A 72,089-nucleotide genomic window follows, 5' to 3' on the forward strand; every position below is an offset into this window, starting at 1 on the left:
CATTAAACTGGACCGTATCAAGAGGTAAGGCTACCCCCTTGATTAGAATTGCCTCTCTTTCTTTGTATACACGTCTCTTTCCTCCAACAATAATAGTGAACAACTTTTTTCGGATCAGGTATTACATTGCTACAAATATATGCGAAAGCTACTCCTTACAACAAGGAAAAAGAGGATGAATGCTTTCTATCTTCACCAGTTTTGTAGCATGTTCCAAATTGTTATCTCTTTCCTATGGAAATTCTGAAACTAAATGAGTTGGCCTAGAATTATGAATCTGTGTTCAAGCTTGCTTATGACATAAGCATTATGTTTATTTTTGAACGGGTAATATCCTTTTTGACACGGACTGTATCATACAGACTGAAGCAGCTTCTTATCATTATACCCCACATTAAATTATATTTTATGAGCTAGATGCATACAATATATGGCAAAGAATATTGGTTGTTACTATCATTAAAGTTCCGAACTTCAGTCTTTACCTATTATCACATTATTGTTTCTGATTCTGTTTTTTTGTGAACTGTACAAAGATTCCTAATTAATTTACATTAAATAATATAAAAAAGAGGTAGTATTAACACGTTGATTGATATCAGTAATATTCAGAAGTCACACAAAGCATTCTTGGAGTATGTGGGGGATTAAAATATGCACTATTATGATAGACTTAAGTCCACTATGAAATCTAAAAGCGCAAGTGTCACTGTTACCTAAATTATGTACAGTATAGTCAGTGTTTCAAAAAATTATGTGTCAATTTCAGAATTTCTTCTGTTTATTGTAAAATGCACATTCTTTGGTTTATGGTTCTAGATTCTCAGTTATAGAAGAAATTTACATCTTATAGTAAATGATATTTGTTCAGTTGATAACCAGATTCAAGGACAATTGGTAAAAGTTTTCTTCTAATGTACTTTTATTGATCCTTTCCTGGTAGTCTGCAACCACTGCCTCAATACTATTAGTGCAGATTGATTGGTTGATTTATACAAGGAATGAATGTCTTGGCACAGTGCTGATGTTATTCGATTGATTTGCTACATGTAGGAGTCATGCATGTCCAGTTATATTTTCATTCATCCATTTTCCTGGATCAGCACTCCTACACACTGATCACTAGCAGTTTGAGGTAAATCCACTAATTAACTTCTATGTCAATATTAGCCTGCAACTTTGCAACAAATGGCACAACTGCGAGGACGCTATGTTATGCTCCTGCTTACTATTTTGGTGCTCACATGGTATGTGGGACACACTCCTTCGTGTACTTCTTTCTCTGGGAAGTGAAGATTTATGTTTTTTAATGTCATGTGAGTTGCATTTTGTTTTTGTAAGAGAATATTACAAAACGACGGGGGAGCTTCTTATTGTGCAGATACAGACAATTATAGTAAAAATACAAAAAAAAGTGACCCACAAGATCTAAGCAGTAACATGGAGTGTGTTCATGCATTAGTTTTTCTTGGTGCAGAGAATATGTGTAAAATGTAAAGAGTTTTTTTTTAAAAAAACTTTAGCCACAGTATGTTTGTAACGCACGTGCACGTTTACTAGTGGGAACAAAGTGAAAAGTGAAAGATCCCCTAAAAAAGTGAAAGGTACGGTGGCCCCTGGAATAAAAAAACTATCAGGAGAGGGGTGGCCGGTGGGTTCTACTTCACGCAACGATCACACGTTCTGGCTCTGTGCACTGACTTTTTCCTGCATAATCTTTGGTTGATTGATTTCAGCAACCACAAATTTGACATAAAATCGACGCAAATTATATCTTCCAAAGAGCTGAAGAGATTAGCAAAACTGCAAACCACAGACACGAAACAGCACTCAAATCTGTAAATGCACATCATCCATCACGATAACAAACGCAACAAATCTGCAAAAGTCCATTTATTCCAAGCAAAATTACAATATTTTCCGTCCGGCAGCGGCCGCTACGCCGCAGCAGCCTTGACGTAGATAGTGTACTCGACGACGGTCTCGCCGGACTTGGCGCCGGAGTCCACGGTGCTCGCCTGGACATAGCCGCGAGCCATGCGAAACTTGCCCGTGCCCCCGATGATGCTCATCTCCCTCACCGCCGAAAGCACCTCGTTGCGGCCGTAGATGGTCAGGCTGCTGCCCTTGTAGTCCCCGGCGGTGAACACGAAGTTCATGTTCATGAGGAGCCCGAAGGTGGCCTGGTCGGCGAACGTGTAGCTCCCCTGCGCGCGGCCCACCTCGTCCTTGGATTTGGCGGAGCCCGTGACGGCGGGGCCGGTGGTGAGCGGGTCGTCGATGGCCACCACCGCGCCGAAGAAGGTGGAGGAGCTGTTGGTGGACGCCGCCTGCGCAATCCGGATCGCCGTCGGGCTCTTCCCCGCTAGCACGTCGTGGAAGTACACCTTGAACTTGGTCAGGTCGCCGGCCGCGGAAGCCGGACTCAGCATAGCAGCCGCCGCCGCCGCGCACAGGAGGAGGAGCAATGCCTTGCTGCCGGCCATGGTGGATGGATCTAGCTAGCTGCGAGCTCTGGGTAATGGCGAAAGAGGGGAGGGGGCTAAGTGTGGTGTATTTGTGGAGAGGACAGGCGCTGAGGGTGGCCGACCATGGGGGTGGTTCGCGCACTGCTCGATCTCCTTTTTCTTTTGGAGAATGATGCTCGATCTCTGTTTCTCGGTGTCCACTCGATTCGGTGCGCATACGGGGCATGTACGTATGATGATTTCTCAGTGTGATGCGAACAAAATAATGTCGGAAAGCATGGATCTTGTCTCCTTGGGTCAGGCCATCAATACTTTGAAGTAGTCCGCGCACAGGACTATAGCTATTTACAAACACGTAAGAGCAAGGTGACCCATTTCGTCCGTCCATGTTTATTAGGGTAGTTGCGGACAAAAACACCTGCCCAATGCATAAACTCAATCTCAAAAATGGTTCGTTTTGCGTCCGCGCGGATTCATTTCCGACCCAAAATTATGCCTGAAATGTGTTGGCGCAGACGTGAAGCGGACGCGCCGCGCGTCCTCTTGGTGTCCGCCGTGGTCCCACTTGGCGGCCACCCAACTACCGTCCATCGTCTAATTTATGATGACTATCGACACCGGGCCCACTAGTCAGCCAGTGGAAGCGTTGTTTTCTAACCCACGCATGCGCAGGGGAGGGGGGTTCACCCACTTCCGTCCACATCTGGCCTGCCACCACCCCCTTCGTGCGTCCTCGCTGGCGACAACCCAAACCCTAGCCATGGGGCTCTTCAGCAGCAGCTCCGGCAGCGGCAAGGGCAAGGACACCCCCGGCACCTCATCCTCCTGTGCTCCTCTCCCCCGCCGCCGGCGCGTGCCCGTTCAGGTTGACAGCGTCTGCACATTCCGGTGCACCAAGCGCGGTGGCACTGGGAGTACAGGCAGCCGCTGCCTTACCCCGACTTGACGCTGCCGCACCACTGGCACCTCGATCCGCACCGGATCCCGGTGCCGACGGTTCCACGGACACAGCGGGCGCACGACGAGGAGGTGCGTAGGCACCGGGCGCAGCTCACGCCGGCGCAACGGCTCACGTCCAAGTACGCCACAACCTCTCCCAACTAGGAGGCCTCGTATGCCCTCAAACACGAGGCGCAACGGTGGCGTCCACATCAACCATGACTTTCCACCGTCGTCCCTGCGAGTACAGCCGGAGGAAGAGGAGGCGGAGACGGATTACCAAGCCGCCCTCAAAGAGGCCCTGCAACACGCGCCGGAGGCGAGCCGGCTCAAGGAGAACGCCCATTGGGATGGGCTGGAGCAAGCCCTAGCTTTGTCCACGGCGGGGGACTCCATCCAGGCGCCCTTGTTCGTGTCGCCACTCGATTCGGCGCGGTGCTAGTTTCCTCTTTCTGGGTGTGGACTGCCCACTCGATTCGGCGTGCATACGGGCAAATTGCTCAAAATCATCACAAGATAATAAGAGCACCTCCAATTTCAAATTCCTTTTCAACAAACCGGATGAAATTCAACAAACAAAACCGGATTTCATATAAACACGTCCGGATTTCATGTAAACATGACAAATTTCATTACATTTACATCAAAACGTTGCTAGTCCGGCTCTAGAGGTATAACTAATACCTAATCTCGCTGGCGTCTGTTCCATGTCTCCGGCCATCAGCTCCGAGAACTAAAGCTTCACCGTCTCCACTTCCGCCCTGGTGCTCTCCAGCTCCGGCTCCGTAACCTTCGCCTTCGGAGGCCCGGGAAGTGAAGTTGTCCGCCTCCAACGCTGACCCGCAAATTTGCTTCGGTATCTGTCCATGGACAAGAGGAGGGGGATCCAGTCCATGGACATGGATGCGGGAGCCGGCCATCCAACGTTTTCCGCATACATTTTAACCACTATTTGAACTCCAAACAAAATTCATGCAAACACGATGAGTTTCATATAAAAACTAGAAAAAAATCATTTTATTTTGGACAATTTTTAACTAAAAACTATACCGGACTAAGGTAAAACTAGTCTACGGCCGGTGCCGGCGGATATCCATTCCCATGACACGGATGCTCTTGAGTAGTCTACGGTCAGCTGCGGCGGATCTCCATTGTCTTCCCCATATCTGGCAGCCCGCTCATCATACTGCCATGAGCCCTGGGGTATATGCTTCAGCGCAAAGGGTGGCTCACTTCACCATGTTCGGCAACACTACTCATCAGAGTGGCATCGCCGGGATGTGCTTTAGCCAAAGGGAAGGGGACGACGGTAGCCTGCGGCCGGGCAAGGACACCGTATGTGTATGCCGGTGTCGCCTAGGTGGTGGCCTTCATGGGACCCAAGCGGTAGCGGCCTCCCATGCTCTACTTCTCGATGATGGCGACAGGTGCGGACGTGCTGGCCACCGCTTTGTCGATCTCCGTGAAGCCGGCTTGTTTCTCTGCCGGACGCGGTTATGCGAACATTGATGGTGGATGGCGCGGTCACATGCATGAGAGGAGCGGTACGACACGTCGTCGTCCATGACAACCACGATGCCAGTGGTGCTGTGCTCCCCCGTGTGCCGCCCTTGATCAACTCGCCACTCCTCTACGAGCTGGCTTGGAGCGGCGAGTTGTTGAACGTGGAACAAAGAGTTACCTGGCTCGTATCTGGCAGGCTCGATGGACCACCCAGCCGGCTTTTATGCCGGAGAACTCCTCTTCATGCTCACCGGATGCCATGGAACTTGTGGAGAAAATGCTATAAGGAAGAGATGGGAGCGGAGTGTGGTGCGATTTTTTCCCGATGCCTCGCACCGCTTAGTGGACGGTCAGAGCCAACCAACATTTTGTTTAATGACAGGCGGCTCGCAAACGGACTTGTGGCCGGAGTAGGTTTCTCAACACACGTGCGGGTTTAATGGAGGAAGGTGGACAATTTGTGGGCGTTTGAATGCGACAAGGAGACGTGTTCAGCGGGGTGTGCAAAGGGGCGATCTCTCGGCCGACGCGCCTCTTCATTGCCGGTAGTGAGAGGTTGCGTCCGTTCTGCACCAGCATCAATGCGGAGCGGCCGCCCTCCAGCGACATGAATGTGGGTAGCTGGCGCCGGTCGGAAAGCACGCGGGCGAGGGCGTGGTTTTTATGGGTTAGGGCAGTCAAACGCGGGCGCATGGCAGCTGTCCGGACTCCCGAAAAGCTCCCCTTAGAGCATCTACAAACCGGACTTGGCAAATCCGGCCCCTTAAACGCCAGCGGACGCGCCTGGGCATGTCCACGTGCACTGACCGGGCACCCCTCAAATAATGTAATCCATATCCGACCACCTCAATTATCATATCTCAAATTCATACAAACTCATGCAACTACGTTGATGCACACACATCGTCCGGCTACTCCATCACTACCAACTAAACATGCCATCGGACTACCAAAATTTGGCATGTTTGGATTGCCTTTCTGTTGGGGAACGTAGCAGAAAACAAAAAATTTCCTACGGTTTCACCAAGATCCATCTATGAGTTCATCTAGCAACGAGTGATCGGATTGCATCTACATACCTTTGTAGATCACGCGCGGAAGCGTTCAAAGAACGGGGATGAGGAAGTCGTACTCGACGTGATCCAAATCATCGGAGATCCTAGCGCCGAACGGAGGGCACCTCCGTGTTCAACACACGTACGGTCAGCGTGACGTCTCCTCCTTCTTGATCCAGCAAGGGGGGAGGAGAGGTTGATGAAGATCCAGCAGCACGACGGCGTGGTGGTGGATGCAGGGGTCACCGCAGCAGGGCTTCGCTGTTCTACTGCGAGAGGGAGAGGTGTAGCAGGGGAGAGGGAGGCGCCAAGACTCAAGGGTGTGGCTGCCCTCCCTCCCCCTCTATATATAGGGTCCCCAAGGGGGGCGCCGGCCCTGGAGATCCAATCTCCCAAGGGGGCGGCGGCCAAGGGGGGTGGAGTGCCCCCCAAGGCAAGTGGGGCGCCCCCCACCCTAGGGTTCCCAACCCTAGGCACAGGGGGAAGGCCCAAGGGGGGCGCACCAGCCCACTAGGGGTTGGTTCCCCTCCCACTTCAGCCCATGGGGCCCTCCGGGATAGGTGGCCCCACCCGGTGGACCCCCGGGACCCTTTCGGTGGTCCCGATACAATACCGGTGACCCCCGAAACTCTCCCGATGGCCGAAACTGCACTTCCTATATATAATTCTTCACCTCCGGACCATTCCGGAACTCCTCGTGACGTCCGGGATCTCATCCGGGACTCCGAACAACCTTCGGTTTACTGCATACTTATATCTCTACAACCCTAGCGTCACCGAACCTTAAGTGTGTAGACCCTACGGGTTCGGGAGACATGTAGACATGACCGAGATGGCTCTCCGGTCAATAACCAACAGCGGGATCTGGATACCCATGTTGGCTACCACATGCTCCTCGATGATCTCATCGGATGAACCACGATGTTGAGGATTCAAGCAACCCCGTATACAATTCCCTTTGTCAATCGGTACGTTACTTGCCCGAGATTCGATCGTCGGTATCCCAATACCTCGTTCAATCTCGTTACCGGCAAGTCACTTTACTCGTACCGTAATGCATGATCCCGTGACCAGACACTTGGTCACTTTGAGCTCATTATGATGATGCATTACCGAGTGGGCCCAGAGATACCTCTCCGTTATACGGAGTGACAAATCCCAGTCTTGATCCGTGTCAACCCAACAGACACTTTCGGAGATACCCGTAGTATACCTTTATAGTCACCCAGTTACGTTGTGACGTTTGGTACACCCAAAGCACTCCTACGGCATCCGGGAGTTACACGATCTCATGGTCTAAGGAAAAGATACTTGACATTGGAAAAACTCTAGCAAACGAACTATACGATCTTGTGCCAAGTTTAGGATTGGGTCTTGTCCATCACATCATTCTCCTAATGATGTGATCTTGTTATCAATGACATCCAATGTCCGTAGTCAGGAAACCATGACTATCTATTGATCAACGAGCTAGTCAACTATAGGCTTACTAGGGACATGTTGGTGTCTATGTATTCACACATGTATTACGATTTCCGGATAACACAATTATAGCATGAATAAAAGACAATTATCATGAACAAGGAAATATAATAATAATCCTTTTATTATTGCCTCTAGGGCATATTTCCAACAGTCTCCCACTTGCACTAGAGTCAATAATCTAGTTACATTGTGATGAATCGAACACCCATGGAATTCTGGTGTTGATCATGTTTTGCTCTAGGGAGAGGTTTAGTCAACGGATCTGCTACATTCAGGTCCGTATGTACTTTACAAATATCTATGCCTCCATCTTGAACATTTTCACGAATGGAGTTGAAGCGACGCTTGATGTGCCTTGTCTTCTTGTGAAATCTGGGCTCCTTGGCAAGTGCAATAGCTCCAGTGTTGTCACAGAAGAGTTTGATCGGCCCCGACGCATTGGGTATGACTCCTAGGTCGGTGATGAACTCCTTCACCCAAATTGCTTCATGCGCTGCCTCCGAGGCTGCCATGTACTCCGCTTCACATGTAGATCCCGCCACGACGCTCTGCTTGCAATTGCACCAGCTTACTGCCCCACCATTCAAAATATACACGTATCCGGTTTGTGACTTAGAGTCATCTAGATCTGTGTCGAAGCTAGCGTCGACGTAACCCTTTACGACGAGCTCTTCATCACCTCCATAAACGAGAAACATTTCCTTAGTCCTTTTCAGGTACTTCAGAATATTCTTGACCGCTGTCCAGTGTTCCTTGCCGGGATTACTTTGGTACCTACCTACCAAACTTACGGCAAGGTTTACATCAGGTCTGGTACACAGCATGGCATACATAATAGAACCTATGGCTGAGGCATTGGGGATGACACTCATCTCTTCTATATCTTCTGCCATGGTCGGACATTGAGCTGAGCTCAATTTCACACCTTGCAACACAGGCAAGAACCCCTTCTTTGACTGATCCATATTGAACTTCTTTAATATCTTATCAAGTCATGTGCTTTGTGAAAGACCTATGAGGCGTCTTGATCTATCTCTATAGATCTTGATGCCTAATATATAAGCAGCTTCTCCAAGGTCCTTCATTGAAAAACTCTTATTCAAGTAGGCCTTAATGCTGTCCAAAAGCTCTATATCATTTCCCATCAAAAGTATGTCATCTACATATAATATGAGAAATACTACAGAGCTCCCACTCACTTTCTTGTAAATGCAGGCTTCTCCATAAGTCTGCATAAACCCAAAAGCTTTGATCATCTCATCAAAGCGAATGTTCCAACTCCGAGATGCTTGCACCAACCCATAAATCGAGCGTTGGAGCTTGCACACCTTGTCAGCATTCTTAGGATCGACAAAACCTTCCGGCTGCATCATATACAATTCTTCCTTAAGGAAACCATTAAGGAATGCCGTTTTGACGTCCATTTGCCATATCTCATAATCATAGAATGCGTCAATTGCTAACATGATTCGGACGGACTTCAGCTTCGCTACCGGTGAGAAAGTCTCATCGTAGTCAACCCCTTGAACTTGTCGATAACCCTTAGCGACAAGCCGAGCTTTATAGATGGTCACATTACCATCCGCGTCTGTCTTCTTCTTAAAGATCCATTTATTTTCTATGGCTCGCCTCTCAACGGGCAAGTCAGTCAAAGTCCATACTTCGTTTTCATACATGGATCCTATCTCGGATTTCATGGCTTCCAGCCATTTGTCGGAATTCGGGCCCGCCATCGCTTCTTCATAGTTCGAAGGTTCACCGTTGTCTAACAACATGATTTCCAAGACAGGGTTGCCGTACCACTCTGGTGCGGAACGTGTCCTTGTGGACCTACGAAGTTCAGTAGCAACTTGATCTGAAGTTTCATGATCATCATCATTAACTTCCTCTCTAGTCGGTGCAGCACCTCAGGAACATTTTCTTGAGTTGCGCCATTTCCCGGTTCAAGAGGTAATACTTCATCAAGTTCTACTTTCCTCCCACTTACTTCTTTCGAGAGAAACTCCTTCTCTAGAAAGGATCCATTCTTGGCAACAAAGATCTTGCCTTCGGATCTGAGGTAGAAGGTATACCCAATAGTTTCTTTAGGGTATCCTATGAAGACGCATTTTTCCGACTTGGGTTCGAGCTTTTCAGGTTGAAGTTTCTTGACATAAGCATCGCATCCCCAAACTTTCAGTAACGACAGCTTAGGTTTCTTCCCAAACCATAACTCATACGGGACTATTTTCTTTGGAATACATTTCTTCTGTTAAACAGTAATATAACATATCTCTCTGCGTACCTTTGTTTATAAAACCGTGTGGCCAGATTGCCTTGTTTGTCGTAAATCTTTGCCCTCATAAAGGCTTTATAAAGTAGGACAAACACTCCTCGGCTACTGGCCAAGGAGGTGGAAGCCGATGGTCGGTCAACAAAGTTTTGTACAATGCGGATCCGAGCATTAATGACATAAAGTACTTGGATACATAGAGTCATTCACATAATTTGTGATTTTACAATGGATATTGATCCTTAATCCGGCCACCCGTGCCCGCATTAAGGCTCGGGGGCTACTGGGCTTCGGGCTTATTATTTACAAATATTAAAGGGGCACATCGATCCCCTGATCTGGTGTTGCCACCCGACCAGTGTCTCGGGGGCTACTGCATTGCTTGTCCAATGCAGAAAATTTTATGTGCAATATAGTTTTTGAGGAGATTTTGATCCTCAGGTTGGTCGGCCGCACCCAACCTGAGTCTTGAGGACTGAGCACGCCGCTTTTGTGTCCCGAAGTATTCTGCCGAGCTAGGACTTGATCCTCAGGCCGATTTTGCAAATCAACCTGAGTCTCAGCGGCTACTGGGATCAGCGGTCTTATGTCATCCTTCATGTGCATCTCGGGTTTTAGACCGATACACACCTTGAGGGCTACTGGCTATATATCTCGGCAGAGAATAAATTGCACTAATAAAAAAATATTCACAAAAATCAGCCCACATTCGGGGTGGTGCACCACCTCGGAAGCAGCCCGGCATAAAGCTCGAGCGCTAGTGGCTGGCTCCATAGAGGGCATTTCCGGCATTAAGCTCGGTTAAACTTCTTCAAAACTTCTTTGAACCAAGGTGATTTACGACACCTCGGATACATAGTCCGGCGTTGGAGCTCGGATACATTCCGGCGTTAGAGCTGGGAAGTGCGGACTTGGGCGCTGGAGATCGAGTGCGCAGGAGATGGACAGGCAAAGGAGGAAGAAGGCGTAGGTAAAAAGGTGGATCCTTATCCCCTTATATGGGCGGATGCGGTTGTGCGTCCCCGCCAGCCTAGTAAAACTCGCTTGCCTCCCAAGCGCCATGATAAATGGTGTTGTTAGGGTTACCCACGTCCGTATTGATGAGAATCTCGTAAAGGGGGTACACGATCTCTGCTTTGACAAGACGTGCCAAGGAAACCGCCTCGCAAGACATGCTGAGGTGGAAAAGTAAAAACAATTCAAGTAAAGGACTTGGCCATAGTGTGATGACGCACTGCGGAATACGTCGGCAGATTTGATTTGTGTCAATGTTATTCTCTCTATGGCAATATGTGGAAACTTATTTTATAGAGCCGGACACTACTCTTGGTGTTTACAATCTTCTACGAAGGGCTTGGAGGAGGAACCCGCCTTGCAATGCCGAAGACAATTTGCGCGCCGGACTCGTCATCATTGAAGCCTGGTTCAGGGGCTACTGAGGGAGTCCTGGATTAGGGGGTGTTCGGGTAGCCGGACTATACCTTCAGCCGGACTCCTGGACTATGAAGATACAAGATTGAAGACTTCGTCCCGTGTCCGGATGGGACTTTCCCTGGCGTGGAAGGCAAGCTTGGCGATGCGGATATTCAAGATCTCCTACCATTGTAACCGACTCTGTGTAACCCTAACCCTATCTGGTGTCTATATAAACCGGAGGGTTGTAGTCCGTAGACGATCAACTCCATACACAACAATCATACCATAGGCTAGCTTCTAGGGTTTAGCCTCCTTGATCTCGTGGTAGATCTACTCTTGTACTACCCATATCATCAATATTAATCAAGCAGGAGTAGGGTTTTACCTCCATCGAGAGGGCCCGAACCTGGGTAAAACAAAGTGTCCCCTGTCTCATGTTACCATCCGGCCTAGACGCATAGTTCGGGACCCCCTACCCGAGATCCGCCGGTTTTGACACCGACAGGCACGCCCCCCACCCTCGTGGGGCCTACGGGACTCCCCTCCGGTAGATTTTTGTTCCAGTATTTTTTATATTTTCCAAAACAATTCTCCATTGATTTTCATCCCATTCTGAGAACTTTTATTTCTCCACAAAAACAACACCACGGTAGTTGTGCTGAAAACAGCGTCAGTCTGGGTTAGTTCTAATCAAATCATACCAAAATCATATAAAACTATTGTAAACATGGCATGAATACTTCATAAATTATAGATACGTTGGAGACATATCAGTCGTGGCGGGATCTACATGTGAAGCAGAGTACATAGCTGCTTCGGAAGCAGCAAATGAAGGAGTCTGGATGAAGGAGTTCATATCCGATCTAGGTGTCATACCTAGTGCATCGGGTCCAATGAAAATCTTTTGTGACAATACTGGTGCAATTGCCTTGGCAAAGGAATCCAGATTTCACAAGAGAACCAAGCACATCAAGAGACGCTTCAATTCCATCCGCGATCAAGTCAAGGAGGGAGACATAGAGATTTGCAAAATACATATGGATCTAAATGTTGTAGACCCGTTGACTAAGCCTCTCTCACGAGCAAAACATGATCAGCACCAAGACTCCATGGGTGTTAGAATCATTACAATGTAATCTAGATTATTGACTCTAGTGCAAGTGGGAGACTGAAGGAAATATGCCCTAGAGGCAATAATAAAGTTGTTATTTATATTTCCTTATATCATGATAAATGTTTATTATTCATGCTAGAATTGTATTAACCGGAAACTTAGTACATGTGTGAAGACATAGACAAACAAAATGTCACTACTATCCCTCTACTTGACTAGCTCGTTGAATCAATGATGGTTATGTTTCCTAACCATAGACATGAGTTGTCATTTGATTAATGTGATCACACCATTAGAGAATGATGTGATTGACTTGACCCATCCGTTAGCTTAGCACAATGATCGTTTAGTTTGTTGCTATTGCTTTCTCCATAACTTATACATGTTCCTATGACTATGAGATCATGCAACTCCCAAATACTGGAGGAACACTTAGTGTGCTATCAAACGTCACAACGTAATTGGGTGGTTATAAAGATGTTCTACAGGTGTCTCCGATGATGTTTGTTGAGTTGGCATAGATCGAGATTAGGATTTGTCACTCCGAGTATCGGAGAGGTATCTCTAGGTCCTCTCGGTAATGCACATCAGTATAAGCCTTGCAAGCAATGTGACTAATGAGTTAGTTACGGGATGATGCATTAGGAATGAGTAAAGATACTTGCCGGTAACGAGATTGAACTAGGTATTGAGATACCGACGAGCGAATCTTGGGCAAGTAACATACCGATGACAAAGAGAACAACGTATATCATTATGCGGTTTGACCGATAAAGATCTTCGTAGAATATGTAGGAACCAATATGAGCATCCAGGTTCCGCTATTGGTTATTGACCGGAGATGAGTCTCGGTCATGTCTACATAGTTCTCGAACCCGTAGGGTCCGCACGCTTAACGTTCGGTGATGATCGTCATTATGAGTTTATGTGTTTTGGTGTACCGAAGGTAGTTTGGAGTCCCGGATATGATCACGGACATGACGAGGAGTCTCTAAATGGTCGAGACATAAAGATTGATATATTGGACGGCTATATTCGGACACCGGAAGTGTTCCGTGTGATTTCGGAGAAAACTGGAGTGCCGGAGGGTTACCGGAACCCCGCCGGGGGGAACTAATGGGCCACATGGGCCTTAGTGGAGAGAGAGAGGGCCGGCCAGGGCAGGCCGCGCACCCCTCCTCTCTAGTCCGAATTGGACTAGGGAAGGGGGGCGGCGCGCCCCTTTCCTTCTCCCTTCTCCTCCTTCATTTCCCCCTCCTAGTAGGACTAGGAATGGGGATTCCTACTCCTACTAGGAGGAGGACTCCTCCTCTCCTGGCGCGCCTCAAGGGCCGTCCGGCCTCCCCCTTGCTCCTTTATATACGGGGGCAGGGGGCACCCTAGGACACACAAGTTGATCATTGATCACTTAGCCGTGTGCGGTGTCCCCCTCCACCATAATCCACCTCGGTCATATCATCGTAATGCTTAGGCGAAGCCCTGCGCCGGTAGATTCATCATCACCGTCATCACGTCGCCGTGCTGATGAAACTCTCCCTCAACACTCAGCTGCATCGAGAATTCGTGGGACGTCACCGAGCCGAACATGTGCAGATCGCGGAGGTGTTGTACTTTCGGTACTAGGATCGGTCGGATCGTGAAGACGTATGACTACATCAACCGTGTTGTCATAACGCTTCCGCTTACGGTCTACGAGGGTACGTGGACAACACTCTTCTCCTCTTGTTGCTATGCATCACCATGATAGATCTTGCGTGTGCGTAGGATAATTTCGGAATTACTGCGTTCCCCAACATGACGTTCCATTGTACTTGTGAAAAAATCCACAAAAAGAAAAAACCCTTTGACTTCTTTAAAAAGGACAAAAATAGTGTGAATAGTGACCTATAATAGCAAATAGATTTTTTGGCCCTGAAGTCAACTCTGGTTTTTTATTCGTGAAATTTCATATACTAGTGCAAAAGAAAGTCAAATTCGTTCTAGAAAAATTCGAACTATTTTTTTTATCAAATACACACGAGTGTGCGTATCATATATTAAGAGAGGAAGAGGGGAAGAAGCCCCATCCGCAGTTATTTACAACACGCTTATACAACACATTCCACCCACATCATCTTAACGGATTACTCGCCCTCGGTCCACCCATCCATTCCTACGAATGCTATCCGAACGTCTCCCTGTAGAATGCCCGCTTGCCTCCTTGCCACGCATTCGGAGGCTATCCGTCGTAAGACAAGCTACACGTCCGGACTCACGCCTTCGAACACGATTGCGTTTCGGTGCTTCCATAGATCCCATGTGACTAGCAGGTGTACAACCCATAGGGTCTTGGTGTGTTTTCCATTGAAAAATGGTATTGTGCACCAAGTCAATAGCTCGTCACCTCTCGATGGTGTCGCACCCACCATGCCCACCGATTGACCCACCTTGGTCTAAACTTCCTTTGCAAAAACACATTGTATCAGGAGGTGGTTAATTGTTTTGTCATCCTGGTCGCAGAACGGGCAGGCGCCCTGGTGCGGTAGGCCGCGCCGTGCCAGTTTGTCCGAGGTCCACACTCTATCCCTCAAGGCCAACCATGCGAAGAATCGGCAGCGGAGGGATGCCTTTGATGCCCATGTGTAGGTTGTTGTCGGTGAACTTTGTAGGACCGCGAATTTGGCCGCATAGGCCGACCTTGCCGAGAAATCTCCATCCTTCTCCCATGACCATGCAAGTTGATCCGGTCATTGTGGTGTTGGGGAACGTTGCAGAAAACAAAAATTTTCCTACGGTTTCACCAAGATCCATCTATGAGTTCATCTAGCAACGAGTGATCGGATTGCATCTACATACCTTTGTAGATCACGCGCGGAAGCGTTCAAAGAACGGGGATGAGGAAGTCGTACTTGACGTGATCCAAATCATCGGAGATCCTAGCGCCGAACGGACGGCACCTCCGTGTTCAACACACGTACGGTCAGCGTGACGTCTCCTCCTTCTTGATCCAGCAAGGGGGGAAGGAGAGGTTGATGAAGATCCAGCAGCATGACGGCGTGGTGGTGGATGCAGGGGTCACCGCAGCAGGGCTTCGCCGTTCTACTACGAGAGGGAGAGGTGTAGCAGGGGAGAGGGAGGCGCCAAGACTCAAGGGTGCGGCTGCCCCTCCCTCCCCCCCCTTTATATAGGCCCCCTAGTGGGTGTGCCGGCCCTAGGAGATGGGATCTCCTGGGGGGCGGAGGCCAAGGGGTGGAGTGCCCCCCAAGCCAGGTGGGGCGCCCCCCCACCCTAGGGTTCCCAACCCTAGGCGCATGGGGTGGGCCAAGGGGGGCGCACCAGCCCACTATGGGCTGGTTCCCCTCCCCACTTAGCCCATGGGGCCCTTCGGGGTGGGTGGCCCCACCCGGTGGACCACCGGGACCCTTCCGGTGGTCCCGGTACAATACCGGTGACCCCCGAAACTCTCCCGATGGCCGAAACTGCACTTCCTATATATAATTCTTCACCTCCGGACCATTCCGGAACTCCTCGTGACGTCCGGGATCTCATCCGGGACTCCGAACAACCTTCGGTTTACTGCATACTTATATCTCTACAACCCTAGCGTCACCGAACCTTAAGTGTGTAGACCCTACGGGTTTGGGAGACATGTAGACATGACCGAGATGGCTCTCCGGTCAATAACCAACAGCGGGATCTGGATACCCATGTTGGCTACCACATGCTCCTCGATGATCTCATCGGATGAACCACGATGTCGAGGATTCAAGCAACCCCGTATACAATTCCCTTTGTCAATCGGTACGTTACTTGCCCGAGATTCGATCGTCGGTATCCCAATACCTCGTTCAATCTCGTTACCGGCAAGTCACTTTACTCGTACCGTAATGCATGATCCCGTGACCAGACACTTGGTCACTTTGAGCTCATTATGATGATGCATTACCGAGTGGGCCCAGAGATACCTCTCCGTTATACGGAGTGACAAATCCCAGTCTTGATCCGTGTCAACCCAACAGACACTTTCGGAGATACCCGTAGTATACCTTTATAGTCACCCAGTTACGTTGTGACGTTTGGTACACCCAAAGCACTCCTACGGCATCCGGGAGTTACACGATCTCATGGTCTAAGGAAAAGATACTTGACATTGGAAAAACTCTAGCAAACGAACTATACGATCTTGTGCCAAGTTTAGGATTGGGTCTTGTCCATCACATCATTCTCCTAATGATGTGATCTTGTTATCAATGACATCCAATGTCCGTAGTCAGGAAACCATGACTATCTATTGATCAACGAGCTAGTCAACTATAGGCTTACTAGGGACATGTTGGTGTCTATGTATTCACACATGTATTACGATTTCCGGATAACACAATTATAGCATGAATAAAAGACAATTATCATGAACAAGGAAATATAATAATAATCCTTTTATTATTGCCTCTAGGGCATATTTCCAACAGTCTCCCACTTGCACTAGAGTCAATAATCTAGTTACATTGTGATGAATCGAACACCCATGGAATTCTGGTGTTGATCATGTTTTGCTCTAGGGAGAGGTTTAGTCAACGGATCTGCTACATTCAGGTCCGTATGTACTTTACAAATATCTATGCCTCCATCTTGAACATTTTCACGAATGGAGTTGAAGCGACGCTTGATGTGCCTTGTCTTCTTGTGAAATCTGGGCTCCTTGGCAAGTGCAATAGCTCCAGTGTTGTCACAGAAGAGTTTGATCGGCCCCGACGCATTGGGTATGACTCCTAGGTCGGTGATGAACTCCTTCACCCAAATTGCTTCATGCGCTGCCTCCGAGGCTGCCATGTACTCCGCTTCACATGTAGATCCCGCCACGACGCTCTGCTTGCAATTGCACCAGCTTACTGCCCCACCATTCAAAATATACACGTATCCGGTTTGTGACTTAGAGTCATCTAGATCTGTGTCGAAGCTAGCGTCGACGTAACCCTTTACGACGAGCTCTTCATCACCTCCATAAACGAGAAACATTTCCTTAGTCCTTTTCAGGTACTTCAGAATATTCTTGACCGCTGTCCAGTGTTCCTTGCCGGGATTACTTTGGTACCTACCTACCAAACTTACGGCAAGGTTTACATCAGGTCTGGTACACAGCATGGCATACATAATAGAACCTATGGCTGAGGCATTGGGGATGACACTCATCTCTTCTATATCTTCTGCCATGGTCGGACATTGAGCTGAGCTCAATTTCACACCTTGCAACACAGGCAAGAACCCCTTCTTTGACTGATCCATATTGAACTTCTTTAATATCTTATCAAGTCATGTGCTTTGTGAAAGACCTATGAGGCGTCTTGATCTATCTCTATAGATCTTGATGCCTAATATATAAGCAGCTTCTCCAAGGTCCTTCATTGAAAAACTCTTATTCAAGTAGGCCTTAATGCTGTCCAAAAGCTCTATATCATTTCCCATCAAAAGTATGTCATCTACATATAATATGAGAAATGCTACAGAGCTCCCACTCACTTTCTTGTAAATGCAGGCTTCTCCATAAGTCTGCATAAACCCAAACGCTTTGATCATCTCATCAAAGCGAATGTTCCAACTCCGAGATGCTTGCACCAACCCATAAATCGAGCGTTGGAGCTTGCACACCTTGTTAGCATTCTTAGGATCGACAAAACCTTCCGGCTGCATCATATACAATTCTTCCTTAAGGAAACCATTAAGGAATGCCGTTTTGACGTCCATTTGCCATATCTCATAATCATAGAATGCGTCAATTGCTAACATGATTCAGACGGACTTCAGCTTCGCTACCGGTGAGAAAGTCTCATCGTAGTCAACCCCTTGAACTTGTCGATAACCCTTAGCGACAAGCCGAGCTTTATAGATGGTCACATTACCATCCGCGTCTGTCTTCTTCTTAAAGATCCATTTATTTTCTATGGCTCACCTCTCAACGGGCAAGTCAGTCAAAGTCCATACTTCGTTTTCATACATGGATCCTATCTCGGATTTCATGGCTTCCAGCCATTTGTCGGAATCCGGGCCCGCCATCGCTTCTTCATAGTTCGAAGGTTCACCGTTGTCTAACAACATGATTTCCAAGACAGGGTTGCCGTACCACTCTGGTGCGGAACGTGTCCTTGTGGACCTACGAAGTTCAGTAGCAACTTGATCTGAAGTTTCATGATCATCATCATTAACTTCCTCTCTAGTCGGTGCAGCACCTCAGGAACATTTTCTTGAGTTGCGCCATTTCCCGGTTCAAGAGGTAATACTTCATCAAGTTCTACTTTCCTCCCACTTACTTCTTTCGAGAGAAACTCCTTCTCTAGAAAGGATCCATTCTTGGCAACAAAGATCTTGCCTTCGGATCTGAGGTAGAAGGTATACCCAATAGTTTCTTTAGGGTATCCTATGAAGACGCATTTTTCCGACTTGGGTTCGAGCTTTTCAGGTTGAAGTTTCTTGACATAAGCATCGCATCCCCAAACTTTTAGAAACGACAGCTTAGGTTTCTTCCCAAACCATAACTCATACGGTGTCGTCTCAACGGATTTTGAAGGAGCCCTATTTAAAATGAATGCGGCAGTCTCTAAAGCATAGCCCCAAAAGGATAGCGGTAAATCGGTAAGAGACATCATAGATCGCACCATATCTAATAGAGTGCGATTACGACGTTCGGACACACCATTACGCTGAGGTGTTCCAGGCGGCATGAGTTGTGAAACTATTCCACATTTTCTTAAGTGTGTGCCAAATTCGTGACTCAAGTATTCTCCTCCACGATCTGATCGCAGGAACTTGATTTTCCTGTCACGTTGATTCTCAACCTCACTCTGAAATTCCTTGAACCTTTCAAAGGTCTCAGACTTGTGTTTCATTAAGTAGACATACCCATATCTACTCAAGTCATCAGTGACGGTGAGAACATAACGATAACCACCGCGAGCCTCAACACTCATTGGACCGCGCACATCAGTATGTATGATTTCCAATAAATTGGTTGCTCGCTCCATTGTTCCTGAGAACGGAGTCTTGGTCATTTTACCCATGAGGCATGGTTCGCATGTGTCAAATGATTCGTAATCAAGAGACTCTAAAAGTCCACCTGCATGGAGCTTCTTCATGCGTTTGACACCTATGTGACCAAGACGGCAGTGCCACAAGTATGTGGGACTATCATTATGAACCTTACATCTTTTGGTACTCACATTATGAATATGTGTAGCATTACGCTCGAGATACATTAAGAATAAACCATTCACCATCGGAGCATGACCATAAAACATATCTCTCATATAAATAGAACAACCATTATTGTCGGATTTAAATGAGTAGCCATCTCATATTAAACGAGATCCCGATACAATGTTCATGCTCAAACTTGGCACTAAATAACAATTATTGAGGTTCAAAACTAATCCCGTAGGTAAATGTAGAGGTAGCGTGCCGACGGCGATCACATCGACCTTGGAACCATTCCCGACGCGCATCGTCACCTCGTCCTTCGCCAGTCTCCGCTTATTCCGCAGCTCCTGCTTTGAGTTACAAATGTGAGCAACGGCACCGGTATCAAATACCCAGGAGCCACTACGAGTACTGGTAAGGTACACATCAATTACATGTATATCCTATATACCTTTCGTTTTGCCGGCCTTCTTGTCCGCTAAGTATTTGGGGCAGTTCCGCTTTCAGTGACCACTTTCCTTGCAATAAAAGCACTCAGTCTTGGGCTTGGGTCCATTCTTTGGCTTCTTCCCGGCAGCTTGCTTGCCGGGCACGGCAACTCCCTTGCCGTCCTTCTTGAAGTTTTTCTTACCCTTGCCTTTCTTGAACTTAGTGGTTTTATTCACCATCAACACTTGATGTTCCTTTTTGACTTCTACCTCTGCTGATTTCAGCATTGCAAATACTTCAGGAATGGTCTTTTCCATCCCCTGCATATTGAAGTTCATCACAAAGCTCTTGTAGCTCGGTGGAAGCGACTGAAGGATTCTGTCAATGACCGCGTCATCTGGGAGATTACTCCCAGCTGAGTCAAGCGGTTATGTAACCCAGACATAGTGAGTATGTGTTCACTGACAGAACTGTTTCCCTCCATCTTACAGCTGAAGAACTTGTCGGAGACTTCATATCTCTCAACCCGGGCATGAGCTTGAAAAACCATGTTCAGCTCTTCGAACATCTCATATGCTCCGTGTCTCTCAAAACGCTTTTGGAGTCCCGGTTCTAAGCTGTAAAGCATGCCACACTGAACGAGGGAGTAATCATCGGTACGTGTCTGCCAAGCGTTCATAACGTCTTGTTCTGCAAGGAGAACAGGTGCATCACCTAGCGGTGCTTGTAGGACATAATCTTTCTTGGCAGCTATGAGGATGATCCTCAGGTTCCGGACCCAGTCCGTATAGTTGCTTCCATCGTCTTTTAGCTTGGTTTTCTCTAGGAACGCGTTGAAGTTGAGGACAACGTTGGCCATTTGATCTACAATACATGTTGTAAAGATTTTAGACTAAGTTCATGATAATTAAGTTCATCTAAATCAAATTATTCAATGAACTCCCACTTAGATAGACATCCCTCCAGTCATCTAAGTATAACATGATCCGAGTTAACTAGGCCGTGTCCGATCATCACATGAGACGGACTAGCCAACATCGGTGAACATCTTCATATTGATCGTATCTTCTATATGACTCATGCTCGACCGTTCGGTCTTCTGTGTTTCGAGGCCATGTATGTACATGCTAGGCTCGTCAAGTCAACCTAAGTGTTTGCATGTGTAAATCTGTCTTACACCTGTTGTATGTGAACGTTAGAATCTATCACACCCGATCATCACGTGGTGCTTCGAAACAACAAACTGTCGCAACGGTGCACAGTTAGGGGGAACACTTTCTTGAAATTATTATGAGGGATCATCTTATTTACTACCGTCGTTCTAAGTAAACAAGATGCAAAAACATGATAAACATCACATGCAATCAAGTAATAATAGTGACATGATATGGCCAATATCACATAGCTCCTTTGATCTCCATCTTGGGGCTCCATGATCATCTTGTCACCGGCATGACACCATGATCTCCATCATCATGATCTTCATCATCGTGTCTCCATGAAGTTGCTCGCCAACTATTACTTCTACTACTATGGCTAACACGTTTAGCAATAAAGTAAAGTAATTTATATGGCGTTTCTCAATGACACGCAGGTCATACAAAAAAAATAAAGACAACTCCTATGGCTCCTGCCGGTTGTCATACTCATCGACATGCAAGTCGTGATTCCTATTACAATAGCATGAACATCTCATACATCACATATATATCATTCATCATTCATCACAACTTTGGCCATATCACATCACAGAACACTTGCTGCAAAAACAAGTTAGACCTCCTCTAATTGTTGTTGCAAGTTTTACGTGGCTGCAATAGGGTTCTAGCAAGAACGTTTTCTTACCTACGTGAAAGCCACAACGTGATTTTTCAACTTCTATTTACCCTTCATAAGGACCCTTTTCATCGAATCCGCTCCAACTAAAGTGGGAGAGACAGACACCCGCCAGCCACCTTATGCAACTAGTGCATGTTAGTCGGTGGAACCGGTCTCACGTAAGCGTATGTGTAAGGTTGGTCCGGGCCGCTTCATCCCACAATACCGTTGAAGCAAAATAAGACTAGTAGCGGCAAGAAAGTTGACAACATCTACGCCCACAACAAATTGTGTTCTACTCGTGCAAAAGGAACTACGCATAGACCTAGCTCATGATGCCACTGTTGGGGAACGTAGCAGAAAACAAAAATTTTCCTACGGTTTCACCAAGATCCATCTATGAGTTCATCTAGCAACGAGTGATCGGATTGCATCTACATACCTTTGTAGATCATGCGCGAAAGCGTTCAAAGAACGGGGATGAGGAAGTCGTACTCGACGTGATCCAAATCACCGGAGATCCTAGCGCCGAACGGACGGCACCTCCGTGTTCAACACACGAACGGTCAGGGTGACGTCTCCTCCTTCTTGATCCAGCAAGGGGGGAGGAGAGGTTGATGAAGATCCAGCAGCACGACGGCGTGGTGGTGGATGCAGGGGTCACCGCAGCAGGGCTTCGCCGTTCTACTACGAGAGGGAGAGGTGTAGCAGGGGAGAGGGAGGCGCCAAGACTCGAGGGTGTGGCTGCCCTCCCTCACCCCCTCTATATATAGGGTCCCTAAAGGGGGGCGCCGGCCCTGGAGATCCAATCTCCCAAGGGGGCGGCGACCAAGGGGGGTGGAGTGCCCCCCAAGGCAAGTGGGGCGCCCCCCCCCCCCCCACCCTAGGGTTCCCAACCCTAGGCGCAGGGGGAAGGCCCAAGGGGGGCGCACCAGCCCACTAGGGGCTGGTTCCCCTCCCACTTCAGCCCATGGGGCCCTCCGGGATAGGTGGCCCCACCCGGTGGACCCCCGGGACCCTTCCGGTGGTCCCGGTACAATATCGGTGACCCCCGAAACTCTCCCGATGGACGAAACTGCACTTCCTATATATAATTCTTCACCTCCGGACCATTCCGGAACTCCTCGTGACGTCCGGGATCTCATCCGGGACTCCTAACAACCTTCGGTTTACTGCATACTTATATCTCTACAACCCTAGCGTCACCGAACCTTAAGTGTGTAGACCCTACGGGTTCGGGAGACATGTAGACATGACCGAGATGGCTCTCCGGTCAATAAACAACAGCGGGATCTGGATACCCATGTTGGCTCCCACATGCTCCTCGATGATCTCATCGGATGAACCACGATGTCGAGGATTCAAGCAACCCCGTATACAATTCCCTTTGTCAATCGGTACGTTACTTGCCCGAGATTCGATCGTCGGTATCCCAATACCTCGTTCAATCTCGTTACCGGCAAGTCACTTTACTCGTACCGTAATGCATGATCCCGTGACCAGACACTTGGTCACTTTGAGCTCATTATGATGATGCATTACCGAGTGGGCCCAGAGATACCTCTCCGTTATATGGAGTGACAAATCCCAGTCTTGATCCGTGTCAACCCAACAGACACTTTCGGAGATACCCGTAGTATACCTTTATAGTCACCCAGTTACGTTGTGACGTTTGGTACACCCAAGGCACTCCTACGACATCCGGGAGTTACACGATCTCATGGTCTAAGGAAAAGATACTTGACATTGGAAAAACTCTAGCAAACGAACTATACGATCTTGTGCCAAGTTTAGGATTGGGTCTTGTCCATCACATCATTCTCCTAATGATGTGATCTCGTTATCAATGACATCTAATGTCCATAGTCAGGAAACCATGACTATCTATTGATCAACGAGCTAGTCAACTAGAGACTTACTAGGGACATGTTGGTGTCTATGTATTCACACATGTATTACGATTTCCGGATAACACAATTATAGCATGAATAAAAGACAATTATCATGAACAAGGAAATATAATAATAATCCTTTTATTATTGCCTCTAGGGCATATTTCCAACACTTTTCCGTCCATCTCGTGGAAGTACCGCTCGAAGACGCAGTACGGGTCGAGCCGGATCTGCTCGTTGCCGGAACCGTCCTCGCCGTCGCTGTCCTCCTTCTCCTCCTTCGGTGGCTGTCCGACCATGGCACGGACCGCCCGATCTTCTCTCGGGCGAGGGCGCGCGTGTTCCTCCGTTGTCGTTTCTTCATAATGCGGGCGCAGACGGCTTCCTCCTCTGCCATCGCCATTTCCGCCGCGATACGGGCCTCGGCGGACCTTATCCTCTCCTTCCCACAGCGGGCCGCCCATTCCTGGTGGGACTCATAGTCTGCTCGACTGGTGGTGGGGAAGGAGAGGTGTTTCGGCTGCCGGGGCCGCGAGGATCCAACACCAGAGAACCCGAGCGCCCGGTGACCGACGCTATGGCGTCGCAGCAGGCGGATCCGGCCGTCGGCAGGGCGCTGTCCTCCCGGGAGCAGCGGGGTGCAATGCAGACTGCCATTGCCTCCTCAAACCCACACGGGATACACCCTAGTCGACGAATTTGGACTGGCCGGAGTCCGATTTGCTTCTTGCCATGCCGGAGAAGGCCGGAAACTGACAAAGGGGAATGGAGAGGAGTGAAGTGAAGTGGCTAGGGTTTGCTCCGGCTAGCGGATGGGGACAAATGTATGTGGGGTCGGGTGAGCCAGCATGAGCCGAGTTCGACGTGGCGGGCGTGCCCGGACGCCGCCTTATCCACCCCATATTTGGCTGGATACAAGGGGTGCCGGTCAGCTTGGGAGTTTGAGGCCCGTTTGAAGCGTACATCTAGGTAAAAAAACGTGACTGGACAATAAACGGACGGCTCGCTCGAGCGTTTGAGGCGTCCGGTTATAGATGCTCTTAGTATATTTATATTTTATAAAAAAAATGCATATGGACCGTTGAGTGGACCAATATAAATAGACATTGAATGGCATAATACGTCCGGACGGTTACAGGTGATTTGAGGGTCCACGGGACCGGTTCCAGGTCCGCGTTGGGATGCCATCACCCCGTCACCACATATGTGCAACCCCAGTGACCACGAGAGGGACAGGATGACAGAACGCCACGAGTCGAAGCCTCGCCGACGCCGCCGGCCGCACATGCTTCACTCAACGGTGTCCTCTACGACGGCGAGGAAGAGGAAGGGAGGGTTTGGGCGGCCGCTTGTGTCGCCCATTGTTTTTCTCACGCAATGTGATTTCAGCAACCACAACATTAACATAAAATCGATGCAAATTACCCTCCCAAAAAGTTGACGCACCAGTTAGCAGAACCACAAATCACACACAGTCAGCACTCAAATCTGCAAAGACCCATCGTCCATCACGATAACAAACGCAGCAAATCTGCGAAATCCATTTATTACAAGCAAAACCATATGTTCCGTTAGTCATGGAGTGGACATCATCAACTAAATTAAGCTCTGGCAGCTGCCGCTACGCCGCCGCCGCCTTGACGTAGACGGTGTACTCGACGACGGTCTCGCCGGACTTGGCGCCGGAGTCCATGGTACGCGCCTCGACGTAGCCGCGCGCCATGCGGAACTTGCCGGTGCCCCCGATGATGCTCATCTCCCTCACCGCCGACAGCACCTCGTTGCGGCCGTAGATGGTGAGGCCGCTGCCCTTGTAGTCCCCGGCGGTGAACACGAAGTTCATGTTCATGAGGAGCCCGAAGGTGGCCTGGTCGGCGAACGTGTAGGTCCCCTGCGCGCGGCCGATCTCGTCCTTGGACTTGGCGGAGCCCGTGACGGCGGGCCCGGTGGTGAGCGGGTCGTCGATGGCCACCACCGCGCCGAAGAAGGTGGAGGAGCTGTTGGTGGACGCCGCCTGCGCGATCCGGATCGCGGTCGGGCTCGTCCCCGCCAGCACGTCGTGCCAGTACAGCTTGAACTTGGTCAGGCCGTCGTCCGCCGCGGAGGCCGGGGCCAGCAGCACCGCCGCGCACAGGAGGAGGAGGAGCGCTGCCTTGCGGCCGGCCATGGCTGGTGGATCTAGGTATGTGAGCCCTGGGTAATGGCGAAAAAGGGAAGCGGGCTAGTGTGGCGTATTTGAGGAGATGTCAGGTGAGGTGGGGTGGCCGGACGTCGGAGTGGGTGGCTCACTGCCCACACTATCTCTCTCGGTGGCCATTGGATTCGGTGCGCATGTGGGGCAGGTACCTGCAGTGGTCAGTCGGCCCGGTAGGTATGGTAACTTTTTCTTTGCATTGCACGCGCGCTCTCTGTCTCTCCTCCTCCTTTCTCTTTGGGTTTAGTTACAAAATGGCGATTCTCGAGTGCGGTGCGAGCAAAATGATGACGGAAAGCGTGGAGTCGTTTGGTGAGGTGAGGCCACGCATACTCTTCAAGTTACCTAATGACGAACACAAACCAGGAATTCTGTGGTTTCTATACTGGGATCGCAAGGTTTAAGACTGGTGAAAGAGACGGTGTAATAACTGATAAACTGAACGAGACCGACTTGGGTTGAGTGTGACAGGACACGCAACAAGAGAAAATGATGAAATGTAATCATGTGTTGGTAGTAGGTGAGCTGCTGTGTCGTCGGTTTTGGGTCGGGGCTGGGAGACGGAGACCGGATGACTCAGCTACACGATTGCAAGGCGTTTGGAAGGGTCGGTAACCTGCCGTTCCTTGCCTTTGTTCTAGAGCAACCCCAACGGCCCCACCTAATCCAGCCCAACTCATAACGCATGATGGGTACTCCCACGTCCGTGTGCTTCTACGCGACCTGCGGCTAAATTTTGTGTTTTGACCCTTTTCTGAAACTTATTCGAGATTTAATCCTAGTTTAAAAAAAATATTAAAATCTGATCCTTTTGCTACCGCCAGGGATCTTGGCGGTACCGCCAAGGTCCCTGGCGGTAGGGTTGCATGCCCTACCGTCAATAAACTCCTAAGTATTGAACACAGTGTGTGCTTGTGCCTACCGCCAAGTACCTTGGCAGTAGGGTTGTGCAGGCTACCGCCAGTCCGGTTGACGATAGCGATGTTTCCTACCGCCAGTGACCTTGGTGGTAGGCTGTTATACCCTACCGCCATGGACTCTGACGGTAGTAAAAGTGTCAGATCTCGAAAAAAAAAATCAAACTAGAGTCAAATCTCGAATAGATTTCAAAAAAGGATCAAAACACGAAAATTTGTCGCGACCTGCTGGAACATCACCAGGGAAGATCTCATGAGGGCCTTGGAGGAGTTTCATGGTGAAAACATGCAAGGGCTACAAGCCATAAACAAAGCCACGGTATCGCTCTTACCTAAGAAGATGGGCGCTCTAGACAAGGATTTCAGGCCGGTAAGCCTCAACCACGGAGCAGTCAAGATTTTTGACAAGATTCTCGCCACACGGCTTGCCGACGACTTACCGCACCATGTGGGCAACCACTAGAGCGCATTCTTTTTTTAGGGTAAAGCAAAGCTTTATAAATTAGCGGTGCACGGGCAAATCACCCGAAACACAAACAGCCACTGAGGGCGGTACAATAGAGCGCATTCGTGCGTGGAAGATCATTGCACGGCAATTTTATGCTCGTACAAGGTACGGCTCGCAGACTACATGCCTTGAAGGATCCCACACTACTATTGAAGCTGGACATATTCAAAGCCTTCGACTCCGTGCAATGGCCTTTCCTGCTAGAAGTGTTGGCTCACATGGGATTCAGACCGAGATGGACAACCTGGATTTGCAGGTTGCTTGCAACATCATCTACTAAGATATCCGTGAATGGAATCCCCAGGGACACGATATTCAACTGTCAAGGTCTGCGCCAAGGCAGCCCGCTATCACCTATGCTTTTCATCCTATGCATGGAACCACTCCACCGACTACTTGAGCATGCGACCACGGCGGGTTTGCTCACACCACTGGCCAGGACAGGGCTGAGACACCACGTGTCTATGTATGCGGATGACGTCATGATATTCCTGAAATCAACGGAGAGGGACCTTCGGGCGTGCGCCTCAATCCTGGATCTATTTGCGCATGCGTCTGGGCTCAAGATCAACCTGTGGAAGAGCTCGGCCCTCCCGATCCGATGCTCGCCGGAGGACATGTAGCTGGCAACTGGGCTGTTGGGATGCGAAAATGGCACTTTCCCATGCCGATATCTGGGATTACCGCTGTCTATCAGGAAGCAAACAACAACTCATTTTCAGGACATGGTGGACCATTTGGCTGGACGTTTGCCATCGTGGAAAGCAAGGTCGCTACCTAAGAGCAGCCGCCTGCTGTTAATACAGTCCGTCCTCTGCGCCATCCCAGTGCACTCAATGCTCGCCATGGGATTGCCACCGAAAACGCTCAAGGCGATGGTCAAAATATGCAGAAGTTTTATGTGGTATGGGAAAGAAGACGGTGGGGCGGCAAATGCGTTGTTGCATGGGAAACATTGTGCCGACCAAAGTGGACGGGTGGGCTCGGTATCACGAACCAACGATGGATGAATGTGGCCCTACCAGCGAAGTGGCTGTGGTTGCAACGATCGAGCAGATTGATCTAGACCATGGGCGGAATTCAAGTTCTCCGTCCCCGATGAGGCAAGAGGCTTGTACCAAGCGGCAGCTAAGGTGACAGTGGGCGACGGGCGCACAACGCCGTTTTGGGAGGATAGGTGACTCAACGGATACATGATACAGGAGCTAGCCCCTCTCATCTATGAGATAGCGCCAAAGCGGACGAGGTGTGCCAGAACTGTGGCAGAAGCTTTACAAGACGCAGCATGGGCTCGCGATGTCGGCCCGGACATGAACGACAGAGCGCAACTACAGTTTCTCGAGGTTTGGCCACAGGTGGATAACACGACTCTGGATCCACATGTTGGAAATATGCCCTAGAGGCAATAATAAAAGGATTATTATATTTTCTTGTTCATGATAATTGTCTTTTATTCATGCTATAATTGTGTTATCCGGAAATCGTAATACATGTGTGAATACATAGACACCAACATGTCCCTAGCAAGCCTCTAGTTGACTAGCTCATTGATCAACAGATAGTCATGGTTTCCTGACTATGGACATTGGATGTCATTGATAACGAGATCACATCATTAGGAGAATGATGTGATGGACAAGACCCAATCCTAAACATAGCACAAGATCGTATAGTTCGTTTGCTAGAGTTTTTCCAATGTCAAGTATCTTTTACTTAGACCATGAGATCGTGTAACTCCCGGATACCGTAGGAGTGCTTTGGGTGTACCAAACGTCACAACGTAACTGGGTGACTATAAAGGTATACTACGGGTATCTCCGAAAGTGTCTGTTGGGTTGACACGGATCAAGACTGGGATTTGTCACTCCGTATGACGGAGAGGTATCTCTGGGCCCACTCGGTAATGCATCATCACAATGAGCTCAAAGTGACCAAGTGTCTGGTCACGGGATCATGCATTATGGTACGAGTAAAGTGACTTGCCGGTAACGAGATTGAACGAGGTATTGGGATACCGACGATCGAATCTCGGGCAAGTAACGTACCGATTGACAAAGGGAATTGTATACGGGGTTGCTTGAATCCTCGACATCGTGGTTCATCCGATGAGATCATCGAGGAGTATGTGGGAGCCAACATGGGTATCCAGATCCCGCTGTTGGTTATTGACCGGAGAGCCATCTCGGTCATGTCTACATGTCTCCCGAACCCGTAGGGTCTACACACTTAAGGTTCGGTGACGCTAGGGTTGTAGAGATATGAATATGCAGTAACCCGAAAGATGTTCGGAGTCCAGGATGAGATCCTGGACGTCACGAGGAGTTCCGGAATGGTCCGGAGGTGAAGAATTATATATAGGAAGTGCAGTTTCGGCCATCGGGAGAGTTTCGGGGGTCACCGGTATTGTACCGGGACCATCGGAAGGGTCCCGGTGGTCCACCGGGTGGGGCCACCCATCCCGAAGGGCCCCATGGGCTAAGTGGGGAGGGGAACCAGCCCATAGTGGGCTGGTGCGCCCCCCTTGGCCCACCCCATGCGCCTAGGGTTGGGAACCCTAGGGTGGGGGGGCGCCCCACCTGGCTTGGGGGGCACTCCACCCCTTGGCCTCCGCCCCCAGGAGATCCCATCTCCTAGGGCCGGCACACCCCCTAGGGGGCCTATATAAAGGGGGGGAGGGAGGGGCAGCCGCACCCTTGAGTCTTGGCGCCTCCCTCTCCCCTGCTACACCTCTCCCTCTCGTAGTAGAACGGTGAAGCCCTGCTGCGGTGACCCCTGCATCCACCACCACGCCGTCGTGCTGCTGGATCTTCATCAACCTCTCCTTCCCCCCTTGCTGGATCAAGAAGGAGGAGACGTCACGCTGACCGTACGTGTGTTGAACACGGAGGTGCCGTCCGTTCGGCGCTAGGATCTCCGGTGATTTGGATCACGTCGAGTACGAGTTCCTCATCCCCATTCTTTGAACGCTTCCGCGCGTGATCTACAAAGGTATGTAGATGCAATCCGATCACTCATTGCTAGATGAACTCATAGATGGATCTTGGTGAAACCGTAGGAAATTTTTTGTTTTCTGCAACGTTCCCCAACAGTGGCATCATGAGCTAGGTCTATGCGTAGTTCCTTTTGCACGAGTAGAACACAATTTGTTGTGGGCGTAGATGTTGTCAACTTTCTTGCCGCTACTAGTCTTATTTTGCTTTAACGGTATTGTGGGATGAAGCGGCCCGGACCAACCTTACACGTACGCTTACGTGAGACCGGTTCCACCGACTAACATGCAGTAGTTGCATAAGGTGGCTGGCGGGTGTCTGTCTCTCCCACTTTAGTTGGAGCGGATTCGATGAAAAGGGTCCTTATGAAGGGTAAATAGAAGTTGAAAAATCACGTTGTGGCTTTCACGTAGGTAAGAAAACGTTCTTGCTAGAACCCTATTGCAGCCACGTAAAACTTGCAACAACAATTAGAGGAGGTCTAACTTGTTTTTGCAGCAAGTGTTCTGTGATGTGATATGGCCAAAGTTGTGATGAATGATGAATGATATATATGTGATGTATGAGATGTTCATGCTATTGTAATAGGAATCACGACTTGCATGTCGATGAGTATGACAACCGGCAGGAGCCATAGGAGTTGTCTTTATTTTTTTTGTATGACCTGCGTGTCATTGAGAAACGCCATGTAAATTACTTTACTTTATTGCTAAACGTGTTAGCCATAGTAGTAGAAGTAATAGTTGGCGAGCAACTTCATGGAGACACGATGATGAAGATCATGATGATGGAGATCATGGTGTCATGCCGGTGACAAGATGATCATGGAGCCCCAAGATGGAGATCAAAGGAGCTATGTGATATTGGCCATATCATGTCACTATTATTACTTGATTGCATGTGATGTTTATCATGTTTTTGCATCTTGTTTACTTAGAACGACGGTAGTAAATAAGATGATCCCTCATAATAATTTCAAGAAAGTGTTCCCCCTAACTGTGCACCGTTGCGACAGTTTGTTGTTTCGAAGCACCACGTGATGATCGGGTGTGATAGATTCTAACGTTCACATACAACAGGTGTAAGACAGATTTACACATGCAAACACTTAGGTTGACTTGACGAGCCTAGCATGTACATACATGGCCTCGAAACACAGAAGACCGAAAGGTCGAGCATGAGTCGTATAGAAGATACGATCAATATGAAGATGTTCACCGATGTTGGCTAGTCCGTCTCATGTGATGATCGGACACGGCCTAGTTAACTCGGATCATGTTATACTTAGATGACTGGAGGGATGTCTATCTAAGTGGGAGTTCATTGAATAATTTGATTTAGATGAACTTAATTATCATGAACTTAGTCTAAAATCTTTACAACATGTATTGTAGATCAAATGGCCAACGTTGTCCTCAACTTCAACGCGTTCCTAGAGAAAACCAAGCTAAAAGACGATGGAAGCAACTATACGGACTGGGTCCGGAACCTGAGGATCATCCTCATAGCTGCCAAGAAAGATTATGTCCTACAAGCACCGCTAGGTGATGCACCTGTTCTCCTTGCAGAACAAGACGTTATGAACGCTTGGCAGACACGTACCGATGATTACTCCCTCGTTCAGTGTGGCATGCTTTACAGCTTAGAACCGGGACTCCAAAAGCGTTTTGAGAGACACGGAGCATATGAGATGTTCGAAGAGCTGAACATGGTTTTTCAAGCTCATGCCCGGGTCGAGAGATATGAAGTCTCCGACAAGTTCTTTAGCTGTAAGATGGAGGGAAACAGTTCTGTCAGTGAACACATACTCACTATGTCTGGGTTACATAACCGCTTGACTCAGCTGGGAGTTAATCTCCCAGATGACGCGGTCATTGACAGAATCCTTCAGTCGCTTCCACCGAGCTACAAGAGCTTTGTGATGAACTTCAATATGCAGGGGATGGAAAAGACCATTCCTGAAGTATTTGCAATGCTGAAATCAGCAGAGGTAGAAGTCAAAAAGGAACATCAAGTGTTGATGGTGAATAAAACCACTAAGTTCAAGAAAGGCAAGGGTAAGAAAAACTTCAAGAAGGACGGCAAGGGAGTTGCCGCGCCCGGCAAGCAAGCTGCCGGGAAGAAGCCAAAGAATGGACCCAAGCCCGAGACTGAGTGCTTTTATTGCAAGGAAAGTGGTCACTGAAAGTGGAACTGCCCCAAATACTTAGCGGACAAGAAGGCCGGCAAAACGAAAGGTATATATGATATACATGTAATTGATGTGTACCTTACCAGTACTCGTAGTGGCTCCTGGGTATTTGATACCGGTGCAGTTGCTCACATTTGTAACTCAAAGCAGGAGCTGCGGAATAAGCGGAGACTGGCGAAGGACGAGGTGACGATGCGCGTCGGGAATGGTTCCAAGGTCGATGTGATCGCCGTCGGCACGCTACCTCTACATTTACCTACGGGATTAGTTTTGAACCTCAATAATTGTTATTTAGTGCCAGGTTTGAGCATGAACATTGTATCAGGATCTCGTTTAATATGAGATGGCTACTCATTTAAATCCGAGAATAATGGTTGTTCTATTTATATGAGAGATATGTTTTATGGTCATGCTCCGATGGTGAATGGTTTATTCTTAATGTATCTCGAGCGTAATGCTACACATATTCATAATGTGAGTACCAAAAGATGTAAGGTTCATAATGATAGTCCCACATACTTGTGGCACTGCCGCCTTGGTCACATAGGTGTCAAACGCATGAAGAAGCTCCATGCAGATGGACTTTTAGAGTCTCTTGATTACGAATCATTTGACACATGCGAACCATGCCTCATGGGTAAAATGACCAAGACTCCGTTCTCAGGAACAATGGAGCAAGCAACCAATTTATTGGAAATCATACATACTGATGTGCGCGGTCCAATGAGTGTTGAGGCTCGCGGTGGTTATCGTTATGTTCTCACCGTCACTGATGACTTGAGTAGATATGGGTATGTCTACTTAATGAAACACAAGTCTGAGACCTTTGAAAGGTTCAAGGAATTTCAGAGTGAGGTTGAGAATCAACGTGACAGGAAAATCAAGTTCCTGCGATCAGATCGTGGAGGAGAATACTTGAGTCACGAATTTGGCACACACTTAAGAAAATGTGGAATAGTTTCACAACTCATGCCGCCTGGAACACCTCAGCGTAATGGTGTGTCCGAACATCGTAATCGCACTCTATTAGATATGGTGCGATCTATGATGTCTCTTACCGATTTACCGCTATCTTTTTGGGGCTATGCTTTAGAGACTGCTGCATTCATTTTAAATAGGGCTCCTTCAAAATCCGTTGAGACGACACCGTATGAGTTATGGTTTGGGAAGAAACCTAAGCTGTCGTTTCTAAAAGTTTGGGGATGCGATGCTTATGTCAAGAAACTTCAACCTGAAAAGCTCGAACTCAAGTCGGAAAAATGCGTCTTCATAGGATACCCTAAAGAAACTATTGGGTATACCTTCTACCTCAGATCCGAAGGCAAGATCTTTGTTGCCAAGAATGGATCCTTTCTAGAGAAGGAGTTTCTCTCGAAAGAAGTAAGTGGGAGGAAAGTAGAACTTGATGAAGTATTACCTCTTGAACCGGGAAATGGCGCAACTCAAGAAAATGTTCCTGAGGTGCTGCACCGACTAGAGAGGAAGTTAATGATGATGATCATGAAACTTTAGATCAAGTTGCTACTGAACTTCGTAGGTCCACAAGGACACGTTCCGCACCAGAGTGGTACGGCAACCCTGTCTTGGAAATCATGTTGTTAGACAACGGTGAACCTTCGAACTATGAAGAAGCGTTGGCGGGCCCGGATTCCGACAAATGGCTGGAAGCCATGAAATCCGAGATAGGATCCATGTATGAAAACGAAGTATGGACTTTGACTGACTTGCCCGTTGAGAGGCGAGCCATAGAAAATAAATGGACGTCAAAACGACATTCCTTAATGGTTTCCTTAAGGAAGAATTGTATATGATGCAGCCGGAAGGTTTTGTCGATCCTAAGAATGCTGACAAGGTGTGCAAGCTCCAACGCTCGATTTATGGGTTGGTGCAAGCATCTCGGAGTTGGAACATTCGCTTTGATGAGATGATCAAAGCGTTTGGGTTTATGCAGACTTATGGAGAAGCCTGCATTTACAAGAAAGTGAGTGGGAGCTCTGTAGCATTTCTCATATTATATGTAGATGACATACTTTTGATGGGAAATGATATAGAGCTTTTGGATAGCATTAAGGCCTACTTGAATAAGAGTTTTTCAATGAAGGACCTTGGAGAAGCTGCTTATATATTAGGCATCAAGATCTATAGAGATAGATCAAGACGCCTCATAGGTCTTTCACAAAGCACATACCTTGATAAGATATTGAAGAAGTTCAATATGGATCAGTCAAAGAAGGGGTTCTTGCCTGTGTTGCAAGGTGTGAAATTGAGCTCAACTCAATGTCCGACCATGGCAGAAGATATAGAAGAGATAAGTGTCATCCCCTATGCCTCAGCCATAGGTTCTATTATGTATGCCATGCTGTGTACCAGACCTGATGTAAACCTTGCCGTAAGTTTGGTAGGTAGGTACCAAAGTAATCCCGGCAAGGAACACTGGACAGCGGTCAAGAATATCCTGAAGTACCTGAAAAGGACTAAGGAAATGTTTCTCGTTTATGGAGGTGATGAAGAGCTCGTCGTAAAGGGTTATGTCGACGCTAGCTTCGACATAGATATAGATGACTCTAAGTCACAAACCGGATACGTGTATATTTTGAATGGTGCGGCAGTGAGCTGGTGCAGTTGCAAGCAGAGCGTCGCGGCAGGATCTACATGTGAAGCTGAGTACATGGCAGCGTCGGAGGCAGCGCATGAAGCAATTTGGGTGAAGGAGTTCATCACCGACCTAGGAGTCATACCCAATGCGTCGGGGCCGATCAAACTCTTCTGTGACAACACTGGAGCTATTGCACTTGCCAAGGAGCCTAGGATTCACAAGAAGACTAGGCACATCAAGCGTCGCTTCAACTCCATTCGTGAAAATGTTCAAGATGGGGACATAGATATTTGTAAAGTACATACGGACCTGAATGTAGCAGATCCGTTGACTAAACCTCTCCCTAGAGCAAAACATGATCAACACCAGAATTCCATGGGTGTTCGATTCATCACAATGTAACTAGATTATTGAGTCTAGTGCAAGTGGGAGACTGTTGGAAATATGCCCTAGAGGCAATAATAAAAGGATTATTATTATATTTCCTTGTTCATGATAATTGTCTTTTATTCATGCTATAATTGTGTTATCCGGAAATCGTAATACATGTGTGAATACATAGACACCAACATGTCCCTAGGAAGCCTCTAGTTGACTAGCTCATTGATCAACAGATAGTCATGGTTTCCTGACTATGGACATTGGATGTCATTGATAACGAGATCACATCATTAGGAGAATGATGTGATGGACAAGACCCAATCCTAAACATAGCACAAGATCATATAGTTCGTTTGCTAGAGTTTTTCCAATGTCAAGTATCTTTTCCTTAGACCATGAGATCGTGTAACTCCCGGATACCGTAGGAGTGCTTTGGGTGTACCAAACGTCACAACGTAACTGGGTGACTATAAAGGTATACTACGGGTATCTCCGAAAGTGTCTGTTGGGTTGACACGGATCAAGACTGGGATTTGTCACTCCGTATGACGGAGAGGTATCTCTGGGCCCACTCGGTAATGCATCATCACAATGAGCTCAAAGTGACCAAGTGTCTGGTCACGAGATCATGCATTATGGTACGAGTAAAGTGACTTGCCGGTAACGAGATTGAACGAGGTATTGGGATACCGACGATCGAATCTCGGGCAAGTAACATACCGATTGACAAAGGGAATTGTATACGGGGTTGCTTGAATCCTCGACATCGTGGTTCATCCGATGAGATCATCGAGGAGCATGTGGGAGCCAACATGGGTATCCAGATCCCGCTGTTGGTTATTGACCGGAGAGCCATCTCGGTCATGTCTACATGTCTCCCGAACCCGTAGGGTCTACACACTTAAGGTTCGGTGACGCTAGGGTTGTAGAGATATGAATATGCAGTAACCCGAAAGATGTTCGGAGTCCTGGATGAGATCCTGGACGTCACGAGGAGTTCTGGAATGGTCCGGAGGTGAAGAATTATATATAGGAAGTGCAGTTTCGGCCATCAGGAGAGTTTCGGGGGTCACCGATATTGTACCGGGACCACCGGAAGGGTCCCGGTGGTCCACCGGGTGGGGCCACCCATCCTGAAGGGCCCCATGGGCTAAGTGGGGAGGGGAACCAGCCCATAGTGGGCTGGTGCGCCCCCCTTGGCCCACCCCATGCGCCTAGGGTTGGGAACCCTAGGGTGGGGGGGCGCCCCACCTGGCTTGGGGGGCACTCCACCCCTTGGCCTCCGCCCCCCAGGAGATCCCATCTCCTAGGGCCGGCACACCCCCTAGGGGGCCTATATAAAGGGGGGGGGAGGGAGGGGCAGCCGCACCCTTGAGTCTTGGCGCCTCCCTCTCCCCTGCTACACCTCTCCCTCTCGTAGTAGAACGGCGAAGCCCTGCTGCGGTGACCCCTGCATCCACCACCACGCCGTCATGCTGCTGGATCTTCATCAACCTCTCCTTCCCCCCTTGCTGGATCAAGAAGGAGGAGACGTCACGCTGACCGTACGTGTGTTGAACACGGAGGTGCCGTCCGTTCGGCGCTAGGATCTCCGATGATTTGGATCACGTCGAGTACGACTTCCTCATCCCCGTTCTTTGAACGCTTCCGCGCGTGATCTACAAAGGTATGTAGATGCAATCCGATCACTCATTGCTAGATGAACTCATAGATGGATCTTGGTGAAACCGTAGGAAAATTTTTGTTTTCTGCAACGTTCCCCAACACCACAATGACCGGATCAACTTGCATGGTCATGGGAGAAGGATGGAGATTTCTCGGCAAGGTCGGCCTATGCGGCCAAATTCGCGGTCCTACAAAGTTCACCGACAACAACCTACACATGGGCATCAAAGGCATCCCTCCGCTGCCGATTCTTCGCATGGTTGGCCTTGAGGGATAGAGTGTGGACCTCGGACAAACTGGCACGGCGCGGCCTACCGCACCAGGGCGCCTGCCCGTTCTGCGATCAGTATGACAAAACAATTAACCACCTCCTGATACAATGTGTTTTTGCAAAGGAAGTTTAGACCAAGGTGGGTCAATCGATGGGCATGGTGGGTGCGACACCATCGAGAGGTGACGAGCTATTGACTTGGTGCACAATACCATTTTTCAATGGAAAACACGCCAAGACCCTATGGGTTGTACACCTGCTAGTCACATGGGATCTATGGAAGCACCGAAACGCAATCGTGTTCGAAGGCGTGAGTCCGGACGTGTAGCTTGTCTTACGACGGATAGCCTCCGAATGCGTGGCAAGGAGGCAAGCGGGCATTCTACAGGGAGACGTTATGACAACGCGGTTGATGTAGTCATACGTCTTCACGATCCGACCGATCCTAGTACCGAAAGTACAACACCTCCGCGATCTGCACATGTTCGGCTCGGTGACGTCCCACGAATTCTCGATCCAGCTGAGTGTTGAGGGAGAGTTTCATCAGCACGGCGACGTGATGACGGTGATGATGAATCTACCGGCGCAGGGCTTCGCCTAAGCATTACGATGATATGACCGAGGTGGATTATGGTGGAGGGGGACACCGCACACGGCTAAGGGATCAATGATCAACTTGTGTGTCCTAGGGTGCCCCCTGCCCCCGTATATAAAGGAGCAAGGGGGAGGCCGGCCGGCCCTTGGGGCGCGCCAGGAGAGGAGGAGTCCTCCTCCTAGTAGGAGTAGGAATCCCCATTCCTAGTCCTACTAGGAGGGGGAAATGAAGGAGGAGAAGGGAGAAGGAAAGGGGCGCGCCGCCCCCCTTCCCTAGTCCAATTCGGACTAGAGAGGAGGGGTGCGCGGCCTGCCCTGGCCGGCCCTGGCCGGCCCTCTCTCTCTCCACTAAGGCCCATGTGGCCCATTAATTCCCCCCGGCGGGGTTCTGGTAACCCTCCGGCACTCCAGTTTTCTCCGAAATCACACGGAACACTTCCGGTGTCCGAATATAGCTGTCCAATATATCAATCTTTATGTCTCGACCATTTAGAGACTCCTCGTCATGTCCGTGATCATATCCGGGACTCCAAACTACCTTCGGTACACCAAAACACATAAACTCATAATGACGATCATCACCGAACGTTAAGCGTGCGGACCCTACGGGTTCGAGAACTATGTAGACATGACCGAGACTCATCTCCGGTCAATAACCAATAGCGGAACCTGGATGCTCATATTGGTTCCTACATATTCTACGAAGATCTTTATCGGTCAAACCGCATAATGATATACGTTGTTCTCTTTGTCATCGGTATGTTACTTGCCCAAGATTCGCTCGTCGGTATCTCAATACCTAGTTCAATCTCGTTACCGGCAAGTATCTTTACTCATTCCTAATGCATCATCCCGTAACTAACTCATTAGTCACATTGCTTGCAAGGCTTATACTGATGTGCATTACCGAGAGGACCTAGAGATACCTCTCCGATACTCGGAGTGACAAATCCTAATCTCGATCTATGCCAACTCAACAAACATCATCGGAGACACCTGTAGAACATCTTTATAACCACCCAATTACGTTGTGACGTTTGATAGCACACTAAGTGTTCCTCCAGTATTTGGGAGTTGCATGATCTCATAGTCATAGGAACATGTATAAGTTATGGAGAAAGCAATAGCAACAAACTAAACGATCATTGTGCTAAGCTAACGGATGGGTCAAGTCAATCACATCATTCTCTAATGGTGTGATCACATTAATCAAATGACAACTCATGTCTATGGTTAGGAAACATAACCATCATTGATTCAACGAGCTAGTCAAGTAGAGGGATAGTAGTGACATTTTGTTTGTCTATGTCTTCACACATGTACTAAGTTTCCGGTTAATACAATTCTAGCATGAATAATAAACATTTATCATGATATAAGGAAATATAAATAACAACTTTATTATTGCCTCTAGGGCATATTTCCTTCAGTCTCCCACTTGCACTAGAGTCAATAATCTAGATTACATTGTAATGATTCTAACACCCATGGAGTCTTGGTGCTGATCATGTTTTGCTCGTGAGAGAGGCTTAGTCAACGGGTCTGCAACATTTAGATCCATATGTATTTTGCAAATCTCTATGTCTCCCTCCTTGACTTGATCGCGGATGGAATTGAAGCGTCTCTTGATGTGCTTGGTTCTCTTGTGAAATCTGGATTCCTTTGCCAAGGCAATTGCACCAGTATTGTCACAAAAGATTTTCATTGGACCCGATGCACTAGGTATGACACCTAGATCGGATATGAACTCCTTCATCCAGACTCCTTCATTTGCTGCTTCCGAAGCAGCTATGTACTCTGCTTCACATGTAGATCCCGCCACGACTGATATGTCTCCAACGTATCTATAATTTATGAAGTATTCATGCCATGTTTACAATAGTTTTATATGATTTTGGTATGATTTGATTAGAACTAACCCAGACTGACGCTGTTTTCAGCACAACTACCGTGGTGTTGTTTTTGTGGAGAAATAAAAGTTCTCAGAATGGGATGAAAATCAATGGAGAATTGTTTTGGAAAATATAAAAAATACTGGAACAAAAATCTACCAGAGGGGAGTCCCGTAGGCCCCACGAGGGTGGGGGGCGTGCCTGTCGGTGTCAAAACCGGCGGATCTCGGGTAGGGGGTCCCGAACTATGCGTCTAGGCCGGATGGTAACAGGAGACAGGGGACACTTTGTTTTACCCAGGTTCGGGCCCTCTCGATGGAGGTAAAACCCTACTCCTGCTTGATTAATATTGATGATATGGGTAGTACAAGAGTAGATCTACCACGAGATCAAGGAGGCTAAACCCTAGAAGCTAGCCTATGGTATGATTGTTGTGTATGGAGTTGATCGTCTACGGACTACAACCCTCCGGTTTATATAGACACCAGATAGGGTTAGGGTTACACAGAGTCGGTTACAATGGTAGGAGATCTTGAATATCCGCATCGCCAAGCTTGCCTTCCACGCCAGGGAAAGTCCCATCCGGACACGGGACGAAGTCTTCAATCTTGTATCTTCATAGTCCAGGAGTCCGACTGAAGGTATAGTCCGGCTACCCGAACACCCCCTAATCCAGGACTCCCTCAGTAGCCCCTGAACCAGGCTTCAATGATGACGAGTCCGGCGCGCAAATTGTCTTCGGCATTGCAAGGCGGGTTCCTCCTCCAAGCCCTTCGTAGAAGATTGTAAACACCAAGAGTAGTGTCCGGCTCTATAAAATAAGTTTCCACATATTGCCATAGAGAGAATAACATTGACACAAATCAAATCTGCCGACGTATTCCGCAGTGCGTCATCACACTATGGCCAAGTCCTTTACTTGAATTGTTTTTACTTTTCCACCTCAGCATGTCTTGCGAGGCGGTTTCCTTGGCATGTCTTGTCAAAGCAGAGATCGTGTACCCCCTTTATGAGATTCTCATCAATACGGACGTGGGTAACCCTAACCGCACCATTTATCACGGCGCTTGGGAGGCAAGCGAGTTTTACTAGGCTGGCGGGGACGCACAACCGCATCCGCCCATATAAGGGGATAAGGATCCACCTTTTTACCTACGCCTTCTTCCTCCTTTGCCTGTCCATCTCCTGCGCACTCGAGCTCCAGCGCCCAAGTCCGCACTTCCCAGCTCTAACGCCGGAATGTATCCGAGCTCCAACGCCGGACTATGTATCCGAGGTGTCGTAAATCACCTTGGTTCAAAGAAGTTTTGAAGAAGTTTAACCGAGCTTAATGCCGGAAATGCCCTCTATGGAGCCAGCCACTAGCGCCCGAGCTTTATGCCGGGCTGCTTCCGAGGTGGTGCACCACCCCGAATGTGGGCCGATTCTTGTGAATATTTTTTTATTAGTGCAATTTATTCTCTGCCGAGATATATAGCCAGTAGCCCTCAAGGTGTGTATCGGTCTAAAACCCGAGATGCACATGAAGGATGACATAAGACCGCTGATCCCAGTAGCCGCTGAGACTCAGGTTGATTTGCAAAATCGGCCTGAGGATCAAGTCCTAGCTCGGCAGAATACTTCGGGACACAAAAGCGGCGTGCTCAGTCCTCAAGACTCAGGTTGGGTGCGGCCGACCAACCTGAGGATCAAAATCTCCTCAGAAACTATATTGCACATAAAATTTTCTGCATTGGACAAGCAATGCAGTAGCCCCCGAGACACTGGTCGGGTGGCAACACCAGATCAGGGGATCGATGTGCCCCTTTAATATTTGTAAATAATAAGCCCGAAGCCCAGTAGCCCCCGAGCCTTAATGCGGGCACGGGTGGCCGGATTAAGGATCAATATCCATTGTAAAATCACAAATTATGTGAATGACTCTATGTATCCAAGTACTTTACGTCATTAATGCTCGGATCCGCATTGTACAAAACTTTGTTGACCGACCATCGGCTTCCACCTCCTTGGCCAGTAGCCGAGGAGTGTTTGTCCTACTTTATAAAGCCTTTATGAGGGCAAAGATTTACGACAAACAAGGCAATCTGGCCACACGGTTTTATAAACAAAGGTACGCAGAGAGATATGTTACATTACTGTTTAACAGAAGAAATGTATTCCAAAGAAAATAGTCCCGCTATCGGTTCCTTTCTTTGGGTTGTCATGCTAAGCATGATCATGAAACCTCAGCTCGAATGTAAGAGCAAAATATCGAGGATTTAGTTTGGGAGGCCAGTTAATAGCCCCCGGTAGTGTTCGGCGACAGTCGAGGTCAAGCCGTAAACACTTCGGCCAATGTTATGAATGGCCCGTCATAGTCATCGGATCGCTGACCAGTTTACGCTTATTGTGACAGCCAGTTTTCGGCTTTCTCCACTAAGGTGCTTAACCATGTGAGCTGGAAGCACAATCACAGTGGTTCTCCCTTTGCGCGCCTAGCCGAACAAAACGGAACGTAGGAAGCAAGTGCAGGAGCCGGGCAACCCAACTATTGACCGAAGACACAATTCGAAACCGATGCATATATAGCAATATCTGAGAATGTTTTTGCCGAATCCCTAAAGGTGTCTGGCGTTGCACTGCGAGACTAATGCTGAAAAAGCACAAATAGTTTAAAAGTGCCAAAAAGCTTGGAAAACCAAGAAACGTCAGTAAAAACATGACGCCCGAACAATATCAAGTGTTCGGTGCCAATCCGAAAATTGGTCTTAGAAAAAGGAAGTGCTTCTGTCATCCTTTAACATGAAACATCCTATCTCAAGACTTCGAGCGGGTCAGCCTACGGCTTCAACCTCCTATCCCGAGGGCGGAGTACTTCTCGTTAGGCCAGTTTAGCAAACTAAACTCTAGCGGCTTTGAGAGAGAAATTAGGCTCCCCGGCTAGTGACCGCACACTCACGTCAAAAAAAGGAGTGATAAATAATAATAATAGAACTTTGCAACAACTGAGAAGAAGAACACTTATTATAAAACGGCTCAAATAAACTTAAGAGCCCCCAAGTGACTTGGGTAGAAGAATGATTGCATGTACCGAAGTACTTATATCATATCTATGCTCAACCGAACTTTAAACGCGTCTTAACCGACCGTCGGCTTCTCCCTCTTCGGTTAAGGACCGAAAAGTGTTATGTACTTCATCGGTCGAGAATATCGACGGTGTTTCCAATAACCAGGCAACCAGGCCATAAGGCTGTAACAGACAAAGCGCGCTCAGGGAACTTATGCTATATTACCGTGAAGTGTAAGAAGCATCTTCGAAGAAAATAGTACCCCCACCGATACCTTTCTTCGGTGCTCATTGTCATTATGAGACTTGTGCAATAGATTTTTTGTACTCATGAGTTCCGTTGTGTGCCGACCATCATTGAAAACTATAAGAGCGCTAGCTTTCGGCTTCACCCAGTCTGAGGTCCGGCTCGGGTGACCCGATCGTGACAATCGCAGAGGTGCTCCCTTTACTCCCTAGCCGAACAATCGGGAACGTAGGGGTAAACACAGGAGCGAGGCAACCCAGCTTGCAAATCGCTTAAGTCAATATGGTGCATATTGTGGCATAATACACGAACAAGGAACGAAGCCGTACAAGTATAATCATATGCAAGAGGAAAAAGCTTCATAAAGGAAGCCCCCAAGTGAATTGGGTCCTTGAATTTGTGTGTCACAAACAAAGTTTGGACAAGGAAAAAATTTTACAAGCATCTTTTTTCGAAAAAAGTATAATGCTTGGTCGAGACGAACACAAGTTAAAAATTTAAAACTTTGAGCATGAAGGCAACTTAGCTGGTTAATGTGTTCGGTATTGATGACGCGGTCCGAGCTTGATGCGGGGCAAGGTTCCATCCCTCGAGCCGGTCCCGAGGTGGCGGAGCAAAGAGCTCGGCACTCCGAAGTGGTGACATAGCACGGTCAATGCAGACCGGCAGAGTGACGCCGAAGTCCCCGGATCATTTTCCTGTGCACAAAAAATAGTGCAAACCGGAGACAATAGTAATAATGATAATTAAAAAAAATGTTGCATAATAAATAATTTATGCAAAGTGAGGAATAGAAGAAATATGGCCTGGCGCCGAAGTCAATGTCGATGCAGGGCGTCGGCATGATGTAGTAAAGGCGTGGCAAAGCCTGAATTCACAGGTCGGTCCGAGTTCCGGATGCGGCATTCGCCGGACTATGTACGGAGACTGACCGGAGCACCATGCGACCGTCGTTAATGCGGCCACCATTTGATAGACCTGTGTACATATGATGGACAAACCGGAGTAATAACTCCTTGGGAAAAATTGAACCCAAACAAGCAAAAAATACTAGGATTAATAGCACCTGGTTTATTTGTTGTAGCAATCTGAAGGAAGGTGATTCCCAAAATTGGGACTCGATCCGCACACCCGTTATCGGAGTAGGTTGATGAAGAGATGATGAAGAGATGGCGAAGCCCCCGGTCCAGCCGAGATGTCGAAGTCTCGATGTCAGCCGATGAGTCGAAGTAGGTCGGTGTGATGGACACTAGCTTGAAGAAGCAATAGTGCGGCCCTGTCGATGCAGGTCGTGACGTGGTCGGTGCCGGCTTGATGAAGCGACCGTGCGGCGATGCCGGTATGCCCGCTCCGTGTAATCCGTGGGGCGGCGATGTTGATGATGATTTATCCTTCGCGATGCCGGACTCTTTTTCGGCTTGCCGAGATGATGATCCGAAGAAGTTGAGCTCGGCTCAACAAAGTGACGACGTGTCTAGCGCAGGTCGGCAGCCGTGGAGCAATATTGCCGGACTGGTTTGACACCAGCATGATGTTGAAGATCATGTTCAAAAGATCTTAAAGTTAGTGGGATGTGTTCGAAAACAAAACACAATACCCCATACAAAACTTATTTCAAAAGGGATGTCCGAAATCCTGTTCATAAAAAAAGATGAACTTGGGTCGGATTCGTTTTCACGCAGAAAATAGATCCGAAAAGTGATGCACTAATCGGAAGGTTCCCGGAGTTTGGACGGTCGGATCGAACCGAAATTTTGAGAGGTGGTAGATATAGGAATTCCGCAGCCGATCAACGGTTGGATCTTCCAAAGGTCGTCCGATCTAGAAGCTGGACACCACGCCCTAAACTCATCCAAATTCCCGTCCAGATTTGACAGGGCTCCGGTATATCATGGATTGCCAGAGATTCCTCCATCGGAACTCGACGAAATTTTCTAGGGTTGTTGTAGACTCAATTCCGCACAATTCCACCAAAGCAATCATCAAAGTGATACTCGAGGAGGTGGTGGTGGCAGATATGAGTTCGCTGTCTAGAAAAACAGCATGGTCGCTTGAGGGCAATGTTGACGTTGAGCCCCCGAGCTCCATAGATGATTCCTCCGTGATCTTGATAGAGATCAGAGTTGATGTTTGATGAAGGCCCTCGTCCGGACATGGTGATCCGAACACGGGGCGCAATCCTTGGTCGAACCAAGGTGACCAGTCGAGCTGGTGATGAAGATGCCGAAGTCGCAGTTGATCTGCAGGTGAGCCATCGATCCTTTTGTCGATCACACAGTGGAACTCTCAATGAAAGCACCAATGTCGGTGTCAAAACCGGCATATCTCGGGTAGGGGGTCCCGAACTGTGCGTCTAGGCCGGATGGTAACAGGAGACAGGCGACACTTTGTTTTACCCAGGTTCGGACCCTCTCGATGGAGGTAAAACCCTACTCCTGCTTGATTAATATTGATGATATGGGTAGTACAAGAGTAGATCTACCACAAGATCAAGGAGGCTAAACCCTAGAAGCTAGCCTATGGTATGATTGTTGTATATGGAGTTGATCGTCTACGGACTACAACCCTCCGGTTTATATAGATACCGGATAGGGTTAGGGTTACACAGAGTCGGTTACAATGGTAGGAGATCTTGAATATCCGCATCGCCAAGCTTGCCTTCCATGCCAGGGAAAGTCCCATCAGGACACGGGACGAAGTCTTCAATGTTGTATCTTCATAGTCCAGGAGTCCGGCTGAAGGTATAGTCCGGCTACCCGAACACCCCCTAATCCAGGACTCCCTCAGTGCCCCTGTGCCTCGTGGACTACCCGTGGGGCCCCCTGACTTGTTCCCGACGCCAACCTCTCCTATAAATATGTGACGCCCCGAGACCGTTGCGCCAGGTGTCTTTCAGTTACTCGTTGTTGTTGCCTTGTCATTTGCTTGCATGCCGCATCTTGCCATGTCATCATGTGCATTGCATCATCATGTTTTCAAAACTTGCATCTGTCCCGGTCTCCTCGTTCCGTCCGTTGTCCATTCTGAGCCCAGCCACACTTGCACGCGCCCGCGGCAGGTCTGAAATATTATTTTATAAGTGGCCGGAAAATGTTCTCGGATTGGGTTGAAAGTTGGCGTGTGGTCTTATTGTAGTGTAGATAGACCGCCTGTCAAGTTTCATCGCAATCAGAGTCCGTTTGATGCCCCAACGGATAAATATAGAGCAATAGTAGCCGGTCTTTTCGTCGGACATTTTCGGTCCCAAAAACCGTGCCGGACTGCATCTCTCCCCTCTCCTCTCAGCCTAACCCTCCTGCAAAGCCCACTTCCACTCACCTGCCGGCCACCTACTCCATCCTCGCGACCGGAGCCACCGGATCGCGATCGGAGGGTCCGAAACCCCCCCTAAACCCCCTAACCCTAGAACCTGCCCTATACAAACCTCCTCCCCTTCCATTTTGGGCAGCTACCTACCCCTCCTCCTAAATTTCCATGCCCCAATCATCCTCCAGCCACCTCCCACCTCCTCTCCTCGAAATCTGTGCGTGCCCGCTCCCCCGCCCCAATCGCCGCGCCGCCACCAGAACCCACCTAAGCGCCGCTCCCCTCCAATCATGTGTCGCCACGCGTCCCCCTGCCTCCCGTGCCGCCGCGACCCGCCTAGGCCCGGGACGAGCCCGCGGAGCCCATCGGGGCCCGTGCTCGCGCTCGCGTCCTCCCTCCACTCCGTCGTCCGGATCCTGAGCGCCGCTCCTCCCGATCCAGCCTCCACGTCGCCGGTCGGAGGACCCCGCCGCCTCGACGCGTCCTCCGGTGACCGGACCTCGCCAGCGCGCCGCCATCTCTCAGGCCAGACCCGTGCCTCTCCCTTTCTTCTCCTATTTTCTTCCCCTCTCTCTCTCACCTGTTCCCTCTCTCACCAGGGACTGCTGCCGGAGAGAGCTTCCCGACCCACCGACCTCGCCGTCGCCGAGAATGAGGTCCCCGGGGCCAGATCCGCCCGGATCTGCCCAGGCCTTCCCGTCTCGCCTTGCCTCGTCTGCGCCCCGGAGCATCGCCGTTTCGCCCCCGCTGCCATGTCTCGTCTCGCCTCGGCAGGAGGTCGGGGACGATCCCTCCGCGCGTGGGCCCCGTCCAGCGCCCCATGGGCCCATGGCCTCCAAGGCCCAGCTTGCCCGTCGACCCACCTGACCGGCCGCCGGCCTGCCTCGCCTACTGGGCCTCGGTCCACTAGGGTGAGCACCCAGTCCGCCTCTGTTTCGACCCATAAAGTTTTTTCAGGTTCTGCGTTTTTCCTATTTATCCAGAGACTTTAGTTTTGCAGAAAAGACCCTCATGTTCATGCATTTAATATCTCACAAACCGTGCATTGGATTAAAATAAGTTATATACGAAACTTGCTTAGAATTTTGTGTAGATTAATAATTTGCCACTTTCATCTATGTTTAAAATGTTGTTTGTTTAAATTTGCTTAAATAACTTGCTAAAATGATTTAATTCATAACTAATTAACCGTAGCTCCAAATTAAAAAAACTTTATATGTAAATGGGGTAGAATTTTGCCTAGTTTAACATGGTGGCATCATCTTGCATGTTTAATAACTATAAAATATGGTTTAGGGCAGAACAGTACCAAATCTTAAAATATGCATATGGGGCTTTACCGGAATTGTTGTTTGTTATTTCCGGCCTCATTTAAACTTGCCTAGATAGATAGTTTCTTTATGCTTCACCTCTTTACATGCTAACAAAATTTAATCTTGTTGGGTACATAAACGAGAGAGAACTAAATAAGTCATGTGGTGATTTCTTCAATATGCAACTCCATTGCATAATGAGCTCCACTTAATTTGTAGGGTTGTTTGTGCACTTTGCCATGCCATGCTTCATTAAACCGGACATGCACCATACTTGTTTGTGGATCGTGCCATGCTCATGTGATGTTTGTTCACTATGTTGTTTGCTTTATTTCCGGTGTGCTTCTTCTCGGTAATCCGGTAACGTTGCGTTTGTGAGGATACGTTGGCTACGCCCGTTTGTCTTCTTCATGGACTCATTCTTCTTCCTTGCGGCATTTCAGGCAAGATGACCATACCCTCGAGATCACTTCCATCTTTGCTTGCTAGTTGCTCGCTCTTTTGCTATGCCTATGCCTCGATACCTACTACATGCTTTACCATGCCTCCCATATTGCCACGTCAAACCTCTAACCCACCTTGTCCTAGCAAACCGTTGATTGGCTATGTTACCGCTTTGCTCAGCCCCTCTTATAGCGTTGTTAGTTGCAGGTGAAGATTGGAGTTTGTTCCTTGTTGGAACATGGATATTTTGTTGGCATATCACAATACCTCTTACTTAATTAATGCATCTATATACTTGGTAAATGGTGGAAGGCTCGGCCATATGCCTGGTGTTTTGTTCCACTCTTGCCACCCTAGTTTCCATCATATCGGTGTTATGTTCCGGGATTTTGTGTTCCTTACACGGTTGGGTTATAATGGGAACCCCTTGATAGTTCGCCTTGAATAAAACTCCTCCAGCAATGCCCAACGTTGGTTTTACCATTCGCCACCTAGCCTTTTCTTTCCCTTGGGTCGGCCGGCTCAAGGGTCATCTTTATTTAAACCCCCGGGCCAGTGCTCCTCTGAGTGTTGGTCCACCTTGTCAGCCACCGGTGGCCACCAGGGGCAACTCTGGGCTGGCCTACCGGAAGTTTGGACAATCCGGTGTGCCCTGAGAACAAGATATGTGCAGCTCCTATCGGGATTTGTCGGCACATTCGGGTGGTGTTGCTGGACTTGTTTTACCATTGTCGAGGATGTCTTGTAACCGGGATGCCGAGTCTGATCGGATTGTCTTGGGAGAAGGAATACCCTTCGTTGACCGTGAGAGCTTGTGATGGGCTAAGTTGGGACACCCCTGCAGGGATTTGAACTTTTGAAAGCCGTGCCCGCGGTTATGGGCAGATGGGAATTTGTTAATGTCCGGTTGTAGAAAACCTAAAGTTTATCTTAATTAAAATGCACCAACCGCGTGTGTAACCGTGATGGTCTCTTCTCGGCGGAGTCCGGAAAGTGAACACGGTGTTGGAGTTATGCTTGACGTAGGTTGTTCTAGGATCACTTCTTGATCATAGTTTCTCGACCGTGCTTTTGCCTTCTCTTCTCGCTCTCATTTGCGTATGTTAGCCACCAAATATGCTAGTCGCTTGCTGCAGCTCCACCTCATACCTTTTGCCCTACCTATAAGCTTAAATAGTCTTGATTGCGAGGGTGTGAGATTGCTGAGTCCCCGTGACTCACAGATACTTCCAAAACCAGTTTCCAGGTGCCGATGATACCGTGCAGGTAACGCAACCAAGCTCAAGGAGGAGCTCAATGAAGATCTTGTCCTTTGTGTTGTTTCGTTCTAGTTGTTCAGTAGTGGAGCCCAGTTGGGGTCGATCGGGGATCTGTGTAGCATTTGGGGTAGTCTTCTTTTATTTTGGGTTCCGTAGTCGGACCTTGATTGTATCTGGATGATGTAATGCTTTATTCATGTATTGTGTGAAGTGGCGATTGTAAGCCAACTATGTATCTCTTTCCCTTATGTATTACATGGGTTGTGTGAAGATTACCTCACTTGCGACATTGCTTTCAATGCGGTTATGCCTCTAAGTCGTGCTTCGACACGTGGGAGATATAGCCGCATCGAGGGCATTACAAGTTGGTAATCAGAGCCTTCCCCGACCTTAGGAGCCCCCTGCTTGATCGAATCGCTGGCGTTGTTGAGTCTAGAAAAATGTTTTGAGTCTTATAGGATTATATATATATTGGAGAGTAGGATTCTTTTACTCCTCAGTCCCTTCGTCGCTCTGGTGAGGCATCCTGACGTAGAGTTTTGACTCTTCTCTTCTCAAATTTCACTAAAAAATAATTAGGATCACGCGGGTATATTGGAATCGTTCCGATGGTTTTGTGACGAGAACATTGTTCTTGGTGCCTCCTGACATTTAGGGGTTGTGGCAGTGTCCCGGGGAGTTGAGCTCCGAGGTGTCGTCGTCACAATTTTATCGTTGTAGTTCTGGAATACCTGAGTTTCGCCGACATCGAAAATCTCTTTTATGCAGTTGTTGGTGAGATAACCTCGACGCCACCCAGTACTGGGGCGGGAGTTCGGGAGTATTGCCATAACTCGTATAACGGATGCTTTTCGAAGGTTGAGGTAAATGGTTTCCGAAGGTTTCTTGGTTATGTGTTGAAGGATGGATACAGCTGGATGTAGGATTTGCTAGTTTTGGGTGAGATATTATGCTTCCCCTGTATCCCCAACACCTGATTGCATAACCATAAAATTTCGGGAGTTTATAAGTGGGAATTCAAGTAGCTCTTAGGATATCTTTCCGACAGATGTATGATATGAAATTGGGGTTCGACGTCTAGTGGTCCGCCTATCCACGGTTGGTTTTACAGTGGTCTCGTTGTGTCTTAAAGAGTCCTTGGCTATGATGACTCGAAGACACTTCGTATGTCATGTGCACTACCTTGTACATGATGGTGCTATACGATCGAGCCTGTGTAGGCCCCACCACGAAAACTTCGGACAAAATCTCTATCATATGTTTGTTCCGGCTTATTCTGCAAGCCAATCCTTTGTTTTGTTTTGAGTTGTGGTATTCGAGTTGCTTTGAAGTCAAATGTTGATTCCATACCTTTCCTAAGCGGTGTTCTCATACTCCTATGCGAATACTAATCCTTCATGATAATTGAGATTGTCATGTCAATTCTTTTCACCGGTGTGTTTCTCTTCAAGTGAATCCGATTGTTTTCAACATCCACAAGATCAAGTATCAGTTCTTCTCAACATTGTTTGTCTCATCCATTCTAAGTTGTCTTTGTTTTCCTGCCCACCCACCCCTTTTTCTTCAAGGACTCGGATTTCTTAGATCGTTATCCATTTTATGGATATGAAGTCTATCCATTCCTTTCAGTCAATGTCCTTACCCGGTGATTCTCATGAAGATCCTAACGGAGCCTCAAGTTCATCATTATTCGCTCTTTTCTTCTCCGGTGGATTCAAATCAAGCTTTTGGTGTTGATCATATCCCTTTTCCTCGTTTCAAATACCTTCTCATGCCGGTGCAATTCTTAATCATTCACTTCTCGCTATTCAATTGTTCCGGAGTGCTCAAGATATCTCGAAGATTCGTGTTTTCCACTCTGCTTTAGTTCCAGCTTTTTGCGAGGATGTTACCTCATTCAAGCCATTTATTTCAACCGGCGCAATCTCTCTTTTGAATTGTTCAACGGTGTTTCTTTGAGTGGGCCCTAACCCACAGGTCTTTTTCCAGGATCTTACCTGACTCTTCTAATTCTTTCCGGAGTTATTTTCAAATTCATCTCAAAGTTTGACGTAAGAATGAATTATCACCAGTCTTATGTTTTTCTACAAGATCTTTCAAATTCTTCTCATCGTTTGGATCAACCTTTAAATTCGTCATCCCAGAGTACCTCAAAAATTCATGGTGGTGTTTCTCCTCGTCATTCTCGGATTTTGAAGACCGAAGAAGAGTTTCTCTTTAATTTTGTCCATTCTCTCGAAGATTCACGGTTCTAGCTTGTTGCCATCCTCTCATAATTGTTTCGATTGTGAGATATTTCTTTTCACCCATCCGAAGCAATTCAACAGTCTTTTCAGTTTGTGCCTCCAAAGGCCATCATTTCGGATTTATTCATTCTCAGCTTTCAGCTCTCGTTCTCCAAATCTTACTGGTGCTTCATTCAAGTATCCCCTAATTAGCTCAGGCTCTCTTCGTTCACTTGTATCTAAATCTCCTCAAGTATCTTCATTCGTTTCCCAAATTCTTCCCGGTGAATTGTGACTTTGCTATTTTTCATTTTCAATTCTTACGGTGGTTTGCTCAAGATTCTCTTCCATGGTTATCATATTAATTCATTCGTTGTTTCATCCTACCAGTGGTTCGTTGAAGACCTTCTCAAGTTTGATTTATATCTCTCTTAATCTTTTCAACGAGAATAAGTAGTATGCCAAATCCGTTGTTTGTCATCAATTTAATTGGTGAAGGATAAGCATAATATAATTCTTATTCTTGTTTCATACAAGTGATTAATTCTTTATTCCGGAGGTTCATAAAAAATTCTTGGTTTCATTGGCTCATCTTTCTTTTCCGGAGTTCCAAGTTTTCCATTTTATCTCGTCGCGAAGATCCATCTATATCATTACAAGGATTCACCTTGTGTTTTCAACTTCTCTTTCCTTTCGTTTGATCATTCGTTTGTCACCGGAGTTCTTCATGAAGGTTCTACATGATGGTTCATCAAGGATTTAATTCCTTTTCGAAGTGTTCATCGAGATTCTTTCCAGAGGAGATCAAGTTGTCTTCATCTTGCATTTCAAAGTGCAATTCGTTCATATCTCATCTTTTGAGGTGGTGTTATGTCATTGTTGATAATTTCCCGTCGTGACTCATGATTCACAAGTTTTCAAGAGTGACATATCTAAATCCATCATTTTCTCTTTGCTCAAGACATATTTTTAAACCATCAATTTTCTTCATTGAAATTATCTTGGGTTATATTTCACCTAAAGCCTTCCCTAAGGATTGTTGCTATCTATGGTGGTTATAAACGACCCAAGTTCTTCTTTCAGCCTCCCGGTGAAATAGTTTCTCGTCTCCTTGTTGATATAAATCCAATCTATCGTTTCCGTTTGTGGCAGAATTTCAGCTCATAATTTTGAGATGTCTTCCATAAGCCCACAACAAGCTTACTCTTGTCGTTGTTGGTTTTCCAACAGCTCCGTTCGACCCTTCTCCTAAAGATGCTTTTCAAGCTCATTTGAGGTAGAAGATCTTGTTTCCCTCCGTTCATTCTAGTCCACTCTTTTATTTGTTCCGGAGGCATTGTGATGCTACTCTCTTCAACCCATCATCTTGTTTTGTCAAGATCATGATCTTTTCAGGCCTATCCATTTAACCGGACTGTTGTGCCCTTTTGCTCAAGTTCTTTTCGCCTTATCAACCATTGCATCTCTTTTCTACCGGAGTGCTGTTGAAATTTGTTCTTCCTTCTTACTCTGCCCTACCGGAGTGCTTTCAACTTTGTTCATCTCCGTCGTATTCTTTTCTCGAAGTTGTTCAACATCGCAAGGATCTTTGGTTTCACTCGTTTGTCAAAGAAGCAACTTAGTTTTACCTGTTCTCTTTCTCTTCCGTTGTCCCTCTGGTGCCATCCTAGATCTCAGGACGAGATCCTCTCGTAGTGGTGGAGTGTTGTGACGCCCCGAGACCATTGCGCCAGGTGTCTTTCAGTTACTCGTTGTTGTTGCCTTGTCATTTGCTTGCGTGCCGCATCTTGCCATGTCATCATGTGCATTGCATCATCATGTTTTCAAAACTTGCATCCGTCCCGGTCTCCTCATTCCGTCCGTTGTCCGTTCTGAGCCCAGTCACACTTGCACGCGCCCGCGGCAGGTCTGAAATGTTATTTTATAAGTGGCCGGAAAATGTTCTCGAATTGGGTTGAAAGTTGGCTTGTGGTCTTATTATAGTGTAGATAGACCGCCTGTCAAGTTTCATCGCCATCGGAGTCCGTTTGAAGCCCCAACGGATAAATATAGCGGCAATAGTAGCCGATCTTTTCGTCGAACGTTTTCGGTCCCCAAAAACCGTGCCGGACTGCATCTCTCCCCTCTCCTCTCATCCTAACCCTCCTGCAAAGCCCACTTCCACTCACCTGCAGCCCACCTACTCCATCCTCGCGACCGGAGCCATCGGATCGCGATCGGAGGGTCCGAAAACTCCCCTAAACCCCCTAACCCTAGAACCTGCCCTATATAAACCTCCTCCCCTTCCATTTTGGGCAGCTACCTACCCCTCCTCCTAAATTTCCATGCCCCAATCATCCTCCAGCCGCCTCCCACCTCCTCTCCTTGAAATCCGTGCGTGACCGCTCCCCCGCCGCCACTTGTCACCGCCCCAATCGCCGCGCCGCCACCAGAACCCACCTAAGCGCCGCTCCCCTCCAATCATGCGTCACCACGCGTCCCCCTGCCTCCCGCGCCGCCGCGACCCGCCTAGGCCCGGGACGAGCCCGCGGAGCCCATCGGGGCCCGTCCTCGCGCTCGCGTCCTCCCTCCACTCTGTCGTCCGGATCCTGAGCGCCGCTCCTCCCGATCCAGCCTCCACGTCGCCGGTCGGAGGACCCCGCCGCCTCGACGCGTCCTCCGGTGACCGGACCTCGCCAGCGCGCCGCCATCTCTCAGGCCAGACCCGTGCCTCTCCCTTTCTTCTCCTATTTTCTTCCCCTCTCTCTCTCACCTGTTCCCTCTCTCACCAGGGACTGCTGCCGGAGAGAGCTTCCCGACCCACCGACCTCGCCGTCGCCGAGAATGAGGTCCCCGGGGCCAGATCCGCCCGGATCTGCCCAGGCCTTCCCGTCTCGCCTTGCCTCGTCTGCGCCCCGGAGCATCGCCGTTTCGCCCCCGCTGCCATGTCTCGTCTCGCCTCGGCAGGAGGTCGGGGACGATCCCTCCGCGCGTGGGCCCCGTCCAGCGCCCCATGGGCCCATGGCCTCCAAGGCCCAGCTTGCCCGTCGACCCACCTGACCGGCCGCCGGCCTGCCTCGCCTACTGGGCCTCGGTCCACTAGGGTGAGCACCCAGTCCGCCTCTGTTTCAACCCATAAAGTTTTTTCAGGTTCTGCGTTTTTCCTATTTATCCAGAGACTTTAGTTTTGCAGAAAAGACCCTCATGTTCATGCATTTAATATCTCACAAACCGTGCATTGGATTAAAATAAGTTATATACGAAACTTGCTTAGAATTTTGTGTAGATTAATAATTTGCCACTTTCATCTATGTTTAAAATGTTGTTTGTTTAAATTTGCTTAAATAACTTGCTAAAATGATTTAATTCATAACTAATTAACCGTAGCTCCAAATTAAAAAAACTTTATATGTAAATGGGGTAGAATTTTGCCTAGTTTAACATGGTGGCATCATCTTGCATGTTTAATAACTATAAAATATGGTTTAGGGCAGAACAGTACCAAATCTTAAAATATGCATATGGGGCTTTACCGGAATTGTTGTTTGTTATTTCCGGCCTCATTTAAACTTGCCTAGATAGATAGTTTCTTTATGCTTCACCTCTTTACATGCTAACAAAATTTAATCTTGTTGGGTACATAAACGAGAGAGAACTAAATAAGTCATGTGGTGATTTCTTCAATATGCAACTCCATTGCATAATGAGCTCCACTTAATTTGTAGGGTTGTTTGTGCACTTTGCCATGCCATGCTTCATTAAACCGGACATGCACCATACTTGTTTGTGGATCGTGCCATGCTCATGTGATGTTTGTTCACTATGTTGTTTGCTTTATTTCCGGTGTGCTTCTTCTCGGTAATCCGGTAACGTTGCGTTTGTGAGGATACGTTGGCTACGCCCGTTTGTCTTCTTCATGGACTCATTCTTCTTCCTTGCGGCATTTCAGGCAAGATGACCATACCCTCGAGATCACTTCCATCTTTGCTTGCTAGTTGCTCGCTCTTTTGCTATGCCTATGCCTCGATACCTACTACATGCTTTACCATGCCTCCCATATTGCCACGTCAAACCTCTAACCCACCTTGTCCTAGCAAACCGTTGATTGGCTATGTTACCGCTTTGCTCAGCCCCTCTTATAGCGTTGTTAGTTGCAGGTGAAGATTGGAGTTTGTTCCTTGTTGGAACATGGATATTTTGTTGGCATATCACAATACCTCTTACTTAATTAATGCATCTATATACTTGGTAAATGGTGGAAGGCTCGGCCATATGCCTGGTGTTTTGTTCCACTCTTGCCACCCTAGTTTCCATCATATCGGTGTTATGTTCCGGGATTTTGTGTTCCTTACACGGTTGGGTTATAATGGGAACCCCTTGATAGTTCGCCTTGAATAAAACTCCTCCAGCAATGCCCAACGTTGGTTTTACCATTCGCCACCTAGCCTTTTCTTTCCCTTGGGTCGGCCGGCTCAAGGGTCATCTTTATTTAAACCCCCGGGCCAGTGCTCCTCTGAGTGTTGGTCCACCTTGTCAGCCACCGGTGGCCACCAGGGGCAACTCTGGGCTGGCCTACCGGAAGTTTGGACAATCCGGTGTGCCCTGAGAACAAGATATGTGCAGCTCCTATCGGGATTTGTCGGCACATTCGGGTGGTGTTGCTGGACTTGTTTTACCATTGTCGAGGATGTCTTGTAACCGGGATGCCGAGTCTGATCGGATTGTCTTGGGAGAAGGAATACCCTTCGTTGACCGTGAGAGCTTGTGATGGGCTAAGTTGGGACACCCCTGCAGGGATTTGAACTTTTGAAAGCCGTGCCCGCGGTTATGGGCAGATGGGAATTTGTTAATGTCCGGTTGTAGAAAACCTAAAGTTTATCTTAATTAAAATGCACCAACCGCGTGTGTAACCGTGATGGTCTCTTCTCGGCGGAGTCCGGAAAGTGAACACGGTGTTGGAGTTATGCTTGACGTAGGTTGTTCTAGGATCACTTCTTGATCATAGTTTCTCGACCGTGCTTTTGCCTTCTCTTCTCGCTCTCATTTGCGTATGTTAGCCACCAAATATGCTAGTCGCTTGCTGCAGCTCCACCTCATACCTTTTGCCCTACCTATAAGCTTAAATAGTCTTGATTGCGAGGGTGTGAGATTGCTGAGTCCCCGTGACTCACAGATACTTCCAAAACCAGTTTCCAGGTGCCGATGATACCGTGCAGGTAACGCAACCAAGCTCAAGGAGGAGCTCAATGAAGATCTTGTCCTTTGTGTTGTTTCGTTCTAGTTGTTCAGTAGTGGAGCCCAGTTGGGGTCGATCGGGGATCTGTGTAGCATTTGGGGTAGTCTTCTTTTATTTTGGGTTCCGTAGTCGGACCTTGATTGTATCTGGATGATGTAATGCTTTATTCATGTATTGTGTGAAGTGGCGATTGTAAGCCAACTATGTATCTCTTTCCCTTATGTATTACATGGGTTGTGTGAAGATTACCTCACTTGCGACATTGCTTTCAATGCGGTTATGCCTCTAAGTCGTGCTTCGACACGTGGGAGATATAGCCGCATCGAGGGCATTACAAGTTGGTAATCAGAGCCTTCCCCGACCTTAGGAGCCCCCTGCTTGATCGAATCGCTGGCGTTGTTGAGTCTAGAAAAATGTTTTGAGTCTTATAGGATTATATATATATTGGAGAGTAGGATTCTTTTACTCCTCAGTCCCTTCGTCGCTCTGGTGAGGCATCCTGACGTAGAGTTTTGACTCTTCTCTTCTCAAATTTCACTAAAAAATAATTAGGATCACGCGGGTATATTGGAATCGTTCCGATGGTTTTGTGACGAGAACATTGTTCTTGGTGCCTCCTGACATTTAGGGGTTGTGGCAGTGTCCCGGGGAGTTGAGCTCCGAGGTGTCGTCGTCACAATTTTATCGTTGTAGTTCTGGAATACCTGAGTTTCGCCGACATCGAAAATCTCTTTTATGCAGTTGTTGGTGAGATAACCTCGACGCCACCCAGTACTGGGGCGGGAGTTCGGGAGTATTGCCATAACTCGTATAACGGATGCTTTTCGAAGGTTGAGGTAAATGGTTTCCGAAGGTTTCTTGGTTATGTGTTGAAGGATGGATACAGCTGGATGTAGGATTTGCTAGTTTTGGGTGAGATATTATGCTTCCCCTGTATCCCCAACACCTGATTGCATAACCATAAAATTTCGGGAGTTTATAAGTGGGAATTCAAGTAGCTCTTAGGATATCTTTCCGACAGATGTATGATATGAAATTGGGGTTCGACGTCTAGTGGTCCGCCTATCCACGGTTGGTTTTACAGTGGTCTCGTTGTGTCTTAAAGAGTCCTTGGCTATGATGACTCGAAGACACTTCGTATGTCATGTGCACTACCTTGTACATGATGGTGCTATACGATCGAGCCTGTGTAGGCCCCACCACGAAAACTTCGGACAAAATCTCTATCATATGTTTGTTCCGGCTTATTCTGCAAGCCAATCCTTTGTTTTGTTTTGAGTTGTGGTATTCGAGTTGCTTTGAAGTCAAATGTTGATTCCATACCTTTCCTAAGCGGTGTTCTCATACTCCTATGCGAATACTAATCCTTCATGATAATTGAGATTGTCATGTCAATTCTTTTCACCGGTGTGTTTCTCTTCAAGTGAATCCGATTGTTTTCAACATCCACAAGATCAAGTATCAGTTCTTCTCAACATTGTTTGTCTCATCCATTCTAAGTTGTCTTTGTTTTCCTGCCCACCCACCCCTTTTTCTTCAAGGACTCGGATTTCTTAGATCGTTATCCATTTTATGGATATGAAGTCTATCCATTCCTTTCAGTCAATGTCCTTACCCGGTGATTCTCATGAAGATCCTAACGGAGCCTCAAGTTCATCATTATTCGCTCTTTTCTTCTCCGGTGGATTCAAATCAAGCTTTTGGTGTTGATCATATCCCTTTTCCTCGTTTCAAATACCTTCTCATGCCGGTGCAATTCTTAATCATTCACTTCTCGCTATTCAATTGTTCCGGAGTGCTCAAGATATCTCGAAGATTCGTGTTTTCCACTCTGCTTTAGTTCCAGCTTTTTGCGAGGATGTTACCTCATTCAAGCCATTTATTTCAACCGGCGCAATCTCTCTTTTGAATTGTTCAACGGTGTTTCTTTGAGTGGGCCCTAACCCACAGGTCTTTTTCCAGGATCTTACCTGACTCTTCTAATTCTTTCCGGAGTTATTTTCAAATTCATCTCAAAGTTTGACGTAAGAATGAATTATCACCAGTCTTATGTTTTTCTACAAGATCTTTCAAATTCTTCTCATCGTTTGGATCAACCTTTAAATTCGTCATCCCAGAGTACCTCAAAAATTCATGGTGGTGTTTCTCCTCGTCATTCTCGGATTTTGAAGACCGAAGAAGAGTTTCTCTTTAATTTTGTCCATTCTCTCGAAGATTCACGGTTCTAGCTTGTTGCCATCCTCTCATAATTGTTTCGATTGTGAGATATTTCTTTTCACCCATCCGAAGCAATTCAACAGTCTTTTCAGTTTGTGCCTCCAAAGGCCATCATTTCGGATTTATTCATTCTCAGCTTTCAGCTCTCGTTCTCCAAATCTTACTGGTGCTTCATTCAAGTATCCCCTAATTAGCTCAGGCTCTCTTCGTTCACTTGTATCTAAATCTCCTCAAGTATCTTCATTCGTTTCCCAAATTCTTCCCGGTGAATTGTGACTTTGCTATTTTTCATTTTCAATTCTTACGGTGGTTTGCTCAAGATTCTCTTCCATGGTTATCATATTAATTCATTCGTTGTTTCATCCTACCAGTGGTTCGTTGAAGACCTTCTCAAGTTTGATTTATATCTCTCTTAATCTTTTCAACGAGAATAAGTAGTATGCCAAATCCGTTGTTTGTCATCAATTTAATTGGTGAAGGATAAGCATAATATAATTCTTATTCTTGTTTCATACAAGTGATTAATTCTTTATTCCGGAGGTTCATAAAAAATTCTTGGTTTCATTGGCTCATCTTTCTTTTCCGGAGTTCCAAGTTTTCCATTTTATCTCGTCGCGAAGATCCATCTATATCATTACAAGGATTCACCTTGTGTTTTCAACTTCTCTTTCCTTTCGTTTGATCATTCGTTTGTCACCGGAGTTCTTCATGAAGGTTCTACATGATGGTTCATCAAGGATTTAATTCCTTTTCGAAGTGTTCATCGAGATTCTTTCCAGAGGAGATCAAGTTGTCTTCATCTTGCATTTCAAAGTGCAATTCGTTCATATCTCATCTTTTGAGGTGGTGTTATGTCATTGTTGATAATTTCCCGTCGTGACTCATGATTCACAAGTTTTCAAGAGTGACATATCTAAATCCATCATTTTCTCTTTGCTCAAGACATATTTTTAAACCATCAATTTTCTTCATTGAAATTATCTTGGGTTATATTTCACCTAAAGCCTTCCCTAAGGATTGTTGCTATCTATGGTGGTTATAAACGACCCAAGTTCTTCTTTCAGCCTCCCGGTGAAATAGTTTCTCGTCTCCTTGTTGATATAAATCCAATCTATCGTTTCCGTTTGTGGCAGAATTTCAGCTCATAATTTTGAGATGTCTTCCATAAGCCCACAACAAGCTTACTCTTGTCGTTGTTGGTTTTCCAACAGCTCCGTTCGACCCTTCTCCTAAAGATGCTTTTCAAGCTCATTTGAGGTAGAAGATCTTGTTTCCCTCCGTTCATTCTAGTCCACTCTTTTATTTGTTCCGGAGGCATTGTGATGCTACTCTCTTCAACCCATCATCTTGTTTTGTCAAGATCATGATCTTTTCAGGCCTATCCATTTAACCGGACTGTTGTGCCCTTTTGCTCAAGTTCTTTTCGCCTTATCAACCATTGCATCTCTTTTCTACCGGAGTGCTGTTGAAATTTGTTCTTCCTTCTTACTCTGCCCTACCGGAGTGCTTTCAACTTTGTTCATCTCCGTCGTATTCTTTTCTCGAAGTTGTTCAACATCGCAAGGATCTTTGGTTTCACTCGTTTGTCAAAGAAGCAACTTAGTTTTACCTGTTCTCTTTCTCTTCCGTTGTCCCTCTGGTGCCATCCTAGATCTCAGGACGAGATCCTCTCGTAGTGGTGGAGTGTTGTGACGCCCCGAGACCATTGCGCCAGGTGTCTTTCAGTTACTCGTTGTTGTTGCCTTGTCATTTGCTTGCGTGCCGCATCTTGCCATGTCATCATGTGCATTGCATCATCATGTTTTCAAAACTTGCATCCGTCCCGGTCTCCTCATTCCGTCCGTTGTCCGTTCTGAGCCCAGTCACACTTGCACGCGCCCGCGGCAGGTCTGAAATGTTATTTTATAAGTGGCCGGAAAATGTTCTCGAATTGGGTTGAAAGTTGGCTTGTGGTCTTATTATAGTGTAGATAGACCGCCTGTCAAGTTTCATCGCCATCGGAGTCCGTTTGAAGCCCCAACGGATAAATATAGCGGCAATAGTAGCCGATCTTTTCGTCGAACGTTTTCGGTCCCCAAAAACCGTGCCGGACTGCATCTCTCCCCTCTCCTCTCATCCTAACCCTCCTGCAAAGCCCACTTCCACTCACCTGCAGCCCACCTACTCCATCCTCGCGACCGGAGCCATCGGATCGCGATCGGAGGGTCCGAAAACTCCCCTAAACCCCCTAACCCTAGAACCTGCCCTATATAAACCTCCTCCCCTTCCATTTTGGGCAGCTACCTACCCCTCCTCCTAAATTTCCATGCCCCAATCATCCTCCAGCCGCCTCCCACCTCCTCTCCTTGAAATCCGTGCGTGACCGCTCCCCCGCCGCCACTTGTCACCGCCCCAATCGCCGCGCCGCCACCAGAACCCACCTAAGCGCCGCTCCCCTCCAATCATGCGTCACCACGCGTCCCCCTGCCTCCCGCGCCGCCGCGACCCGCCTAGGCCCGGGACGAGCCCGCGGAGCCCATCGGGGCCCGTCCTCGCGCTCGCGTCCTCCCTCCACTCTGTCGTCCGGATCCTGAGCGCCGCTCCTCCCGATCCAGCCTCCACGTCGCCGGTCGGAGGACCCCGCCGCCTCGACGCGTCCTCCGGTGACCGGACCTCGCCAGCGCGCCGCCATCTCTCAGGCCAGACCCGTGCCTCTCCCTTTCTTCTCCTATTTTCTTCCCCTCTCTCTCTCACCTGTTCCCTCTCTCACCAGGGACTGCTGCCGGAGAGAGCTTCCCGACCCACCGACCTCGCCGTCGCCGAGAATGAGGTCCCCGGGGCCAGATCCGCCCGGATCTGCCCAGGCCTTCCCGTCTCGCCTTGCCTCGTCTGCGCCCCGGAGCATCGCCGTTTCGCCCCCGCTGCCATGTCTCGTCTCGCCTCGGCAGGAGGTCGGGGACGATCCCTCCGCGCGTGGGCCCCGTCCAGCGCCCCATGGGCCCATGGCCTCCAAGGCCCAGCTTGCCCGTCGACCCACCTGACCGGCCGCCGGCCTGCCTCGCCTACTGGGCCTCGGTCCACTAGGGTGAGCACCCAGTCCGCCTCTGTTTCGACCCATAAAGTTTTTTCAGGTTCTGCGTTTTTCCTATTTATCCAGAGACTTTAGTTTTGCAGAAAAGACCCTCATGTTCATGCATTTAATATCTCACAAACCGTGCATTGGATTAAAATAAGTTATATACAAAACTTGCTTAGAATTTTGTGTAGATTAATAATTTGCCACTTTCATCTATGTTTAAAATGTTGTTTGTTTAAATTTGCTTAAATAACTTGCTAAAATGATTTAATTCATAACTAATTAACCGTAGCTCCAAATTAAAAAAACTTTATATGTAAATGGGGTAGAATTTTGCCTAGTTTAACATGGTGGCATCATCTTGCATGTTTAGTAACTATAAAATATGGTTTAGGGCAGAACAGTACCAAATCTTAAAATATGCATATGGGGCTTTATCGGAATTGTTGTTTGTTATTTCCGGCCTCATTTAAACTTGCCTAGATAGATAGTTTCTTTATGCTTCACCTCTTTACATGCTAACAAAATTTAATCTTGTTGGGTACATAAACGAGAGAGAACTAAATAAGTCATGTGGTGATTTCTTCAATATGCAAATCCATTGCATAATGAGCTCCACTTAATTTGTAGGGTTGTTTGTGCACTTTGCCATGCCATGCTTCATTAAACCGGACATGCACCATACTTGTTTGTGGATCGTGCCATGCTCATGTGATGTTTGTTCACTATGTTGTTTGCTTTATTTCCGGTGTGCTTCTTCTCGGTAATCCGGTAACGTTGCGTTTGTGAGGATACGTTGGCTACGCCCGTTTGTCTTCTTCATGGACTCATTCTTCTTCCTTGCGGCATTTCAGGCAAGATGACCATACCCTCGAGATCACTTCCATCTTTGCTTGCTAGTTGCTCGCTCTTTTGCTATGCCTATGCCTCGATACCTACTACATGCTTTACCATGCCTCCCATATTGCCACGTCAAACCTCTAACCCACCTTGTCCTAGCAAACCGTTGATTGGCTATGTTACCGCTTTGCTCAGCCCCTCTTATAGCGTTGTTAGTTGCAGGTGAAGATTGGAGTTTGTTCCTTGTTGGAACATGGATATTTTGTTGGCATATCACAATACCTCTTACTTAATTAATGCATCTATATACTTGGTAAATGGTGGAAGGCTCGGCCATATGCCTGGTGTTTTGTTCCACTCTTGCCACCCTAGTTTCCATCATATCGGTGTTATGTTCCGGGATTTTGTGTTCCTTACACGGTTGGGTTATAATGGGAACCCCTTGATAGTTCGCCTTGAATAAAACTCCTCCAGCAATGCCCAACGTTGGTTTTACCATTCGCCACCTAGCCTTTTCTTTCCCTTGGGTCGGCCGGCTCAAGGGTCATCTTTATTTAAACCCCCGGGCCAGTGCTCCTCTGAGTGTTGGTCCACCTTGTCAGCCACCGGTGGCCACCAGGGGCAACTCTGGGCTGGCCTACCGGAAGTTTGGACAATCCGGTGTGCCCTGAGAACAAGATATGTGCAGCTCCTATCGGGATTTGTCGGCACATTCGGGTGGTGTTGCTGGACTTGTTTTACCATTGTCGAGGATGTCTTGTAACCGGGATGCCGAGTCTGATCGGATTGTCTTGGGAGAAGGAATACCCTTCGTTGACCGTGAGAGCTTGTGATGGGCTAAGTTGGGACACCCCTGCAGGGATTTGAACTTTTGAAAGCCGTGCCCGCGGTTATGGGCAGATGGGAATTTGTTAATGTCCGGTTGTAGAAAACCTAAAGTTTATCTTAATTAAAATGCACCAACCGCGTGTGTAACCGTGATGGTCTCTTCTCGGCGGAGTCCGGAAAGTGAACACGGTGTTGGAGTTATGCTTGACGTAGGTTGTTCTAGGATCACTTCTTGATCATAGTTTCTCGACCGTGCTTTTGCCTTCTCTTCTCGCTCTCATTTGCGTATGTTAGCCACCAAATATGCTAGTCGCTTGCTGCAGCTCCACCTCATACCTTTTGCCCTACCTATAAGCTTAAATAGTCTTGATTGCGAGGGTGTGAGATTGCTGAGTCCCCGTGACTCACAGATACTTCCAAAACCAGTTTCCAGGTGCCGATGATACCGTGCAGGTAACGCAACCAAGCTCAAGGAGGATCTCAATGAAGATCTTGTCCTTTGTGTTGTTTTGTTCTAGTTGTTCAGTAGTGGAGCCCAGTTGGGGTCGATCGGGGATCTGTGTAGCATTTGGGGTAGTCTTCTTTTATTTTGGGTTCCGTAGTCGGACCTTGATTGTATCTGGATGATGTAATGCTTTATTCATGTATTGTGTGAAGTGGCGATTGTAAGCCAACTATGTATCTCTTTCCCTTATGTATTACATGGGTTGTGTGAAGATTACCTCACTTGCGACATTGCTTTCAATGCGGTTATGCCTCTAAGTCGTGCTTCGACACGTGGGAGATATAGCCGCATCGAGGGCATTACAAGTTGGTAATCAGAGCCTTCCCCGACCTTAGGAGCCCCCTGCTTGATCGAATCGCTGGCGTTGTTGAGTCTAGAAAAATGTTTTGAGTCTTATAGGATTATATATATATTGGAGAGTAGGATTCTTTTACTCCTCAGTCCCTTCGTCGCTCTGGTGAGGCATCTTGACGTAGAGTTTTGACTCTTCTCTTCTCAAATTTCACTAAAAAATAATTAGGATCACGCGGGTATATTGGAATCGTTCCGATGGTTTTGTGACGAGAACATTGTTCTTGGTGCCTCCTGACATTTAGGGGTTGTGGCAGTGTCCCGGGAAGTTGAGCTCCGAGGTGTCGTCGTCACAATTTTATCGTTGTAGTTCTGGAATACCTGAGTTTCGCCGACATCGAAAATCTCTTTTATGAAGTTGTTGGTGAGATAACCTCGACGCCACCCAGTACTGGGGCGGGAGTTCGGGAGTATTGCCATAACTCGTATAACGGATGCTTTTCGAAGGTTGAGGTAAATGGTTTCCGAAGGTTTCTTGGTTATGTGTTGAAGGATGGATACAGCTGGATGTAGGATTTGCTAGTTTTGGGTGAGATATTATGCTTCCCCTGTATCCCCAACACCTGATTGCATAACCATAAAATTTCGGGAGTTTATAAGTGGGAATTCAAGTAGCTCTTAGGATATCTTTCCGACAGATGTATGATATGAAATTGGGGTTCGACGTCTAGTGGTCCGCCTATCCACGGTTGGTTTTACAGTGGTCTCGTTGTGTCTTAAAGAGTCCTTGGCTATGATGACTCGAAGACGCTTCGTATGTCATGTGCACTACCTTGTACATGATGGTGCTATACGATCGAGCCTGTGTAGGCCCCACCACGAAAACTTCGGACAAAATCTCTATCATATGTTTGTTCCGGCTTATTCTGCAAGCCAATCCTTTGTTTTGTTTTGAGTTGTGGTATTCGAGTTGCTTTGAAGTCAAATGTTGATTCCATACCTTTCCTAAGCGGTGTTCTCATACTCCTATGCGAATACTAATCCTTCATGATAATTGAGATTGTCATGTCAATTCTTTTCACCGGTGTGTTTCTCTTCAAGTGAATCCGATTGTTTTCAACATCCACAAGATCAAGTATCAGTTCTTCTCAACATTGTTTGTCTCATCCGTTCTAAGTTGTCTTTGTTTTCCTGCCCACCCACCCCTTTTTCTTCAAGGACTCGGATTTCTTAGATCGTTATCCATTTTATGGATATGAAGTCTATCCATTCCTTTCAGTCAATGTCCTTACCCGGTGATTCTCATGAAGATCCTAACGGAGCCTCAAGTTCATCATTATTCGCTCTTTTCTTCTCCGGTGGATTCAAATCAAGCTTTTGGTGTTGATCATATCCCTTTTCCTCGTTTCAAATACCTTCTCATGCCGGTGCAATTCTTAATCATTCACTTCTCGCTATTCAATTGTTCCGGAGTGCTCAAGATATCTCGGAGATTCGTGTTTTCCACTCTGCTTTAGTTCCAGCTTTTTGCGAGGATGTTACCTCATTCAAGCCATTTATTTCAACCGGCGCAATCTCTCTTTTGAATTGTTCAACGGTGTTTCTTTGAGTGGGCCCTAACCCACAGGTCTTTTTCCAGGATCTTACCTGACTCTTCTAATTCTTTCCGGAGTTATTTTCAAATTCATCTCAAAGTTTGACGTAAGAATGAATTATCACCAGTCTTATGTTTTTCTACAAGATCTTTCAAATTCTTCTCATCGTTTGGATCAACCTTTAAATTCGTCATCCCAGAGTACCTCAAAAATTCATGGTGGTGTTTCTCCTCGTCATTCTCGGATTTTGAAGACCGAAGAAGAGTTTCTCTTTAATTTTGTCCATTCTCTCGAAGATTCACGGTTCTAGCTTGTTGCCATCCTCTCATAATTGTTTCGATTGTGAGATATTTCTTTTCACCCATCCGAAGCAATTCAACAGTCTTTTCAGTTTGTGCCTCCAAAGGCCATCATTTCGGATTTATTCATTCTCAGCTTTCAGCTCTCGTTCTCCAAATCTTACTGGTGCTTCATTCAAGTATCCCCTAATTAGCTCAGGCTCTCTTCGTTCACTTGTATCTAAATCTCCTCAAGTATCTTCATTCGTTTCCCAAATTCTTCCCGGTGAATTGTGACTTTGCTATTTTTCATTTTCAATTCTTACGGTGGTTTTCTCAAGATTCTCTTCCATGGTTATCATATTAATTCATTCGTTGTTTCATCCTACCAGTGGTTCGTTGAAGACCTTCTCAAGTTTGATTTATATCTCTCTTAATCTTTTCAACGAGAATAAGTAGTATGCCAAATCCGTTGTTTGTCATCAATTTAATTGGTGAAGGATAAGCATAATATAATTCTTATTCTTGTTTCATACAAGTGATTAATTCTTTATTCCGGAGGTTCATAAAAAATTCTTGGTTTCATTGGCTCATCTTTCTTTTCCGGAGTTCCAAGTTTTCCATTTTATCTCGTCGCGAAGATCCATCTATATCATTACAAGGATTCACCTTGTGTTTTCAACTTCTCTTTCCTTTCGTTTGATCATTCGTTTGTCACCGGAGTTCTTCATGAAGGTTCTACATGATGGTTCATCAAGGATTTAATTCCTTTTCGAAGTGTTCATCGAGATTCTTTCCAGAGGAGATCAAGTTGTCTTCATCTTGCATTTCAAAGTGCAATTCGTTCATATCTCATCTTTTGAGGTGGTGTTATGTCATTGTTGATAATTTCCCGTCGTGACTCATGATTCACAAGTTTTCAAGAGTGACATATCTAAATCCATCATTTTCTCTTTGCTCAAGACATATTTTTAAACCATCAATTTTCTTCATTGAAATTATCTTGGGTTATATTTCACCTAAAGCCTTCCCTAAGGATTGTTGCTATCTATGGTGGTTATAAACGACCCAAGTTCTTCTTTCAGCCTCCCGGTGAAATAGTTTCTCGTCTCCTTGTTGATATAAATCCAATCTATCGTTTCCGTTTGTGGCAGAATTTCAGCTCATAATTTTGAGATGTCTTCCATAAGCCCACAACAAGCTTACTCTTGTCGTTGTTGGTTTTCCAACAGCTCCGTTCGACCCTTCTCCTAAAGATGCTTTTCAAGCTCATTTGAGGTAGAAGATCTTGTTTCCCTCCGTTCATTCTAGTCCACTCTTTTATTTGTTCCGGAGGCATTGTGATGCTACTCTCTTCAACCCATCATCTTGTTTTGTCAAGATCATGATCTTTTCAGGCCTATCCATTTAACCGGACTGTTGTGCCCTTTTGCTCAAGTTCTTTTCGCCTTATCAACCATTGCATCTCTTTTCTACCGGAGTGCTGTTGAAATTTGTTCTTCCTTCTTACTCTGCCCTACCGGAGTGCTTTCAACTTTGTTCATCTCCGTCGTATTCTTTTCTCGAAGTTGTTCAACATCGCAAGGATCTTTGGTTTCACTCGTTTGTCAAAGAAGCAACTTAGTTTTACCTGTTCTCTTTCTCTTCCGTTGTCCCTCTGGTGCCATCCTAGATCTCAGGACGAGATCCTCTCGTAGTGGTGGAGTGTTGTGACGCCCCGAGACCATTGCGCCAGGTGTCTTTCAGTTACTCGTTGTTGTTGCCTTGTCATTTGCTTGCGTGCCGCATCTTGCCATGTCATCATGTGCATTGCATCATCATGTTTTCAAAACTTGCATCCGTCCCGGTCTCCTCATTCTGTCCGTTGTCCGTTCTGAGCCCAGTCACACTTGCACGCGCCCGCGGCAGGTCTGAAATGTTATTTTATAAGTGGCCGGAAAATGTTCTCGAATTGGGTTGAAAGTTGGCTTGTGGTCTTATTATAGTGTAGATAGACCGCCTGTCAAGTTTCATCGCCATCGGAGTCCGTTTGAAGCCCCAACGGATAAATATAGCGGCAATAGTAGCCGATCTTTTCGTCGAACATTTTCGGTCCCCAAAAACCGTGCCGGACTGCATCTCTCCCCTCTCCTCTCATCCTAACCCTCCTGCAAAGCCCACTTCCACTCACCTGCAGCCCACCTACTCCATCCTCGCGACCGGAGCCATCGGATCGCGATCGGAGGGTCCGAAAACTCCCCTAAACCCCCTAACCCTAGAACCTGCCCTATATAAACCTCCTCCCCTTCCATTTTGGGCAGCTACCTACCCCTCCTCCTAAATTTCCACGCCCCAATCATCCTCCAGCCGCCTCCCACCTCCTCTCCTTGAAATCCGTGCGTGCCCGCTCCCCCGCCGCCACTTGTCACCGCCCCAATCGCCGCGCCGCCACCAGAACCCACCTAAGCGCCGCTCCCCTCCAATCATGCGTCACCACGCGTCCCCCTGCCTCCCGCGCCGCCGCGACCCGCCTAGGCCCGGGACGAGCCCGCGGAGCCCATCGGGGCCCGTCCTCGCGCCCGCGTCCTCCCTCCACTCTGTCGTCCGGATCCTGAGCGCCGCTCCTCCCGATCCAGCCTCCACGTCGCCGGTCGGAGGACCCCGCCGCCTCGACGCGTCCTCCGGTGACCGGACCTCGCCAGCGCGCCGCCATCTCTCAGGCCAGACCCGTGCCTCTCCCTTTCTTCTCCTATTTTCTTCCCCTCTCTCTCTCTCACATGTTCCCTCTCTCACCAGGGACTGCTGCCGGAGAGAGCTTCCCGACCCACCGACCTCGCCGTCGCCGAGAATGAGGTCCCCGGGGCCAGATCCGCCCGGATCTGCCCAGGCCTTCCCGTCTCGCCTTGCCTCGTCTGCGCCCCGGAGCATCGCCGTTTCGCCCCCGCTGCCATGTCTCGTCTCGCCTCGGCAGGAGGTCGGGGACGATCCCTCCGCGCGTGGGCCCCGTCCAGCGCCCCATGGGCCCATGGCCTCCAAGGCCCAGCTTGCCCGTCGACCCACCTGACCGGCCGCCGGCCTGCCTCGCCTACTGGGCCTCGGTCCACTAGGGTGAGCACCCAGTCCGCCTCTGTTTCGACCCATAAAGTTTTTTCAGGTTCTGCGTTTTTCCTATTTATCCAGAGACTTTAGTTTTGCAGAAAAGACCCTCATGTTCATGCATTTAATATCTCACAAACCGTGCATTGGATTAAAATAAGTTATATACGAAACTTGCTTAGAATTTTGTGTAGATTAATAATTTGCCACTTTCATCTATGTTTAAAATGTTGTTTGTTTAAATTTGCTTAAATAACTTGCTAAAATGATTTAATTCATAACTAATTAACCGTAGCTCCAAATTAAAAAAACTTTATATGTAAATGGGGTAGAATTTTGCCTAGTTTAACATGGTGGCATCATCTTGCATGTTTAATAACTATAAAATATGGTTTAGGGCAGAACAGTACCAAATCTTAAAATATGCATATGGGGCTTTACCGGAATTGTTGTTTGTTATTTCCGGCCTCATTTAAACTTGCCTAGATAGATAGTTTCTTTATGCTTCACCTCTTTACATGCTAACAAAATTTAATCTTGTTGGGTACATAAACGAGAGAGAACTAAATAAGTCATGTGGTGATTTCTTCAATATGCAACTCCATTGCATAATGAGCTCCACTTAATTTGTAGGGTTGTTTGTGCACTTTGCCATGCCATGCTTCATTAAACCGGACATGCACCATACTTGTTTGTGCATCGTGCCATGCTCATGTGATGTTTGTTCACTATGTTGTTTGCTTTCTTTCCGGTGTGCTTCTTCTCAGTAATCCGGTAACGTTGCATTTGTGAGGATACATTGGCTACGCCCGTTTGTCTTCTTCATGGACTCGTTCTTCTTCCTTGCGGCATTTCAGGCAAGATGACCATACCCTCGAGATCACTTCCATCTTTGCTTGCTAGTTGCTCGCTCTTTTGCTATGCCTATGCCTCGATACCTACCACATGCTTTACCATGCCTCCCATATTGCCACGTCAAACCTCTAACCCACCTTGTCCTAGCAAACAGTTGATTGGCTATGTTACCGCTTTGCTCAGCCCCTCTTATAGCGTTGTTAGTTGCAGGTGAAGATTGGAGTTTGTTCCTTGTTGGAACATGGATATTTTGTTGGGATATCACAATATCTCTTACTTAATTAATGCATCTATATACTTGGTAAAGGGTGGAAGGCTCGGCCATATGCCTGGTGTTTTGTTCCACTCTTGCCGCCCTAGTTTCCGTCATATCGGTGTTATGTTCCCGGATTTTGAGTTCCTTACACGGTTGGGTTATAATGGGAACCCCTTGACAGTTCGCCTTGAATAAAACTCCTCCAGCAATGCCCAACGTTGGTTTTACCATTCGCCACCTAGCCTTTTCTTTCCCTTGGGTCGGCCGGCTCAAGGGTCATCTTTATTTAAACCCCCGGGCCAGTGCTCCTCTGAGTGTTGGTCCACCTTGTCAGCCACCGGTGGCCACCAGGGGCAACTCTGGGCTGGCCTACCGGAAGTTTGGACAATCCGGTGTGCCCTGAGAACGAGATATGTGCAGCTCCTATCGGGATTTGTCGGCACATTCGGGTGGTGTTGCTGGACTTGTTTTACCATTGTCGAGGATGTCTTGTAACCGGGATGCCGAGTCTGATCGGATTGTCTTGGGAGAAGGAATATCCTTCGTTGACCGTGAGAGCTTGTGATGGGCTAAGTTGGGACACCCCTGCAGGGATTTGAACTTTCGAAAGCCGTGCACGCGGTTATGGGCAGATGGGAATTTGTTAATGTCCGGTTGTAGAAAACCTAAAGTTTATCTTAATTAAAATGCACCAACCGCGTGTGTAACCATGATGGTCTCTTCTCGGCGGAGTCCAGGAAGTGAACACGGTGTTGGAGTTATGCTTGACGTAGGTTGTTCTAGGATCACTTCTTGATCATAGTTTCTCGACCGTGCTTTTGCCTTCTCTTCTCGCTCTCATTTGCGTATGTTAGCCACCAAATATGCTAGTCGCTTGCTGCAGCTCCACCTCATACCTTTTACCCTACCTATAAGCTTAAATAGTCTTGACCGCGAGGTTGTGAGATTGCTGAGTCCCCGTGACTCACAGATACTTCCAAAACCAGTTTGCAGGTGCCGATGATACCGTGCAGGTAAGGCAACCAAGCTCAAGGAGAAGCTCAATGAAGATCATGTCCTTTGTGTTGTTTCATTCTAGTTGTTCAGTAGTGGAGCCCAGTTGGGGTCGATCGGGGATCTATGTAGCATTTGGGGTAGTCTTCTTTTATTTTGGGTTCCGTAGTCGGACCTTGATTGTATCTGGATGATGTAATGCTTTATTCATGTATTGTGTGAAGTGGCGATTGTAAGCTAACTATGTATCTCTTTCCCATATGTATTACATGGGTTGTGTGAAGATTACCTCACTTGCGACATTGCTTTCAATGCAGTTATGCCTCTAAGTCGTGCTTCAACACGTGGGAGATATAGCCGCATCGAGGGCGTTACAAAATACCCAAACCTCTAGAAATTAACCTAGATCGGAAGTTCCGCTGCTGCAAGCCTCTGTAGCCATGAGAAATCAATCTAGGCCCTCTCTGGCACCTTGCCGGAGGGGGCCAT

At 47.6% G+C, this 72,089-nt stretch overlaps 1 long non-coding RNA gene and 2 pseudogenes across 6 annotated transcripts in view; 1 reads left to right on the top strand and 2 right to left on the bottom strand.

Moving 5' to 3' along the window:
* The window catches only part of LOC125550761 (uncharacterized), a 5,205-nt gene extending 4,860 nt beyond the window's left edge, over positions 1-345 (top strand). For all 6 annotated transcript variants that reach the window (XR_007301856.2, XR_015600369.1, XR_015600371.1 and 3 more), the window contains 2 exons: positions 1-24; positions 119-345. The exon at positions 1-24 is cut by the window's left edge. This is a non-coding gene — a long non-coding RNA (uncharacterized LOC125550761). The remainder of the gene's footprint in view (positions 25-118) is intronic.
* Positions 346-1,876: 1,531 nt separating this feature from the next.
* On the bottom strand, positions 1,877-2,678 carry LOC125550760 (dirigent protein 21 pseudogene; annotated as a pseudogene).
* A 22,362-nt stretch (positions 2,679-25,040) lies between these two features.
* LOC125550762 (dirigent protein 21 pseudogene) lies at positions 25,041-25,847 on the bottom strand (annotated as a pseudogene).
* Between the last annotated feature and the right edge of the window lie 46,242 nt (positions 25,848-72,089).

The sequence above is a fragment of the Triticum urartu genome, chromosome 4A (assembly GCF_056163025.1).
Source record: "Triticum urartu cultivar PI428250 chromosome 4A, HENAU_Tu73, whole genome shotgun sequence".
In the NCBI taxonomy this organism is placed as follows: domain Eukaryota; kingdom Viridiplantae; phylum Streptophyta; class Magnoliopsida; order Poales; family Poaceae; genus Triticum; species Triticum urartu.